The sequence below is a fragment of the Xyrauchen texanus genome, chromosome 45, assembly GCF_025860055.1.
Source record: "Xyrauchen texanus isolate HMW12.3.18 chromosome 45, RBS_HiC_50CHRs, whole genome shotgun sequence".
In the NCBI taxonomy this organism is placed as follows: domain Eukaryota; kingdom Metazoa; phylum Chordata; class Actinopteri; order Cypriniformes; family Catostomidae; genus Xyrauchen; species Xyrauchen texanus.
The window spans coordinates 12,289,073-12,350,330 of record NC_068320.1 but is presented as its reverse complement, the minus strand read 5'-3'; the positions used below and the strand labels follow the sequence as shown (position 1 = coordinate 12,350,330).

General features: G+C 39.2%; 2 protein-coding genes across 3 annotated transcripts; one reads left to right on the top strand and one right to left on the bottom strand.

Moving 5' to 3' along the window:
* The first annotated feature begins 7,761 nt into the window (after positions 1–7,761).
* On the top strand, positions 7,762–30,144 carry LOC127637609 (inosine-5'-monophosphate dehydrogenase 1b). 2 transcript variants are annotated; one of them, XM_052118752.1, is made up of 16 exons: positions 7,762–7,991; positions 9,652–9,750; positions 9,824–9,898; positions 14,868–14,916; positions 21,021–21,122; positions 21,211–21,285; positions 21,386–21,592; positions 21,741–21,828; positions 25,654–25,853; positions 26,236–26,326; positions 26,419–26,514; positions 26,743–26,886; positions 27,060–27,204; positions 28,194–28,337; positions 28,426–28,509; positions 28,626–30,144. In XM_052118752.1, the coding sequence occupies exons 2-16, from the start codon at positions 9,653–9,655 to the stop codon at positions 28,645–28,647; spliced, it is 1,620 nt and encodes a 539-aa protein (XP_051974712.1). In that variant the 5' UTR covers positions 7,762–7,991; position 9,652; the 3' UTR covers positions 28,648–30,144. The 2 variants fall into 2 exon arrangements, with proteins under 2 accessions (XP_051974712.1, XP_051974713.1); XM_052118753.1 differs by lacking the exon at positions 9,824–9,898.
* An 88-nt stretch (positions 30,145–30,232) lies between these two features.
* Positions 30,233–58,898, bottom strand: LOC127637554 (proline-rich transmembrane protein 4-like). Its single transcript, XM_052118661.1, has 4 exons — positions 58,780–58,898; positions 50,900–51,903; positions 40,175–40,285; positions 30,233–33,176 (listed from the first exon to the last, which is right to left on the bottom strand). The coding sequence occupies exons 2-4, from the start codon at positions 51,819–51,821 to the stop codon at positions 31,168–31,170; spliced, it is 3,042 nt and encodes a 1,013-aa protein (XP_051974621.1). The 5' UTR covers positions 51,822–51,903; positions 58,780–58,898; the 3' UTR covers positions 30,233–31,167.
* Positions 58,899–61,258: the final 2,360 nt, after the last annotated feature.

Below are 61,258 nucleotides of genomic sequence, written 5' to 3'. Positions count from 1 at the left end.
GGGCGATCCTCACTACACAAACAAAATCACAGAACTGCTAGATAATATTGCAGGTACATTTCTAGTTCACTATCAAAAACAAAATACTCACACACTTACTCACTGCTCCAACAATAATTTTATTCCAAATCCATTTGTTTAACGTTTCGACTCTATGACGTGTCTTTTGTTTGAGCTCTGCCTCTTTTGACATGAAGCTATCTGCTATAACAGCAGGTGCGTAAGCACCATTTCCTCAGAATTTCTGACTGAGAAACAAAGAGCGCATTGCTCATACCTCAAGAACTCTTGAGTCTTGTAGTGTGGCTAGCTCTTGCAATGTCTCGTTCCCTTCATCTCGAAAAACCGAGGTCACGTATGTAAACAAGACTTTCCCATTCAACTCAGTACACTTGACATTGTGTTTATTAATGCATTTGGTGAACATTTACATTTATGCATTTTGCAGACGCTTTTATCCAAAGCGATTGCAGTGCCCTTATTACAGGAACAATCCACCTGGAGCAACCTGGAGTTAAGTGCCTTGCTCAAGGACACAATGGTGGTGGCCATGGGGATCAAACCAGCTACCTTCTAATTACTAGTTATGTGCTTTAGCCCACTACGCCACCACCACTCCAGTATGTGAACAGAATCCATCACGCTGCACTACACGACATATCGAGTGCGGGGCAGTTGGGCATAACCGTTTTCTTCCCCCTGATCCACATTAGAGAGGATGGCGTCACTGCACGAGCGTGCTGAGAAGGGCAGGCGCCGGTACTTAGACAGTACATTATGAACTTCATTATGAAGAATGGGGCAGAGCTGCGGAATGCGGCGCCTTGACGGCATACGGACTGTAAGAACCATTCATCGAGCAAGACTGTTCATGTTCTTCTGGAGGAGACCACTCGAGGTCGAGTTCTACCACCGTCCTTGTAAGGACGCGGAGCATCTCCTTGTCAGTGGCGCATGCATGCTCCTCGCCCTCGTAGGGGGAAGGGGTGGCAGCGTCATCCACTGACCACTTGCTTGATGCAGCGAGAGACTTGGCATCGTCATTATCATCCCGAGTGTTAGAACCGCTGAATTGAGATGAGGCCGCATGCTCTTTCAGAGGGCCGGAGCTCGTCACGCACATAATGTATCGGCAAATACGCGGCACATGGAGATTGAGGGGCTCGGCGGGTGTGTGCCAGCAAGAGGTCTACCTCAAATTCATCCTGCTCCACCTTGTGTCCCGCCGTGCCTCCTTGTGTGAACCTTCGGGTATCACAGAAGAGGCAGATGGTAGGATGCGTGAGGCTGAATCGTTTGTCAGAACAAGGACGATTCATGAGCAAAGCATTTTGAGACTCATGCATTCGCAGTGAGGGCAGTCTGTCTCCATTACAATGCTGGTCTGATGGCGGGATGTACTTTCCAAATTCTACCCGCTGACTTATGTAGTTGAAGGAGAGATGAATCGCTGTCTTAAAGGAAGAAATTTTGAGGAAATGGTGTTTGCACACCTGGTTTTATAGCGAATAGCTTCGCACCAAAAGAGGCGGAGCTCAAAAACCATAGCCAATATTAGAATACTGCTGTTATTGTAGAGAGGTTTCAACTAGGTTGTAAAAGAAGGCACTCCCCAATATTCCTTAATAAACATAATGTCAAGTGCACTGAGTCGTAAGGGAACTTTGGTTTTCCGTGTGCCAGTACGTCTTGCACACAGTGCGTATGAGGCAAATTTTGTTTCAGCGCTGTCCGTGTGCAGCCTAGTTTTTCTAGACACACATTCTGGGACATTCTCACTTCGTTGGCGCATGCATCAGGCATTGATTGTCCTAAAAGAGTATCACAAAGCAGTCTTTTGTGAACGCATCCTTAGGACTCGAGTTCAAAAGTGTGTTCTCACTCTACACCAGTATGTGAACGCATACCGAAATGTGTCAGACTGCAATTCATGACAAAATGCAAGTACGTGTTGCTGTCTTATTCAGAATCAGAATAAGCTTTATTGCCAAGTATGCTTCCATATACAAGGAATTTTTCTTCATGATAGAAACTTCCAGTGCACAAACAATACAACAACAAGACAGAGATAATACAATTAAAATAAAAAGTGAATAGATATAAGTGTATAGAAATACACAAGAAAAAATATCCACATAGTATGTACAAATACAAATCTGTTATATACAGTGTGAGGGAATGTAATGCAGAAGAGGTAGGATATGTTAAATAATATAATTGACTAGGCTGTGTATTGCTTGTAATTATAGTATAGTTTAACTGTTCATGAGATGGATAGCCTGAAGGGAAAAAACTGTCAATGTTGCCACAAGGAGTGCTATAGCGGACATTAGTGTGAAATGGCCGAGTAGGTATAGGTGCAGGCCAGTGATCTCCAAATGGGGTGGAATCTCCAAAAGAGGGCATAGTTACCACCAAAAGAGGGCTGGGTTAATTAAAAAGAGAGTTACGTTCAGCTTTGAAAGGCTAACTGTGCGACAGTCCAAAAATGAAGTATACCCAAGCCTTAATTGTTGGTGTTTGCTAAGGGTAGCATCACTGATGCTTTTGCTCATCCTTGGGTCATGGGATTTGTACAAACCCGAATCCTGAAGTATTGAAATTTGGCACATAACTCTTCCCACACCATTTGTGCTATTGACAAGGATGATAGCTCAAATCCTGCAGCATGTTTAGGACAGGTAAGCCATTACTTTTGTAAGTGATCTAACTTGTGTTTTTGCCTGGCACACGATAAAAAGGAACAAAAATTCCAGTATATTTACATTGAAAGACCCTATAGCCATTTCTAGGTTTCAGAATATTATAGTGACTTGAGGGTGGGCTCTTTTGACTTGTGCCACGTAATCCCCTAGCAATCCCCCAGAATACCCAAGCAACCACATAACAGCACACTAAAACCAATTGGAAGGCATTTGCAAGTGCATAGCAATGCCCCATGACACTCTGTAACATTGTGACGCAGAGATTTGTAAAACCACACACCACTCACATTTTCTTTTGAAATTGCACTGAAATGGCCCAACCAGCCATGGCTTCCGGAAATTATAAGACGTTGTACAGCTCGCCATTGGAATGCCACTAGCCTCTGGTACTGTGCACACATCCACTTACACTGAAGTGCCTTCTTCTTCTTAATGGCCTCCAGGTTTATTCTCAAATCCTCTTTGTAAGAGTGACGTGTGCTCCTGAGCCACAAAGAGAAAAAAGAGAGTGCAAACACTCCTTTCTATCTCTGTGTCCAAGTGTGTAACTCCCTCAGGCTTGAGCACTCCTTCACTATCTCCGTCACGGTTCCCTTCCATCTGTATTCGTCAATCCCTCCTTTTCTCTGTCCTCCTGTTACTCGCATAGGCCAGAGGGATTCAGAGGTGGGACTATCTCCACAGCAACACCCCGGTCTCCATGTGAGCAGGTGCGCAGAGCATGGATCCACAGTTTCTGGGAACTCGCTCACCCAGGCAATGTCAAAGCAAACCTTGTTGCTCACTTGAACAGTCATACACATCCACCGGATCCTGGAGAAATTAGCCGCTGATAACTGCTGTTTAACTCTCAAAAGGAGATACTTCCTCTTTTTGACGTGTCTTCAATTTAGACTTGGCAGATACACCAATTTGTATATTACTTGCTTGAATTTAAATCTTGGATTCATGAGTGTGCTACTTGTAAACGATCATTTGCATTTGCATTGAGCCACAAGCCACACTTTGACTGGCTGAAGGGCTGTGTTTGTTTTGTACATGGATTCTCAACAGTCATTATCCCCAAACAGCACAGATATGGAGGAGATTGCAGAGGATTTCCAAGTACAGATGAACCACGAGATGATCAACAACACTGAATGTCGACCTTGCTTCAATGCTTTCCCAGGAGTTCCTCATGTGAGCGGACATGAGTCTGCAGCCCAGCGCTACACTGTGACACGCTTGCAAGCTGGTTTTCCGAACAGGTGAGTGTAGGAGTTACAATGTCACAAAGCTTTTATCAAGTTGAAGTTGGGTCAGGACACCCCCAGGTTGATCCTCAAGCTTACTTTTAGGCTTGTTTCTTTTTGAACGCATGCAACCCTGATTGACATCCTATAATCAAATGTGAGAGTCATTCTGATCTCTGATTTTTACAACTAGGGGTTGAAAACAAGCTTGTAAATGAATGACTTTAAATCAGATCCTGTGTCAACAAAAGTTAGAGAGCTCAAAACCATCCTGGGGACTGCAGATCAGGCCCTCTCTTCCAGCTCTGTGGTGAGCCAGAACAGTGTGTCATAATGGTCTGAAATAGACATTGGTGCCGGAGGATATTCTGACCCACATGTCCACTGACCCACAAATTGACCTGTTTCAAGTGATGTCAATGTATGACCGTGAAGCCTTGTTTGTGACCAAAATTCCATATACCTTGTGGAAATGAACACAGGACTGTGATAAATTCATAACACCCAGACTGTATATAGGTATGTCATAATTGTAACACATTGAAACTGTAATGTACAGTCCTATATACTTAATGTGTATATACTAATGTTAGTCAATAAACAACATATCTTAACATTATGAAGCACAGAAGAGGAGAATTTATAGTAAATATTACTTAAATATTTGTCTGTTTCTCACCTGTTTCTCACCCACATCATATCATATATCAGACTCCACCAGCGTACAAAGGTAAATCGTGGTTAAAATATATTTAAATGTCTGCAAAAGTCAAATTTGGCAATGTCCTGACTTCAGACCTGTATACACTTTTCCTGGGAGTTGGCATTGTCTTGATATCGTTTCACGAGTGCTTTTCCATTCCTCCTGCTGATGGTCACAAATATGGCGGCTATATGGAAATGAATGTCACTGAAACAGGTCATTGTCAAGGTACATACAGAGTACTGCCACATGATGTTATACCTCTCTGTAGGGATGTTGGCTTTCTTTTCATAGCTTAAAGAGACATGGTCATTGTCCCTACTTCCTTTTTATACAAACTTCAGTATAGTTTTACTGAATAGACTTTAAATAGTTTTATATATATATAATAAATAAATGAACAAACCTACATGTTGTTCACAACTCTCCCTGCTCTCTGGCAATCATGTGATCAAATGTATTCATCATAGCCTTGAACATTGTGCCTTGATGTAACGGACTGCAAGTAATCAATTAAGCAAAGTCAGACATTAAAAAAATGTCAGGCATTTTAAAAGAGAACAATCATAATTTGAGTTGTGAATTACTGAAGGACTGGGCTTAATGTGTGTGGTATTTCACTAACTGATCTTGAAAAGGTTAGCTGTTATATGGTTAATCACTGATATGTAAACCGAAGCAAAAGACACCAGGTTTTATTACAAACCACAATAAATGCTATTATCATTGCACTTTATCATGCAGCTACTGTACAATGTCTAAATGACTGGAAGAGAATGTGAGAAAAGGAAGTGATTTATATGATAGACATGGCAATACCTTTTAGAGTAAACAAATGGCTGAAGAATATATCCACAATTTCAAACTCTGCCCAATCCATCTTGCAACTACAATTTGTGATGTTCATATGGAACTATATATTATATATATATATATATATATATATATATATATATATATATATATATATAAAACTATTTAGGCTACTACTATTTCAATTTGATTAAAAGTAATTTGTGCTTTCATGTGGTGAATGTACTGTGGCCAAATTGGCCAATAAATGGAGAGGATTTGTAATATCACTGTCATCCTTCAGCAGTTGGTTTCAGGTAATAGGTTGTGACTGACTTCACTTGACTGACTTGATCCAGCAGCAGTGCTTGACAATTACCAGAACCACCATGTGTCCTGTCTTGAATGTGGAAAGATCATGTGCCTGTCTTTTACACACTATTCAGTCAGATGTGTCTAGGTTTTGATATTATATTATATTGTGATGTATGAGTGGTTGTTTAACAGTTCAGTCTGCTAATGCCATGGCAAGAAGGTACAATACACTTAACTTCAGTCTGTCCTAGAATAACGTTTAGTTGTAGGCCTATCAATACAATGCCCGGAAGTCACTTTGAATAAAAAATGCCAAGAAACACATTTTTGGATTGAAATTATTTGCAACTTACTGTACTATCATTTTTCAAGTATCTAAAAGTTACTCTAAAACATTGGGTGCATGGAAAGACAAGGGCTTTCATACTATTTTACACATATTTAAGGCATTTTCTCATTTCATATTTGTACATTTATTCAATACCTCTCCTAAGGAATTTCTTTAGAGAGAATATTGTTCATTAAAAATTGTATTGCATATAAAAATGGATGATGTTTGATACGTATACAGTGATATGAAAAGAATGTGAACCCTTTGTAATTACCTGCATTTATGTATAAATTTGTCTTAAAATCTGGTTTGATTTTCATCTAAGTTACAATAATGAACAATCACAATCTGTCTTAAAAAATGACACACAAATTATTGTATTGTTCTTGTACATATTGACTACATCATTCAAACAGTCACAGTGTAGGCTTGAAAAAGTATGTGAACCCCTAGGCTAATGATGTCAACAAAAGCTAAATAAAGTCAGGATTTGTCAAACATGGCATCCGGTTTTTGAAATGAGATTGGAATTGTGGGTTAGAGCTACTTTGACTTATAAAAAAAACACTCAAACATTTTGAGTTTGCTATTCACAAGAAACATCTGATGATGTGTACCTTGACTTGCAAAAAAGAGATCTTAGAAGACCTACAAACAAGAATTGTTGCATTGCAAAATGCTGTTAAGAGTTCAAAGTTATTTGGAATAGTGGAAATGTATTTGGAAAGATATTCATTTGTCCACAGTTAGATAAATTGTCTATAAATGGAAACAATTTAGCACTGTGGCTACTCTCCCTAGAAGTGGCCGTCCAGCCAATGATGTCTCAAAGGGCAAACCACAGAATGCTCAATGAGGCAAAAAAGAACCTTAGAGTGACAGCTGAAGACTTATTGGATCATAACATCTCTGTTCATCTATATATAAGATATTAAACAGGCATGGTGTCCTTGGCAGTACACCCTGAAGGAAGCCGCTCCTCTCCAACAAAAACATTGCTGCATGCCTGAAGTTTGCTAAAGGCCACTTTGGCACTCCACAACACTACTGAGAAAATGTTTTGTCGACTGATGAAACTAAGGTTGAATTGTTTGCGAAGAACAGGCACTGCACACCAACCTAAAAAATCATCCCAACGGTGAAGTATTGTGGAGGGAGCATCATGACTTGGGGCTGTTTTGCTGCTTCTGGGTCTTGACTGCTTGCCATCATCGAGGGGGAAAATGAATTCCCAAGTTTATCAAGGTAATGTGAGGATGGCTGTTTGCCAACTGAAGCTCCAAAAATGTTGGGTGATGCAGCAGGACAATGACCTTAAACAAACATTGGCATAAAATGTAGTGCAGGTCTAATCCACAGCTTCTGAAAGTGCTTGGTTGAGCTCACTGCTGCCAAAAGAAGGATCAACCAGTTATTAAATCCAAGGGTTCACTTAACATTTCTCACAGTACTGTGAACGTTTAACGGGATGTGTTCAATAAATCCATAAAAGATTGTAATTGTTTGAGTGTTGATAGCTTAAGCACATTGTGTTTGTCTATACTTGTGACTTTGATGAAGATGAGATCACATTTAATGACCAATTCATGCAGAAAACCAGCCAATTCAAATTCCTCGCCACTGTAGGTTCAAGTGACTGGTGTCTTGGTACTGAAAGAGTTAATGATGCCGTCACCACGTGGATGTAGCTCTTTGAGGATATGACGCGTGCTCTCTGTCTGCTTCGCTCTCTACATAAACCCAGACTCAACACTAAACCTTAATTCAAAAGAGACTCTTTCAAGTAAAAAGAGACTGCATAGGGACAAAATTTAAACCGAATTCAGATCATAGAGTCGCTTAGGTCTCGAGTAGTACAGTTTTCCGTTGTTTCCTCTCTGACGTGCATCTCCGCGTGCTCACCTAGACAGAAGGTTTGAATTTATATTTGCTCCTAATGATTATTTTGAATCTGTGTATTGTAAAAGTCTGTAACAGGAGGAGCTCTAACAAAGAGAAGCGTGGAGTTCAAACGGATGTTGATTTGCATACGCAAATGGCGCAACCATTTTCCTGCGTGTGGCTAGCATGGGCATGATTTTCTTTGCCTTCTAAACATTTACATTAGTCAAATATATATTTTATATAATAGACATGTATAAAACCACCACGATTTTAGTTAGCACGACGAACGGTGCTTATATATATCGATGTTGTATTTTTTTTTGTCACGCCACATCTGTTAATATTGTGAAATTTCCACGTTGGTGGTTTCTTAACTCAGTCTTCTTCACCAGGTGTTGGGTGTGTACATGCATTTCAAGACGATAGAGATACCGGGTTTTGCCTTTAGCATTTTTTATTTACTAAATGTAGGTCACCGGGTCAGTAGTACAAGAATGGAGATTACTTCCCCGATAAAGCAATGCGTCAGTTACTAATACAATGTATCTGTTTGTCCCCCACGTATGTCTGTTTGTATGTGTCAACATCTGTTCGTCTATTTTTATGGCGCGTGTGCAGATAGAATAATTTTAGTAGGTCACTGCGCTGTGTTTTGGTGTTTGCATCGTCAAACATAAACGTTTAGTTGCCAACATTGTTGATTGTTATACACCGCAGGACATTTGGTTAGACTAAATAGAATTGAACAGATTCAATATGCAATTCTAGTCTAATTTGAATACTTTTTCTTTTCCAAATCGAAGTCTATTTAATCCTAGTCTGGCCGAATGAGAATAGGTTTACATTTCCAAAAGCAAATATATTCTGTTCTATTCTAATGTTCAGTTCTTTTTTTTTTTAGTCTGTTCAAGCCTGAATAGATCTGCATTTGCACAAGGAAATCTATTCAGTTCTGTTAAATTTTTGTCTAGTCTGCTGTAATCTTGTCAAATGAAAAGAGTTTTGCATTTCCATAAAGTAATCTATTCTGGTCTAGTCTAACGAGAATAGGTTTGCATTTTTATAGGGTATTGTGTTCTATTTTATTTGGTTCTGTTCTATTGTGTTCTAGTCTGATGAGAATAGATTTGAACTTGCATAAGGGAATCCGTTATATTCTACTCTTGTCTAGTCTATTATGTTCTAGTCTAGTGAGATTATTGCCTTTCCAGAAAGAAAAACCAGTGCGTGCTAGGTAGAAAAAGAACAGTGTTAAATTTAAAAATGAATTGGTAGTTTGAAAAGTAGTTCCAAATATAGATATAGGGACACCTATGCAAAGATTTCAGTTTGAAAATATTACATGGCCATCATAACTATTGTTTAATTATGTCTTGACAGGTAAACATTCCAACAGTGTGAGTTAAAGGGAGATTTTCCAACATTAAGCTTTAAAAATTAAGGATAATGTTTACAAAAAGGAAAAATGGCACACCTACTAAAAGTTTGAATGGTTTCTGTATGATAAGGTTCGAGCTGAAAAGTTTGAAGGCAAAACAGAATTTCAAAACATTGATGCCTTGCAAGTAGAATTGCAATAGAAATATACTGAGGTGGTTGGACTTGAGAATCAAAAGCTAAGTGCCAGGTTGCCAGTGAAGAGTCCTGCATGTTATTTACAGGGTTATGTTTGTGCATTTCTCTTTCCAGTATGGCAGACTATCTGATAAGTGGAGGAATGGGCTACATCCCAGAGGACGGCCTGTCTGCTCAGCAGCTTTTCTCTGTCGGAGATGGTCTCACCTACAAGTAAGTACCTGTAATTGGGTTCCTCTCCCTGCAGTGATACTCTGTGTGTATGTAATGGGCATCCACGTTACAGATCAGGACAGCAGTCTGTCCAAGATGGACACACGGCGGAAGAGCTTTGCTCTATGGGAGACGGTATGACTTACAAGTGAGTAACCCAGCCCTTTATTATAAGACATCACACTGAAATCCTCAGTCTCATAGTGAGCTCAATAAGGAAACAATCATTCCAGTAATTTCAAGTCAGTATAGTCTGTTTGGGGACAATCAACAGATATGTTCACCAATAAGTTCAGAATTTTGTCCTGATTGTTTTGCTCCCCATTTTTCTCAATGTGATACAATTATATAGAAGAAAATTTAAATCTTATCTGTTTAGCTGCTGAGAATTCCATATTAGTTGCCACTGCTTGACATTTGTTTGAATTTGGTTAACTGTTCTGATAATTATCCTTCATTTGTTGTCTTTGGATGCTGTTTGGTTTCAGTAGCAGTAAAAGCCCATCTGGATTGCACTGAAGAATATGCATGCATTACATTTTTTTCTAATTCTATTAACCTGATCTCATTTCGTTTCGACCACCCGTAATTAAATCATCTTCATTTTTTCACTCTTGAGTGTCTTTCAGGATAATCTCATTGGAAATTCCTTAATGTTATTGGTCTAGAACCAACTATATGATACACTTACATGGCAAGCATGGTCAGCATGCAAGGCACGCTCCATATAAAGTAGTTTCTTGAATGTAGAGTTGGCAAAAGCTCATTATATATATATATATATAATTCATTTAAATTGATTTGCATTTTGGATATACTCCGAATCTAAAGCTGATTTGGTTTTCTAATGAATCATTCCTGGATGCAATTTAAACCTGTCACTGCTTAATGCATAGAAGACATCACAACAAAATATAAAGTTGTGCATAACGATGACTGTTAAAAAGTTATATTTGACTTGAATGTAATCTATATGAATGTCTTCACTCTTTGCACTAGTAATGAGGGGTGACATTAGGGTACGGTGAGTTCATGTCATGAACAGGCATCTTTTAGAAGATTAAGATTGCAAGGTGAAAGGTCTGCCTGTATGACCAAGTGATTTTTAATGAAAAGCATGTAGGGATGCAGTGTGGCCCACGTGAATGTCCTCACGCCGGCATCATGTAAGAAGGGAGCTTTTATTTAGACATACACAGTTACACAGAGAAAGTGCACTTGTCCATAAATCTGACACGGGCACGTGTGTTGAATCAATTTATGTATTGCGTATTTCCACAATTTTACCTTTTTAAATGGCATAAAGCACATGTGAGGTGGAGATCTCTGCTTTCTTGATGTTAAATATCTCCCCTCTGTGTTATCTTTTGTCAAGCCAGCACATTGCAGTACCTCAGTATTACTCTGTTTAGAATGAGATATAATTTGATCAAAGAGTTATGTGTCCCATAGAAATGTCCTGAAGCTAAATCTTTCCTTTTCAGTCTCCTTATTTAAATCAAAGACTCTTTCAATGTGTGTAATTTGTCTTTTATCAGTCAAACCAATTGAACTGAAAATGCAATTACTTTAAAAAGATCCATCTTATTATATATCACTTACAAGGCAAATAAGTATATGAACCCTTTGGAATTAGCTGATTTTCTGCATTAATTGGTCATAAAATGTGATCTCATCTTCGTTATAGTCACAAGTATAGACAAATACAATGTGCTTAAGCTAACAAAAAACACAAACAATTATAATCTTTCAGGTCTTTATTGAACATCCCATTAAACATTCACAATGCTGTGGAAAAAGTGAACCCTTTGATTTAATAACTGGTCGATCCTCCTTTGGCAGCAATAACCTCAACCAAGTGTTTCTGGTATCTGTGGATTAGAACTGCACAACGTTCAGAAGGAATTTTGAAACATTCTTCCTTACAGAACAGATCATAAGATGTCTGGTGTGAATGGCTCTCTTGAGGTCTTTCCACAGCTCCACAATCTCTATTGGGTTAAGTCTAGGCTCTGATAGGGCCACTCCAAAATGGAGTTTCTTTTTTGAAGCCGTTCTGTAGTTGATTTAATTTGATGTTTAAGGTCTTTGTCCTGCTGCATCACGCAACTTCTACTGAGCTTCAGTTGGCACTCCGCTATCCTGACATTATCCTGTAGGATATCTTGATAAACTTATTTTGATATCTTGAAAAAAAAAATTCCCTCAATGGTGGCAAGCGGTCCAGGCCCTGTAGACACAAGCAGCCCCAAATCATGATGCTCCCTCCGCCGTACTTCACCGTTAGGATGGTGATTTCATGTTGATATGCAGTGCCTTTTTTATGCCATATGTAGTGCCGCATGTTCTTCCCAAAGAATTCAACCTTCGTTTCATCAATCCACAAATCTTTTTCCCAGTAGCGTTGTGGAGTGCCAAGGTGGTCATCGGCAAACTTCAAGTGCACAGCGACGCTTCCTTCGTGTCCGTTTTAATGTTTTCCACTTAGACTCATGGACAGGGATGTTAACAAGTGCCAATGATTCCTTCGAGTCTTTACCTCATTGAGCATTCTGCGGTGTGTCCTTTGTCATCTTGGCTGAAAATCCACTTCTAAGGAGAGTAGGCACCATACTAATACATCTCCATTTATAGACAAATTGTCTAACTGTGGACAGATGAATATCTAAGCTTTTCTAGAAAACTTTGCCAACTCCTGACTCTAACTTTTGTTTTTGTCATTAGCCTAAGTGTTCACATACTACTTCCAACCTACACTGTGAATGTTTGAATGATGTATTCAATATGTACAAGTACAATAGAATAATTTGAGTTATTAGTTTAAAGATTGTGTTTGTTCATCATTGTAACTTCGATTAAGATCAAACCAGATTTTAAGACACATTTATTACATTATTTATACATAAATGCAGGTAATTCTAATGGGTTTTCATACTAGCCACTGTAGATTAACTATAACTTCAAGACATTCATAACTATTTGAATGTATTTTCACTTAACAATCACTGTTAAGTGTTGTATAATGGTGTAATGCTTAATGTAGTTATAAAATGTTAACATTTTATATGATGTGCACAAGATACTTCACAGTTGTATTGAAAATGAGTTTCTGCAAACATATATGCTGTTTTCTTTGAAAACCTGTGCTAGACGAAGGTCTTGGACCATTGCGCCGCATCTTGCTTTTTTTCTTGGGATCTTGCCCATGAATGCCATATTAAGACGTTCAGCAGCTATATCACCCTATAGCTCAAGACCGGTTGTCCACTGAAGTTAAGCAGGTTTGAGCCTGGTCAGTTCCTGGATGGGAGACCTCTTGAGGAAAACTAAGGTTGCTGCTGGAAGAGGTATTAGGAGGCCAGTAGGGGGTGCTCACCCTGTGCTTTGTGTGGGTCCTAATGCCACACTTTAGTGATTGGGACACTGTACTGTAAAAAGGCACCGTCCTTCGGACGAGATGTTAAACCGAGGTTCTGACTCTGTGATCATTAAAAATCCTAGAGCACTTCTTGGAAAGATTCCCCGCATTGGCCCTTCTCAATCATGGCCTCATAATCCCCATCCATTAATTGGCTCTATAACTGTACTCTCTCCTCTCCACCAATAGCTGGTGTGGTGAGCGTACTGGCGCACTATAGCTGCTGTTGAATAATGCAGGTGGATGCTGCACACAGCTGGTGTTTGAGAAGTCACACAGTGTAAAGCGGTTGCTGTCTGTCTTCACACTCTCTCAGTCTCTGTGTGCACATGCGAGAGAGAAGAGAGCAAGAGTGTTAAGGATGTGCTTATTGCAAAAATAACTAATTTGACACTTTTAAAATTACTTTGCATTTGAGGTTAGAAGCATTAGGTAGTTTTTATTCTGATGGTAGGCTACGGTATATATTTATAATTTCGGGGTGTTAGAGCAGCTGTCACCTGCAACAGTTTGCCAAATAAATTTCCACATTCGCATGCAGTAATTTTCACTCGCAAATGAGAGTGACGTGGGTGCGGATGAGTCCTGCCCTGTCCCAGCCAACATGGACTCCTTTTTTTAGACTGCCCACCACAAGACCAAGATGAGGAAAATCAGCCATGTGTTTGTGTATTTTGAGTTGTGTTGGAGTTTCCAATCTTTTCCCTTCATTTGTACTCGCACACTCATGCAATATACAAAACCTTATTTTATGTCTCCACTTTGTTTTGGCACTCATCTGCCAAACCAAACTGGCAACTTTTCATCTGTATGAGGATCTCATTGATTCTGTTTCCAGTATTTATGTAATGTGCTCTCCAAAGTCAGCAGTATTTATACAGCACATACCAGTGATTGTCAGTGGGTTTGCGACCCCCCCCCACCCCATGTTAATGTGCATGTGTCTGAATGGGCCTAGGTCTCTGTAAACACAGACAGTCTTCAGACTCACCTCATCCCTATTCCATTGCCCTTGCTTCCAAAACCACACTTTATTTAGACTGCCTTTTGATATAGGTACCATCATGAATGGAGCAGTCAGCATAAGGTTTTCATTATGCTCGACTGTGTTTGTCTCAAGACGGACTCCCTTGGGCGTTCCACTCTGGCACTTTTCTTAAGATGTTCAGAACCTTTGTGCTAATGGACGAGTGAATCTCACAAAACCTCTTCAAAATCATAAGAAAGAAGAAATTTATAGTTGTGAAAAATAAATTTCATTTAGAAAATAATGGGATTATTTGGGGAATGAAATGATTTTTTTTCTTCTCGCATTTACATTTTTAATGACAACTCTTCCCCCCCAATTTTCTTTATTGTAATGCAAAAACATAGTGATGTACTTGCATTGAAATGTATTTATACATGGTAGAATTTGTTGTACTACCTTTTAATTAGAGTTGTTTAAAATTGCTGTATTACAGTAGTGGGAATCTAATGAGAATCACCATTTGAGAATAATGGGAATTAGAAATTAAAACATTAGACAGATGGACATGGCACAGTAATAATTTAAAGGGACACATGTGCTTGCAGTAATTGTCATGAAAACGACAAGAGGCAAAAAAACAACCTTAATTTCCTTTTTGTGTGTTTGTGTACAATCTTTCTTTTTATTCCTGGTAACTGACTAATGTCTTCTCTTTTGTGTATCTTGCAGTGATTTCCTGATCCTGCCTGGCTTTATTGACTTCACATCAGATGAAGTGGTGAGTCCTCTGGCTTGTTACTCCCCCACACTGTCATTCACTTACTGTTTTCATAATGACTGAATGTCTGCTTTTTTTTTTTTTTGCGTGTGTGTTGCTTGTACTATTTTTAACTAAATGGCCGTCTCTTTGCTCATACTTGTCAGACTTTTGTGGCTTATAAACAGACTGTCAGATATTTCTTTCTATATATTTTCTTTACCTCTTTCAAATCACTGCAAGACTTCACAAGATGGTCTTTATTTTTCACTTTAAACCTATACATTTTTTTTGATGATAATATATTCACTATCCCAGCTTAATGTAGAAAAAATGATAAGTAAGCCATTTGTAGGTTGTTTTTTCCTGGTTCTGTGGCACTGTCAAATGATTACTTGTTTATTTGAGCTTCCTGACCAGCTCTACCCTGCAACATTGGCTCAGTCAATGGCATTACTTTGGGATGGGACTATCCATCCTGACCAAAAGACAGGGTCATGTTCAAGGAACCTGTTTTAAAGCATTTGTTATTTTTGGGAATCTATTTGGTGAATGTAGTAGAGCCAATTTCAGAGACGTTGTCCTCCTTTTAAAATCATTTTACCATTCTGCTCTTATTTGCTTTTGTAGGACTTGTTTTTTTTTATACGAGAATGCCCATTTTGTTTTTCCCTGTTGAAATTAGAATTCTCATAAACACGCTGCACTTCCCTTCATTTCAACTGTTCTGTTTTCAGAACATGGGAATAATCCACCCACACACATTAAAATTTAATGAACTTTGAACATTTCACACTGTTGTCTTCTCCTGTTTTTGCTCGGGGCACACAGCAGACTTTAAAGATCCTTGTCTTGTGGAAATAAATGAGACTCAATACTTCTGTAGCTGAAAAATAAAGTGTTCTCTTACGAGAGGTTCTCTCGTATTGCGTAAGCTAGCTTACGCTACGGGAAAGATTCATCTTTTCTGAGATATTGAAGCCAGAAAATTATCCTTAATTTTGTATTATTTGTCAACGCAGTGCAGCAACTGCAGACCTTGAGCGGGCTAGCTAGCGAGCTCATTGGTTGCTCTGCGGCAACTGCTGCAGCCTATAGACGAACTTGGGCGAACTCGCGTCCAATGAGAGGCGTCCGCGCTACTGCATCAAAGCCCGCCAAAATGGGTGTGGCTAGAGTGCATATAAGCGTAGTTCGTGAGGCTGGAACCCTGATTTTCATCTCTTCAGCGAGCTCTTCGCATCTCTGAACTGGAAGCCGCGTCGCCGTTCGAGGGGCATCTAGCAAGCTTGGACAGCGCTCGAAGAAGCCGGCCGTCTCCGCCACCTTCAGCCATCCTGTGAGCTACGCCATCCGGCGACGTATCCTTTTTTAGAGCAAGCTAGTTCTTAACGAACTTCACAAAAGAGTAACGAGCGTCTTTTTTAAGATGCCTCGCACCACTTGCGCTTCATGCCACGCCCCTCTCAGTGCCGGAGACCGCCACATCATCTGCGCTCTCTGCCTGGGACTGGGGCATGCAGAGCTCGCCCTCGCTGAAGGCGGATGCGACCTCTGCGAGGAGCTTCCGATGTCGACCCTGCGGGCTCGACTCAAAGCGCTCAGAACCGAAGCCACCGCGCCGCCTTCCGTTCCGCCGCGCAGGAAAAAGCGCCTGCTCCCAAAGGCTGCCAGAACCGGTGATAGAAGCGACTGCCTCGCCGGAGCCTCTCCCTCGAGCTTCGCTCTCACCCTCCCCGCCCCCCCGGGACGCGCAGTTGCCGCCCAGCGGCCGCATTGCGGCCATCTCGGAGGACGAGGCGGAGGATAAGGGCTGTTCCATCATGGCTTCGGACAGCGAGGAGTGGTCAGGCTCCCACGCCTCCTCCTCGGCCCAGGAATCCAGCAGGACCTGCGCCGGAGTCGAAGGGGTACTAACACGCCTCCTCACACAGGCCGTCGAACGCCTCGGGCTCGAGTGGTCACCGCCCCCTGAGCAGGCTCCCAACAGACTCGACGGCTGCTTTCGTCAGAACTCCCTTCCTGCCGGAACTCCACACTGAGCTTGCAAAGTTGTGGAACGCGCCTTTCTCGGCCAGGATCCGTTCCCACGTCTCCACCCCTCTCGCTTCGGTGGACGGCGCCACCGAGAAGGGCTACTCCTCCATCCCCCCCGGTCGAGGATTCGGTAGCAGCACACCTTTGCCCGCCCTCCGCGAGATGGCGGTCTAAGCCAGTGCTCCCGTCTAAGGCCTGCAGAGCGACTTCCGCCTATGTTTGCCGCGCCTATTCCGCCGCCGGCCAAGCCGCATCTGCTCTGCACTCCATGGCCGTCTTACAGATCCTCCAAGCAGACCTTCTTCGGGAGTGGGATGAGAAAGGCAGGCACCCAGAGGCTATTACAGATCTAAGAAGCGCGACGGACCTCGCCCTTCGCGCCACCAAAGCTGCAGCCCAAGCTCTAGGGAAGTGCATGGCCTCGCTGACTGTGACCGAGAGACACCTGTGGCTAACGCTAGCTGACATGGGAGAAGCAGAGCGCTCCACGTTCCTCAACGCACCGCTCTCTCCGACCGGTCTCTCCGGCTCTGCGCTGAGTGGCATTGTTGACCGCTTTTCAGAAGTCCAGAAAGCCACCCAAGCCATGAACCTCTTCCTGCCGCGTCGCGCTAGCTCCTCTGCAGGCCGCCCACGTGACCAGCCTCCTGCATGAGCCTCTTCACAGCGCCCAGCTCAACAAAGTCAGACTTCTCAGCGTCAACAGGGCGGCCGCCCTCGATTGCGCTCAGACAGCCGCCGCAGACCGCCGCCCCCCCGCGGGCCTCGGTCTAAGGTTGCGCTGAAACCTGAGCAACCGAAGTCCTCCTAGCCTTGTTGAAAAAACGACGGCTCAGTCCCGCCGCAGCCGGACCACCGTCAAAGCTTCGCCCCCTGTCAGTCCCCCTCTCTCAGGCTACTACAGTGGTGGATTCAGCAGCCAACAAGCCGGTGATACTGTCCGCTTGCCTGCACTCAAACGCCGTTTTTCTGACTGCCCTGTCATCAGTCAAACGCGTGGGAGACCTTCACGCGCTGTCTGTCAGCGCTGCGTGTCTTGAGTTCGGACCAAGTGACTCCAAGGTCATTTTAAAGCCTAGACACGGCTATGTTCCCAAGGTGATCGGTACTCCTTTCAGAGCACAGGTCATTTCCCTATCGGCGCTGCCAGCATCCGATAGCGAACGCGACGCCAATCTCCTTTGCCCAGTCAGAGCACTGAGATTGTATACTGCGTGCTCCGCCTCTTTCAGAAGCTCTGAGCAGCTTTTCGTTTCGTTCGGAGGGTGCACCAAAGGTCTCGCCGCCTCGAAACAGACACTGTCTAGATGGATAGTGGACGCTATTGCTGCCGCATACGCGTCAAAAGACCTGCCATGCCCGTTGGGCATTAGGGCTCACTCCACTAGAGGCATGGCCTCATCGTGGGCATGGTCCAGCGGGATTTCCATTCACGACATATGTGTGGCAGCGGGCTGGGCTTCCCCCTCCACCTTTGTCAGATGTTATAATCTGGAAGTGCCCGCCCTGCAGGCAAAACTACTAGCGGTTTAATACGCTACAGCTCCCCTGGTGAGCTGCACTGATGGGACTCATTCCACACAGACCGGCACCGCCGCTCTGTCGTTCCCTTCCCACTATGTGCTTATGTATTACACACACACTGGCCCGCACTCTGGCCGGCCAAATATTATTTCCCCACTCACAAGGGCTCCCCCGGGTCCCCCCACCCCCGGGGCTCATGCAGTGGATGCTTGGCACGCATGGCGTTGACAATGGGTTCCCGTAGCGTAAGCTAGCTTACGCAATATGAGAGAACCTCTCGTAAGAGAACGAATCGGTTACCTAACGTAACCTCGGTTCTCTCTAGATAAGGGAACGAGTATTGCGTAGCCGGCCGTGCTCGCGCCACGAGCGACTTTCGCTTCATTCAATGAAAACCAGGGTTCCAGCCTACGAACTACGCTTATATGCACTCGAGCCACGCCCATTTTGGCGGGCTTTGATGCAGTAAGCGCGCGGACGCCTCTCATTGGACGCGAGTTCACCCAAGTTCGTCTATAGGCTGCAGCAGTTGCCGCAGAGCAACCAATGAGCTCGCTAGCTAGCCCGCTCAAGGTCTGCAGTTGCTGCACTGCGTTGACAAATGATACAAAATTAAGGATAATTTTTTTGGCTTCAATATCTCAGAAAAAATTAATCTTTCCCGTAGCGTAAGCTAGCTTACGCAATACTCGTTCCCTCATCTAGAGAGAACCGAGGTTACGTTAGGTAACCGATTCGATATTGCTTTTGCCATTATGACCAAGATTGAACAAACTCTGTATTGAAGGGTTTGTGTAGGCCAGTTTAATAACCGCTTGAATATCTTTGTCGCTCCTAAAGGGATGGTTCACCCAAAAATTTTGTCTTCCTTTGCACGCCCTCATGTTTTTAAACGCAAATTACTTTCTTTTTTGGAGCACAAAATGAGATCACTTTCACTGTTTTTACAGTTTACATTCATAGTATGGAAAAAAGACTTTCATTCTGTGAAATTTCATTCCTTTCTCCTTTTTGGTGAACTATCCCTTTATCTCTTGCCCATGAAACACAAACTGAACCATGGGTTTGGGAAATTTCCCACTATGGTGTCTCTTTTCCCATGAAGCCACTCTTCCCCCACCTGTGTGCGTGTGAAATTGTATTTTGGGAATTGTGGCTTTTGGTTGTGACTGGAAGGTTGTGAGAGCAATGTTTGTGAGCTTATCTGTATTAGAGGAACAATTCTCAGATCTGATGTATTAATGAAGGTCATGGCCTTCCGTTAGTCTTTCTTACACCCCTCTACCCCACCCACCCAAGAGATTTGTGAGTCACGTGCACATTGACAGACATGGCTGAGCAGAATGTTATATTCTGTGTATTCCAGTTCTTTGACCTTCAAACGTTTTTGTTATATTCTTTTAATTACTTTAGAATAATCTGTCAAAAACAGTTGATCTTATCAGAAAATAATTAAGATATCAACAGTCCTATTGACATAAAAGCATCAATGGTTAATGGTACACTAATGCCTGTTGTGGCTAAACTTGGTACTACTGACAAGTCAAAATGGGCAGGGCAGTAACAGTAATTTTGTTTTACTTATTGAAGACCCCATAATATGTCCATTTGTGTTTGCTTTGAGACCATCTATATACTGGAATTCTTCTAAACACAGCTTTTTTTCTGGGAAAATGGACCAAATATATTGACTCAAATCTTGCACTACACAAGTTTTAGTCCATTTACATGCTTTCTATAATACCCCCCGAATACCACATGTAACCTAGCAAGGACAAGTCCTTCAATACATCCTGTGAAAAGGTAATTTTTCAATATGAATTACTTTTACATGTAAAACGTCAGCACGCTTTCTCTCATAACCCTTTGACGTTCGGGTCAAAAATGAACCATATAGCGTACAGTAGATTTACAGCACACTCCCATTCACATTGAAAAAAGTCATTTTTAGTAGCATTTTAACTGGAAAGAGTGCCACCTATTTGTGAGTTATGGTACTATATGTGTAGCATTCAATCGTCAGTAAATCCTTCGCTTTACAACAAATACCTCTTCAGCATTGTCCAATCAACTTTGTGCAGTTGAACAACTAATAACTTAGTGTGTGTGTCTGCAGCACATATACTGCCAATGTTAACCCTATAAAGCTGTGTTTATTATATATTATCTCTAATTTTCTGAAGCATCTGAATCATCAGCATGATTAAATCTTTGCGTGCGTGTGTGTGTATAAAAGAAAGACTGAGAGATTTTGTGACCGTCTTCACTCATGAAAATGCATAAAAAAAAAAACAGCATTATTTACCCACAGGTCAGATTTGACCCAACCAGTAGTTTGACGTTCCATAAATATAAACCAGTGTTATAAATTTTTTTTTTTTTTAAACATTAATGTATTAAATTTTAGGGAGAAACCAAAGGCATTTTTAACAATCTTGATTAAGATGAGTTTGTCACTGTTTATAACTCTTAACGGGTAAACAGAATGACCCAAAGATCAGTTTCATTCCCTGAGTAAACGTCTTATATTTCTATCATTGTTCTTGCTCTGTTTTTATGTATAGGACTTGACCTCAGCATTAACCAAGAAGATCACACTAAAGACCCCGCTTATCTCCTCTCCCATGGATACTGTTACTGAATCCTCTATGGCCATCGCCATGGCAGTGAGTACCTTTACCTCCTACACCCCTTTTCTGATTGGACTAAATATCTGTTAATCATTTATTTGAATGTGTTTTATTTGTTGTCCAGCTCATGGGAGGGATTGGAATCATTCACCATAATTGCACCCCAGAGTTTCAGGCCAACGAGGTGCGCAAGGTGAAGGTAAGACTGTATCTATCGCCCGTGATGAATATTTAAAGTTGTGTGTGTGGCTTTTTTTTCTCAACTTAATGTTAAATGAAGTCAATGTGTATGTCTACAGAGGTTTGAGCAGGGTTTCATCACTGATCCAGTGGTGTTGAGTCCTTGTCACACTGTAGGTGATGTAGTTGAAGCAAAAGTTCAACACGGATTCTCTGGAATCCCCGTCACTGAGACGGGCAAGATGGGCAGCAAACTGGTTGGCATCGTCACGTCACGGGACATTGATTTCTTGTCTGAGAAAGATAATAATAAACCTCTAGAGGAGGTAAGGCTAGTGTGTCTGTAAATATTGGAGCTTGCATTTCTTCTTTTGAGAGCTTTTACAAATGTTTCTTGAACTTAATTTCATATTACTGGTGTAATCAGTGACTGGGATGCTGTGCATTTAAGTTCTCACTGGAATTGTTTTTCAGGCCATGACTAAAAGAGAGGATCTGGTAGTTGCTCCAGCTGGTGTCACTCTAAAAGAGGCCAATGATATACTGCAACGCAGCAAAAAAGGTGAGATCACACTCTGATAGACAGATGACGTGTGCAAGATGTAAATGTGCTGTCATGGTCATTTTAATGGTGAAGTATTTCATTTCTTTGCCACAAAATGGAATTGCAGTCTTTTTATTTGAGATGCCTAATTGGGCCAGACATAATATTTGTTTAACCAGTGGTTGTAGTTTTGGGGTTGGGCTACCTTTTTGCCTAAGCAAATGTAGAGGTGGTTTGAAAACATGCTCTATTTGTGCAGTTATGTTAATTAATAGTGCTAGTGGTACACATATTACACATTTTCTTTAATTATTCCATTCATTGAATATCAGGTTAAATTGGATTTTAAAATCTTGGCTTTTAATTATAACACAACATTTCCCCCTTTTGCCCTTAACCCTCTGGGGTCTGAGGGTGTTTTGTATTTTTCAGAAAATAACATTTATGCATGGTTTTTGAAAACTAAATTAAGTCATTGAAATAAGGCCATATAACAGATACTAAACATTTGTCCACAAGACTTTTGAGAACTGGATCGTGTAGCTTAGAATGTTTGCTACAAAATTATGTGAAAACCATCCTGATCACTCATTCAAACAAAACAATATAGTAATTTAACTTTTGCAAGACACTTTTAGTGTTAGAAAGGACCTATGCGAGGAGGCGTGAATTAACAAGAATATTGATGCATTTCACCCGTGAGGAGACCAAGACCCCTCCCCTGGGCCTATTATTGAGGAATGTGACAAAGACTTAATGATCAAAATCAAGTTTTAAGTTAAATGAAGTAATCTGACTATACATTTTCTTTACTTAATGACTTTACTTAATTTTAGACCTACACTACTGTTTAAAAGAAGTCTCTTCTGCTCACCAATACTGCATTTATTTGATCCAAAATACAGTAAAAACAGTGATATTGTAAACAGTTTTCTATTTGTTGCAGAAATGCAGCCTTTTAAGGTTAAGTAGGCCCTGTCCCAAATGGCACCATCCACCCTTGCAGTCTTCCTCTGAGTGCAGACTTTGAAGTAAGCGAGTGCAGACCGATGAATCGCTAGTCAGCAAGTCCATGAGGAGGGGGCATGAGTGGTAAAAGTGTGAATTTGGGACTGACTTCAATCAGATGATGCTTTTTTTTTTTTTACGTTGATTTTACATGCAGTTTTTACACATTATAATTTTAACAAGTCATGGCATTGATGGGGTAAAGGAACCCACTTTAAACTCACTATTGAGTGGGGATGTCCCGATCAGCTTTTTTTGCCCCTGATCCGATATTTAAATATTAAATCCGATACTTGTATTTGCCTAGATAATAAAGCTGCAGACTTTATTTTTTTTTTTTTTACAAAAATAACTACGTAAACAAAGTAACTAAAATATGTCTTCAGCTTAATGCGTACCATTTTTATAAAACTCGCATATAAAATCAACTTCTATTAGAATGGTGTAACGGCTTATTTTAACTTTAATATTCAGGTACAAAAATAAATCACAAATCCACTGTATGGATGAATAGAAATCTTACTTACATTTACAAATGGTGTAAACATCTTGACTTGAATAGTCACAACAAATGTTTATTCTGTTAAAAACTAATTTTCGTATTTCGCAATTCCACTTAAAAGTGGCGTAAACAGTTACACTTGAACAGGCCAGAGTTCAACAATAATGAAACAGTTATTAATAGTTCTGTGGTCAATATCAAATTGCCATTGTGACATACTGACAACAAGTAAAAACCATGAAAGCATCACACACACATCACAGAAATTAGAAACATATATTCATAACAAGCTCTAAATCTGCTCCAGTGAGAAATCATTAATATCTATGTTCTGTTTACTGTCTTTGAGATTGGCTGTAACACAAATCACTAATTATTGAGCAAATATATGAAGACTCAGTGTCGTTATTGAAGGTTAAACAGTTATATTTATTATTGGTGGTATTGTGACCAACATTAATCTGATTTAAATATGGATGAGTGACTGCGATATTGAGAGCACCTGAAGAGTGCACGTCTTTGACACCGAGCGCTATTGATAAAGAGACTAAAGCTAAAAGCTCTCATGATTGCTCAAACCGTCTCTATCACTCAACACAACGTCTGAACTCACAACTCGCATCATGTATTTGCATGTTTATTTTTAGTTTAATTCATTTTTAAACCTGTTAGCAGCCTCTATATCCTCTTCCTGTTCACTGTGCAACGAGTCTGAATAACTACCGTAATGACTCTAGAAAATGGGCAAATTAAGATTCATACATTTGTTCATACATGTAATTCTTACACATTTTTAAAAACAAACCGGCATATTCATCTCAAACACATCATGTCTGAAAGTATCAATTCGTGAATGCTTAGAATTGTCAACAACTCACCCTCCATGGGCCATTCTGTCATGCTTCAAGGGCTGAGAAAGCACTCATTCATTAGAGCAGTGTATGTGTGATTGCTTGCATGCTGCAAGAAAGATCGGCCCTTAATCTAGGCACGATCGATTGGGACATCTCTACCATTGAGTTTTTGTTAATTAATTTCAAGTAACACATTGACAGTAAAGCATTAGACACTTTAATCAAGAACCTCTAAAGCAGTAGATAACTTAAGAACCTCTGAAAAACAAAGCGCACATACTACAGAAAGAAACCCCATCATTTTAAATATTTAGAGAATAAGCATGATTCAGACACATGGATGGTTACATGCAGGTACTTAGAACACAGTAAAATGTATAGAACAAACATAACGCCATATATTTATAAAATACAGTCAAACTTCTGCATGTAAAAATATCACTGTTAGACCAAATGTTGCTATATCTATAAATACAAGCAATCGTACAAGCTACAGCCATAGGCATTTATTCTTCTAGGCATTTATCTCCTGTGATATTTTATAGACACTCAATAATTCTAAAATCCTCTTTGAAACAACAATAGTAAATGTTTAATTTTGTTACTCTTATGAACGTAAAACTTCCCCAAGAAAAACTATTCAATAAATTTAATGGGAGTTATTCCATATCTCAGGAAAATTAAATAAAACAAAGTTTTGAACCAGTTCTACACATCAGATTTAAAAGTGATCATAAGCAGTCTGCTGTGATTGGTCGAGGTGGAGCTGTAGCAGTGAATGTTGGGAAATAGTTCACTATGGAGCTCACACTGATGCAATCTCAGCTAAAGGGCACATTAAGGGTGCAAAGGGGGCGCTCGCGAGCACCCCTCGAAGCGCTAAAATGTAAAATGGGACACCCTACTGTCTCGTGGACTTTGTGGGACCATGGAAATGAAGGCCACAAGACTGCAAGTCCACATCAAGTGTGCCATTTGGTACAGGGCTGTAATCATGCATAGCCATTTTGCGATTTCAATCAATCATGCAGCATTAATGGATATCGTACCAGAAAGTCTCTGAAACCAGCATACTTTGACTTCTGAAACAAAGCATTTTGAATTGTGTCCCTCATGCATCCGCTTTCACAACTGTCACATCCATTTAAGGTGGTTCAGAACAAGAAAGAATAGAAATGTAATATTGCATGTTCTTAGGCGTGCCAAGACTTCTACATATTGTGGCTATTATTAATTCTGGATTTCTGTATTCCAGAGTTTTTACAACGTGTGTAACTAATTAGTTACGTTTTACTTATTGGCATTTTCATGCTATAACCGATATGCTGATTGTTTTAATTTTGGTGGTCAATAATTGTCCGATAACTATTGGCAGCCAATACATCTGTGCATCCCTATCACTGATGAAATGTAGTATCTAAATGCAGAAATGGTAACTGTACTAAATGGTGTGTATGTGTAATCATAACATGCATTCAGGTAAACTGCCCATCGTGAATGACAACGACGAGCTGGTGGCTATCATTGCCCGCACCGATCTAAAGAAGAACAGAGACTATCCTCTGGCATCTAAAGACTCTCGCAAACAGCTGCTGTGTGGCGCTGCCATCGGCACCCGTGAAGACGACAAATACAGGCTAGACCTGTTAACACAATCTGGGGTGGATGTAGTGGTTCTGGTAGGTCTGGGTGCTGGTCTGGACTGCTGTTCTACTATTGTTCTGAGAAAAACTTAAAAAGAAAAATTACAAAATGGTTAAGAGTTACAGGACCTAAGATTTCCTTTATACATAAAGTATATTCATTATGATGTTACAATTTTAATGTTTAATAAAAAAAAGGTTATAGACGTGTTATGCCATCTACCCAGTTACATATACACAAGTTTTGGATGATTCCATGTCTAAACATTAATATATGAGAAGCTATCTCTGGTGGTGTTTGAAATCTTGGATTTAGCTTTTGCGATTTTACTGAGATATTTAGTCCTTTTGATGTGTGTCTGTTTTCTTTATAGTGCTCTTGGTGGTATTGAGTAAGTGGGTGTTTATTTATTTTCAGGATTCATCACAAGGCAACTCTGTATACCAGATAAATATGATCCATTACATCAAGCAGAAGTACCCAGAGCTGCAGGTTGTAGGAGGAAACGGTAAATGTCACATTAAAATGCTGCCATGACCACTTGCTTCACTGTTAGGCCTTCTGTCTTGTTCCCTCTAACGTAGTTCTCTCACTCTGCAGTGGTTACTGCTGCGCAGGCTAAGAACCTCATAGACGCAGGTGTGGATGCGTTGCGAGTGGGAATGGGGTGTGGTTCAATCTGCATTACTCAGGAAGGTAGGGATTGAACTCTACCTCATATCTTTTTTTTTTACACCGATTGCACCACACAACATCCTGTAAGCAGCAAAAATAAAATGTACACTTTATTCATTGTTGCCCTATGCAGTACTCATCATACCTTATTCACGTGAACCAATTTGAAAGCCTGTTATTGGGCCTCAGTTCACATGTTAGCCAATCGTAAAGCCTGACTAGACTGTGCGTCCATTTCTGTTCGTGTAGTCATGGCATGTGGGCGGCCTCAGGGCACCTCTGTGTATAAGGTGGCAGAGTATGCGAGAAGATTTGGAGTGCCAGTCATCGCAGATGGGGGCATCCAGACGGTCGGCCATGTGGTGAAGGCCTTGTCGTTGGGAGCATCAACAGGTGTTGATCAAAATCTTTAAAAAACACAATGTTCCTTTTTCATTTATTTAAAACCAATGAACATGTATGCTGTCAAATGCATACTGTATGTAAATTGAGAGGAGCTGAAATCTTTTTAGTCATCAGTTTTTAAATAATAAAACCCTTCAAACTCTGTTTTCATCTATCTGTAGTGATGATGGGATCTCTACTGGCTGCCACCACAGAAGCTCCAGGCGAGTATTTCTTTTCTGATGGGGTGCGGCTGAAGAAATACAGAGGAATGGGCTCCCTGGATGCCATGGAGAAGAACACCAGCAGCCAGAAACGCTACTTCAGGTGTGTTTGTGTGTGTGTGTGTGTGAGGGTTACCATGGTCATGGAAAACCTATATATGTGAGGAAATTTAAAAATTGTGTTAAATAAAACAAGGAGAAAACAAAAATGTACTGGTCTAGAAAATGAGCAACATTTTAAAAACTCATGGAAAATTGTATTGTGAATATTTTTCTTAGTGTTGCTCTGCTCTTAAATATTTCATTGACTATTTGTGAACACTTGTGCAAAGTAAAAATTGTCCGGAAGCCAATTGTAGATGAATACTAATGGGCAAATTTTCATTCAGTAATCATAAATATCTGTAAAGGTAATCGAAATTGAAAGTCATTCATTACACTAAAAGTGTGTGTGTGTGTGTGTGTGTGTGTGTGTGTGTGTGAGAGTGTGTGTGTGAGTGTGTGAGTGTGTGAGTGTGTGTGTGAGTGTGTGAGTGTGTGTGTGAGTGTGTGTGTGAGTGTGAGTGTGAGTGTGAGTGTGAGTGTGAGTGTGAGTGTGAGCGTGTATTTATCACTTTGTGGGGACCAAATGTCCCCATAAGGATAGTAAAACCCGAAATTTCTGACCTTGTGGGGACATTTTGTCGGTCCCCATGAGGAAAACAGCTTATAAATCATACTAAATTATGTTTTTTGAAAAGGTAAAAATGCAGAAAGTTTTCTGTGAGGGTTAGGTTTAGGGGTAGAGTTAGGTTTAGGGGATAGAATATAAAGTTTGTACAGTATAAAAACCATTATGTCTATGGAAAGTCCCCATAAAACATGGAAACACAACGTGTGTGTGTGTGTGTGTGTGTGTGTGTGTGTGTGTGTGTGTGTGTGTGTAAAAATATAAAAACACAATGTACATATAATGATAATGACATAATATTTTACATTCATTTAGTCATAGGAAGCTTCATTTTTCAAATAGATTTTGGTTGTGACCTAGTAAAATTAATTTTAAGTTTCTGACTGTGGTTATATTTTGTGTGCTGCTTGTCTGTCTGACAGTGAGGGTGATAAGGTGAAGGTGGCTCAGGGAGTGTCCGGCTCAGTGCAGGATAAAGGGTCCATCCATAAATTTGCCCCATACCTCATTGCTGGAATCCAGCATGGCTGCCAGGACATTGGTGCGAAAAGTCTCTCAGTGCTTCGGTGAGTATGTGTTGGTGTGTCAAACAAATAAAGATACTTGCATATTTAGAAGCACACTAAAAATAATTGTGTGCATGTACGCTGTTAGGTCGATGATGTATTCTGGAGAGCTTAAGTTTGAGAAGAGGACCATTTCTGCACAGGTTGAGGGAGGTGTACATGGACTTCACTCGTAAGTCATTAGAGGGCACCAGTACTCCAATATGGCTGGCTCGACATTACCTACAGATGTGAATAGTTTATGAATTACATCACTGTCTCAGACTATTTTGTCTGTTGTCTTCATAGTTATGAGAAGCGTCTCTACTAGTGGAGGAGACAGAGCGTGGATGGGAAGGAGTGAGCAAACACCTCAGACTAATCGGACACCCCAGAACTTGCCCCCAACCTGCTCTTCACCGTTCCTCCAGCACCACCACAGTGAGAGATTGAGAAAAGTATTAAAGGAGTTTGAGAGCAGGACCTCAAACTAATTCAGTCCCACATAACATTGCTGTTGCACTTAAGGGAGTATCAGGGTTACCAAGTAGCTGCCTGTGTGTGTTTGCAAATGTTTATGAGCAAACCAGCAAAGACAAGAAGGGCATTTGGAGCTGGTATTCTTGAATGCCTTGTTCCCCTCCCAAACTGATGAGGCAACCATGATCTATTTAGACACAAGTGCAGCGCAGATCAATATCTCCATTTCCACATGCGAACTGATGACTGCCATGAAACCAAATGCTCCAACTGTACTTGAGGCAATCTTTTCTGAAGTATATTTGTAACCACTGAAGATGCTATATTATATATTTTTATTCTGGAAAAAAGCGGTACGTAGAAAGTCATGTTTGTGGTGGTTAATGTTTATTGTACTACTGCTTGGACGGATCTCCTTATCGTAGCATTCTGCTATGCCCACCACCCCATGTCCTGTATTTTGTGGTTACAATATCTATACTAACATAATTATACCAAAACCAATATCTTTAGATATTCATCGTTGTTCTGAGAGTGTTACGTTGTCGTCTTTTTGATATATTTGACCAAACAGCTGATGCTGATTGAAGGTTTTTGGATCATCAAGGTCGGTTAGTTAAAGCTGAGCTTTTAACACAGTCCTCTTGACTGGAATTTTAACGAAGAACAGTAATTATGGGATTTTATGTTAATGAAATGAGACTGAGTGCTAAATTGGTATAAAGAGTTTTAATGTGCATGCAACGTTTATACAATTTACTGTACATTACTGCCAAGTGCTTTTTTTTGTTTAGCTTTTGCATTCTCTTTTACAAACGCCAAATAAATGCTGTGAGTTTCCTGATCCTCTGAGGATGTTTCTCCATGTCACCATTGACACCTTGAAATGTGTCATAAATTACGGATACATCCGTCTTGACCCAAAACACGCCATCCGTGCTCGTCTGATGCTGTGTGGCATCTTTTTAACTGTCACTGCCAAATAAAGCATGTCATCCTTTTGAATTAAATTGAAAGCTTTTAAAAAAAAAAATTCAGTATTTGTTTTTTCTTCAGCTACCGCTAGAGGTTTCTATTTTGTACGTGTGTTGAAATCATGCACTCTTGTAACAGCATTTGATATGTGGGCCCAATCATCCACATAGTATATAGTTCTCAGTAAAATCTGCATAACAATGTACAAAGACGGTTTGCCTCCTTAATCAACTGGATGTTACTTGTTAGTATGTTGCTTTACCCACTGTCACAGTGTTTGAAAACTCTAGAGCCAGGTCTGTTTATCATAGTGTATTCAACTAAAATTGCATATCTTGTTCAATATTGTTGAATAAACTGAAAAACTCTGTCAAACTGACCATTTGTTTTACTCTGGATTCATAATGTTTTAGCATTTGAGAGCATTTGAGTTTTCAATATATTTTATTTAAAATCCGCAAAAGCCTCCTGTGACAAACAGATATATCAGCAGTTTCACACACAGCTTTTCAAAACGTGCACACTACAAAATCTTAATGTTAATATGTATTGAGCAATTGAAAACATGGACTAAAACCTGGTAGATAAATTGATTATTAATTGTAGTTTATATCAAATATACACTTAGAAATGTATGAAGTGGCAGTCTATAGCTCAAATCCTGAAGTACAACAGATTGCTGGGTGTGTTCCTAATATTACCAGCAGAGGGTACTGTAACACTTACATCCTTTTTATTTTGTAATTTTTAATCAACAAAATGAAACCAATTAGACCATTCAACATTATAATACATTCTTGCAAACAACCCACTGGGACTTATGGAGTTATTTGTGCAACTGAAGACCAAAAGCACAAAGACCTCAAGTTGATTTCCTACTTTGATTTGGCAGGTTAATTTTTAAATAACCATTTTCTGCTGCTAAAATTCAAAGTATTTGATTTACAGGATGGATGTCTGTAGTTCTTAATCTCACAGTATTAATCGTATAGACAAAGAGATTTTGTACAAAAATGTCACTTAGAATTGTAGAGAAAACTTTAAACAAATGCTTTACAATTACAAATTTGTTTACCAAATATTATTGAGAACTTAAGTACAAAATCTGCCTCTGCTTCTGGAAGTTGGTGACACTTCTTTATCCTTAAATAGGGAAACTTCAGAATCCGTCTCTTTGGGGGACTTGCCTCTCATAACTCCCAACAAACAGTTGTGAAACATTTGGCACAGTTCTATTACCCAACATATTTGCCTGTATGATTTCATTTAGTACAGAGCAAAGCTGTTTTGGCACGTTGGCAAACACTCATCAAATCACCTGATCTGCCCATTACTTGCTGATGATAAAATCACAGACAGTCTTTTGGATTCTGTCATTCCATTATTTTGTCTCCATCTAGAGGTCAATAGTCTCACTGCAGATGCTAAGAGCATCAATCTGTCTACACACACTGATAAACTCTTCTTGGACAGACTGGTCAAACTGCTGGTCCAGACTCTCCTGTGAGATTAATGTTCTGTAGGGTTTCTGGTGACCAGATGTGGCAGTGTGGTTTGAGCTACCACTTAGGGTAGAGGGTGGCAGATTGTGTCCCTCTGGACTAGAGCACAAAACTAGCGAGGAGCCAGCCAGAGACTGCCTGTAGAGGGAATTGGAACTAGAACTGCCTTGCCAGTGCTCTGGAGTAGAGCAACAAGTTGAGGATGACAAGGAGGGAGATGAGGATGGAGGAAAACCCAACAGAGGACCATCCTGTTGGGCTTGAGAAGGAAGCGGGTCCTGGGGTAGCACCTCCACACAGGAGGATGTTCTGTATAGGCCTGGATCAAGCGTATGAATGTCTCTGAGGGTTTGAGCACTACTGGAGCTGGTCTCCCTACCATCCAGGGAACGGTCACTATAGGTGAAGGGCCGTAAGGGGCTGAAGAGACTCATGGGGAAAATAGACTCACTAAATAATGCCTCATCGATGCTTCTGCGCAGATTAATTGGTGATGGAGGGTGCAGATCTGCTGTAGAGTCACTGGCACAGGATGATCCCACAGAGGGGGCACTAGTGTTGGGTTGATTTTTGGGAAGGTCTAGGTCAAGGTCCCGATAGGCCAATGCCCGGTTACTATGGTATAGAAGGTCAAGGCCATTCAAGCTGCCTAGACGTTCATCCACCAGTGTGTACAAGGGCAAGCATTCTGTTTCTCCATGCCCAATTGGATCACAGATGGCCAGCTTCTCCTGCTGGGATAGATTCCATTGGAAGCTCCCAGGAATCATAGATGACTTCGCTGCAAAAAGTTCAGTCCAGCCTGGTTGGGGAAGGTGATTGGAGCAGTAGACTGGCTGAGCAACTACCAGTACCAATGTGATGCAGACTACAGCCTCACACATTCTGCAATTTAACTGAAAAGTCCACCACGGCCAAGGCTGAAAGGCCTCAGTGCTCCCAGCGAGACCAAGGATGTGCAGCATGGCATAGAGTTGTAGCCCTGCGCAAGCCAGAGAGAAGACAGCCGAGAGAAGCACCTCAGCTGCTGCGCGGTCCCAATCTCGGCTCTCTGCAAATGGGCAACAGTTGTAGCGTTCAGCTGATGTTGGCGATGTGTTGTTCAGATGATAAATATGCTTAGAGTCAGCACGGACGTAGAAGTAGAACACGAAATATGCAGTGGACAGGAAAGTCGCCAGACCCACAAAGGAACCTCGGGAAATCAAGGACAGATACAGGTATAGTGGTGTCCCTTGTTGGTCAACATGGAGTAATGCAACAGGGCCAAATGCAGCAGCAAAGTGCAGAAGCACTAAGCAGGCTAGAAAGCAGGGTCTTTGAAAGGCTGAATAGGAAAGCTGCATACGGGAGCGCATTGACAGAAGCAGGAACACTAGGCCAAAGGCGGCTGTCATGCAGGGGAATGGTGCCTCATAAAGTAACAGAGAGGCCTCTGTGGATGCAAAGCGATTCTGGTATCCGTAGGAGTCGTAGACAAGGGCAAAGGCCCTTGTGCAGCCAGCAGCCACCAGGCAGAGGCTGACCAGTGTGAAGTATCCACAGCCTGATGGGTACTGTAGGGGCAGGCAGAGAAGGTTCAGGGTGGAGGCCAAGGCAACTAGACAGAACACAGTGCCCAGTCCATAAATGTGCAATTCCCACGCCGAACCCCATGTTGCCAGGGCACTGTTCCAATCAGAATAGAGTGCAACAAACATATGTGGGGCTGCAAAAGGTATGGGGCTCTGAGAGAGGTTAGTGGAGATGGTGGTTGTGCTGTAATTTTTGCTGCTGCTATTGCTCAGAACAGTGGTGGGCCATGTATCACTGCAGATTCCAGAATGTTCTGCATTGCAGTCCGGGAGTGGAGATTCTTGGATAAGGTCTGTCAGCCAGTCCTCAGACTGTGTTGTGGGCATTTCTGAAATACAACAGCATATGGATGGCAGTATTAATAAAAGCAGACACTGAGTTCTGAATGTTTACATAGTACAATTAAATTTTTCATCTCAAAAGATTAAGAAAATATAATTATGCAATGGAAATCTAGTAAACATTTGTCATGCATATGAAACATTGGTAAACCAACACAGAAATCCCAAAATTGCTTTGCTGTTTTAGATTTTGGATTATGTGGCTTGGCACTGATGTTGAGGAGTGTTATATACAGTAGGTCTGCATTGCCTAACAGACTTGGAATGACATAAGTAAATCATTTGGGTGAACTTTCCCTTTAATTGTGATGTTAACCCACCCCCACATTATGTATAGTGAAGACTTCATGTAGTTGTTAAGTGCTCACGACATGATCGTATCATGATTTGTTAAGTGCTGGTGAGACCCTGCCTCATTTTGGGTTGCTTCTGTAGTCTTTTATATGTTAGTAGTGACTGACAATTTCCTGTTACACCCAAAGCCAAATATACTGCTTTGTTTATGACCTTCCTTCTTTAAAAAAAAGCAAGCCTACACATACAGTAGACATGGGTCACTCCTAAAGGTGGGTTTGGTATTTTTGCACTGGTTTTGGCCACCTTGGCTGATGACCACCACTTTGGCAAAATATATTATATACTACTATTCCAAGTCAGTGTTGAGTATTGGCCTCCATTCGAGTGTCAGAAAAGCGATCTAGTGTTTATTCTGATGGTGTGGGCAGATAATCAAATGTATCCATCCTAGATTAATGGTGTCATGTGTGTAACAGCTGAAAACTGCTCAATAAACATTTATCTTTAATCAAGACTCCCACAACATCACAACATTGCAACACTCATTGGATCTTAACTTCAACATGGCTGTTTAGCCACTTAAATGAAATATAGGCTATAGTAAAGTACTCCTTTTTGCCACAAAAGGTCAGTCATCCAAGCTTTGGCACATCTGAATATATTGTTGACATGATTTGTTTTCAGTAAAATGGTTTGACTGGATTTTTAGCTTGGAAAAATGAAAGAAAAAAAAAAAAAAGGTTAGGCTTTTCAGAGATTCCAGCTGCCAATTTTAAATCATGGATTTTTGATGACAATGAGTTGTTTTAAAATACTTATCATGCATTTTTAATTATAAGTTTGATGGTGTTAAAGGAAACGTTAACCCAAAAACAAATATTCTGTCATCATTTACCCTGATATTGTTCTTATGGAGCCCCCTAGAGGATAGGGAGGGATTTTTTTTTACGAAATAGTTTTGCGTGCTTTTGCAATAGTTTTGCAATTCCTTGCAATACATTTACCATGGCTTTACTACAGTAACCAGCCATGTTTTAACCATGATATTAGTAATGAAACCATAGTGATAATACAGGAAAACTAAAACTATGATTATAAAAATCTTAATTTTGTGGGAATCATGGTTTTACCATACAAATATCATAGTTTAACTATGGTTTTACTCATTTTGTGGTAACACTTTAAAATAAGGCTACATTTGTAAACAGTAAACAACACGAGGTAACGTGAACAATACAATAATGAACAATGAATAATACTTTTACAGCATTTATTAATCTTGGTTGATGTAAATTTCAACATATGATTTTTAAAATCAAAAGTTGTAGGCCTATATGTTAACATTAGTTAATGCACTGAACTAACAACACTTTTTTATTTATTAACAAACTAAATGCTATACCAATATTGTAGACTCACTATAGTAATCATAGTTTTGGGTGGAAAACACGTTTCTTTCTGTAGCAATATTGTATGATTGTTGTATTATACTTTTGTTGTATGATTTTTGTAGTCTAACCAGTTTTTTAATGATTTTATTTATTTATTTTTTGATGGAAAACATGGTTTAAACATTAATATTGTAGTAACTATGAAAAGTGAGTTAAGTAACAATGTTTTTAGGTGGAAAACATGGTTTTAATACTGTATACTCTATCCATATAGTAACTATGGCTTTTTCTACAAATTAATAATGGTAGATTTACTACAAATACCATGGTATTTGTAGTAAAATCAAAATAACAACAAAATTATATTTTTATTACCATAGCATTTTCCCCCCTGTATTAGTACTATGGTTGTATTACAATTTCAAAGTTAAAATATGGTTATTTTAGTAAAACCATTTTAAATTAATTGTGAGGAACACAAAACGTATTGTGAGGCAACGCAAAACTACTTCAGAAGAATAATTCTCGCCCAGTCTTTTCAGGGGCTCCATACGTTCCAAACCCATATGATACAAAAGCAGATGTTTAATTTGGAATGTCATGCATGAGTTAATTAGACTACTTTTATTATAATTTGTGTCATTTCCCTAAGCTTTAAAGTGAGGCACTATCCAGTGCTATTGTATTGAATAGACAGAAGACTATTCATTAAAATATATTTTGTGTTCTCCATAAGAAAGTCAGTAATACATGTTCAGAATGACATGAGAGGGAGTAAATTATGACAGATTTCTTTAAGTTACGCCCTTATTTTAATATTTGTGTTACTCTATGTCACACATAGGCTATGAATGTGTGCTAATACAAGCCTCACCATTTTACATGATGTGCTAAATTTGCTAAACACCCTTAAATAGTACATTTGAAATGGATATTTAGAGCTTTGAGTGGGCACACTACAAAAATGCTAAATTCAAACCATTGTTTGCACAAGACTGTATGACTTGTTTTTAAAAACTTAAAAAGAAAAATCCTGATTTAGGAAATTCCATCCAAGATGTATTCGCTGACTCTGGAGGCAGATACTTCTGTTTGCTTATTTTTTAGAATTTATATCTCTTAAGTCACTTAGAAAGAATATTTGTTTGTTTGAAATGTAAGAGTCTGAACAAGAGTGGAACAAATTCACAGCAGCGCCATCTTTATTTTTAGATGGTAATGACAACAAGGCTGTGAGGGATTGACGTACAGTCTCTTCAATGGGTTGTACAGTCGTTTAAAATGGATCGTTCCGCTGACGTAACACTAAAAAAACAACGATTTTTTTTATGTTTCAGTTGTTACGAGTTATTATTAGTTAGATGTGATCTAGAAGATTTATACAGCTTTATACAGAAAATGCCATTAAATAGACTGTACTTATTTCCCCCACAGCCTTGTTTTCATTCCAGTCAATAAATAAAGATGGCGCTACTGTGAATAAGTTCCATGATAAGCTTAAAATGTGATATCTGAAAGTAATGTTCACCATCAAATGACAACCTCTCTAAAATGAGCTATGCATGGCATATAAAAAGCTTGGGTAAGTGTCACGCTATCTTAATGAGAATAATTACTGTTTTTGATTAACTGCCGGGTGTGTGCAGTGTGTAAGGAGAAATTGTATGGTGGGCAGACACAGGAAGAGGTTGGCTTGAAGGCTGGGCACTGATAAGAGCAATTGTTGTAGCAGGAGCCTCACATGTCCTCCCTCTTTATTTCCTGTTGCTTGCTTGTGCCCTTCAGCTTCATGGGTGTGGAAAATATGACTAGTGTCTGGACGTAAAGTTTCAGTTGAGGAATCAATCAAATCTCAATGACCCCGATCCTTGTTACAATGCTGCCACATTAGATGAAACTCAATTCAGGGATCTGCATACATAATCTACAGTATCACAAACAAATAGAGACAACTGTCTCTGAAAAACAGATAGCTCACCCAAAAATACACATTTCATAGAATAATAAAGGAGATGTTAGATGCTAGTCTCAGTCACCACTCACTTTCATTGCATCTTTTTTCCATACAACGAAAATGAAAGAAGAATGTTGAGGGTGAGTAAATGGTGACAGCATTTTAATTTTTTGGGGTAAACTATCCATTTAAAGCAAATTTTCACAATTTCAGCCCTGAGTTTTAAGTGGTTTTCTCTTTCCATGTTGTTATAGTAGTTCATTGGCAGGAAGTTCAGCGGGAGGGGTTAGGAAGCAGATGAAAGGCAAATGTCTCCATGGATCCACATGGGGTTAATGCGAATCCCTATCTTATGATAGGCAGGGACTATTGTTGATGATGCCTCCCTGGGCGAGTCTATACAGGTTTATCATGGCTAGAAATTCTTTCACCATTTTAAGGCATCATCACCCACAAAGTCTGTTCAGACATGTTGCCCCTAACTTTATATCTTTACCTTCTCTAACCAATCAAGTCTCAAGAACAACTATAGCACACAATTGAGTCTATCATTGTATCCAGAATGTTAGCCTTAGTCACCATTCACTTTCATTGTAGATTATAGACCAAATTGAACCTGAAAATTCTGACTAACATCTCCTTTTGTGTTTCAAAGAAGAAATACAGTAATACAGGTTTGGAACAACATCCCTGGCATCTGATTACCAAAGTATTTTAGGACGAAAACATGTCCTGACTGTGATTCGATAATGCCAGCATCCACTGTTTAATTAGGAACATAGTGCTCCACCACCATGCCATGCAAGTGCTAGTTCAGATTTCATCTGTCTTGCCTCACTTTCAATATATGCCCTGTCTAATAATAGATGAGAGGACGGCAGGGTTGGACAATCCCATACATATTGATGAGACCGAATAGGGCAGTGAAAAAGACAGGAGCTGATCCATCTCCTTCCAGGGTTGGACATTCGAGTTTTGGGGCAAGATTTATGTGTGTGCTCAATTTTGAAACCTTCTTTCATTTTGATATACGTCATCTACAGTTTTGTGGGTCGGAGATCTGCATGTACTTTACTTCATGAGATGGCTCAGATAAACACTCGCATCTTCTCGCAACCTGGTTCTTGGATCATTGTGGCATATTTTGTCCATCTATTAATGGAATTTAGGTTAGCTTGCTCAATGCGAATGGAAAAAAGTGGGTTAGGTGCCACCGAAGAGGAGCTTGGTCTAAGATGTACCTCGTGATCGACAAGGGAATGTGATGTAAAGTTGCACACTTATGGCCATATGTTGATACATCTGCTGTACTGAGACACGTTGTGTAACGCAACTCTCAGAGGCAGTTTGGCAGTTGGCTTGTTTGTTGGAGGCACCAACTCTGCAATGTAAGTGCTCCTATAACTAGTTCCTCCTCCCACAGGAAGCAATTTCAGACAGGTAAAAGATGGGTGGTCTGAATACACTCGGCCACATCACACACAGATATCTTCCTTCCCATCACATAACACACTGTAAACAATAATGCTCAAAATAATTGTTTTGAGAACAGAAAAATTAAACCATACAAATTAGTTCAAATAAATTAACCTTGATGAGTATTTGGACCTTTTTTCTTTCTTTTGAGTTCACAAAAGTAACTTGAAATGTTTTATTGTTCTAAGTTTTAATAAACTTGTTTCTTTAAATTAACAGGAACTTAAATTTAACTGAAACTGGGCAGGGGATTTCTATTTCCCAGCATGCTTTTCATGGCACTCGACATGGAGAGTAAATGTTAAAAAGAAGTGTTATATAATGTGACTTTTTGCAAGATGAATTTAAATGAGGAGATTTGTTAGTGTTTACATATTTGTTGTGTTACTTAGAAGAGTTTCTGTTACGTTTGAGTTGTTGTGGTTACCGTTAAGGAGCTTGAGCTTAGTTTGAGCGCAAGTAAAAGTCAAAACTGATGGTAAATTGCTTTACTCATTTGCTATGCTAATCAAAACGTAATGTTACCATTCTTCATGCTAACAGTCACTGTAGCTAGTACTAGCTAGGTTTCCTCTACTTTAAGTATTTAAGTTCAGCCAGACAGTTAAACTTAATGTTAAGTGCCATCAGAATGTGACTTTGCTTACTCAATATTTCAGGTTAAGAGCTATTAAAGCCCACAATAAATTTTAGGAGTTTTACAGTCCTTTAAGATTTTTGCTTGTCAGACTGTGTGATATGAACGCATGGCACACTGTGCAACATTATTTCAGATTGTGCAATACACATTTTAGCCAACTGTAGTCCCAATTGTCCCGATCTATGAACATGACACTCGTTACAGGTGTGGTGCAGAATAGAAGTGAAACAGCGAGATTTAGCCGCCCCCGGATGAGCATTTTTCCCCTGAAAGTAAGGACATCAGCATTTCCGTTGTTACACCACTCCATCACGAACATATGTAGGCTAACATATAAAAAGAAAGATGGATTTTGTCAAATAGACCTATAATAAGACAGCCTGATCACAAATACAGAAAATTACAGATGTTGAGAATGAACACGAGTGCGGGAGGTGAAACTGGTCAGGTAAACAGGTAAAACTGGTCAGGATGGTCTTAACTGGTCAGCCTAGTCTTAGCTGGTCTCCCAACCTGGCCAAGCTGGTTGTTAGCTGGTTTAGTTGAGAGGCTTGATGGTCTCCCAGCCTGACCAGCTAAAAAGCCCTACACTCCTTTAAAACAAGCTAACTGACCAGACTGACCAGGATGGGTGGCCATCTGCGACCAGCCAACTAGCTTAGGCTGGTTTTGGCTGTTTTTTTTCCAGGAGGGATTCTATTTGATGATGAAAGTGTTGCAGAAATCCCAGCATTCCAAAATATTTTGACCACTTGATACATTTTGTCTAAATTAATATTTGTTTTGAATAAGTTTTAATAGTAATAAGCCTGCTGGAAAATCCAGCTAAAGATAGTAGCTGTGATTTGCAGCATGGAAGCTGTTTTTTATCTGGTCCAAGCTCATCATTAGCTGGTTGAACATTTACCACATTCTGAAAACTACAGTATTTTGACCACCTTAAGCTGAGCCAGCTGGTGGCTGGTTTGCTACTGATTTAAGATGGTCTACCAGCCTGGCCAGCCAGAAACCATCTACTATGTTCCAAAACATAGCTACCAGCATAATCAGGATTTTCCAGTTTTTTCTACCTTTCTTTTCATTTTGGAAAGCTGGAAAGTGGTGCTATTTAATCAGGTTGAAGGTCACTTCATTATATTTATCTTCTAAAATATATCTCATGTCCCAAGTAAAATTATCACAGGTTTAGTTAACATTCTGGCATGTATTCCAGATAGTTTTAATTACCTGTGTTCCTGAGAGTCGTTGCACTTGCTGATGTTGTCTGCTCACTGTGTCGCTCTTGTGTTAGATTAGCACTCCTCCCCGTTCCCTCATCTCCTTCCTCCGATGCAAAGCCTGCCGCGAAAACAGAGCACACAAGGCTTAAACATGGTACTGAATGTAAGAGGGTTGGAAGAGAGTTTTTATGACTGAAAGAGGGAAGATACAGGAATATTTCCTAACCTAGTTATGTCAAACAGATCACTGCAATGCACTGAACCTGAGCCAGGCTTTCGTGGCATTGGGGCTGGCATCTCATTTTGTAATGACGATGACTTTAACAATGACTGTGTTTGCTGCTGTCTCCATTATGGCAGGACTTCATTACACATCAGAAACAGAAACCTTATCTTTGTGACCAAGCAGGATTGTATAAACTATTCAAACTTTTCTATGTGATAAAACTACAAACACACACCTGGATGTGTGGCTGTGTAGTATTAACACACACACACACACACACACACACACACACACACACACACACACACACACACACACACACACACACACACACACACACACACACACACACAATAACATGACTGAAACAAGCCCTGACGCAATGAGGGCAGAGTGTTTCATATCTGCTCATTGGTCAGTAATTCCCACAGATCCCATTGAAATAAATTGTTTTTTAAATCTACATTACCACACAGCACACCACCATGTTGGTCACAAGGGGCTCACAAGAGTGTTGCTATGTAGATGTTTGGGTGTATTTGTGCATATGGATCCTTATGTAAAAGGATGCTGTAAAAAGGTTGCTGTATATTTTACAGTAACTTACTGACAGCTGGATGTGCAATTACTGTTTTTCCAATTATAGTATTATTACTGTATTTTCAGTTACAGTATTACTACTGTATCTTAATTTACATTATTATAACTATTTTTCAATTACAGTATTAGTACTGTTTTCAATTAGATTTTAGCTTCATTTACTTCAAACAAAATTCATTTTCTACCTGTAAAAAACAATTTCAGTACAGCCCTGTAAACCATAATGACTTTTACCCCCCAAAAAATCACAATTACTCATGAATATTTGTCCTTAAAATTTACTTTTTAATTGTTGAACATTTACTTATTAAAAGTACATATTACAAATGTGTTCATGTACTCTATTGTCTTTATCTTGTTCTTTTTATAAACTGGTTGGGAAGCCAACAACATAACTTTGTCTTAACATTTATAACCATCATAAGAAACATCCACTTCTTGTCCTAATAAAATAAAAACAGGCCTTACATACATAAAATGATAAAAAAAAAAAATTGTGGTTACAAACATTTATGAGAAGTTATAACATATTATAAGATGTATTATGAGACATTAACAATGCATTAAAAGGCCTTTACAATGCATTATAAATATGGGCTTCATAGAAAGTGTTACTGTACATTTTAAGCACAAAAAAGACAATAAGACTTATTTTTCAGAGAATATACAGTAACTTGAATTAATTTATTTTTTTTATTACCCCATTGACAACACAAAAATGTTGTGTTACATTTCCGTAGTTTTGCCAATCAAAGTCGACAAGCTCTCTGATGGCTGATGCTTTTTCTTTGGATCCTCTTTCCAGATTTCTGGCTGATCTGTAACTTTGATTGGCATTTGGTGCCATCAGGGTTTATTCTCGGAATGAACCTGCAAGCACAAGAAAAAACACATTATTTCTCAAACCAGTGTTTCCCCAACTGTCATAACTTTGTGCTGTATGCACTTTGATGTTAATAAAAGCAATATGTACTATGCACTACATCTGAACGCACCTAAAGGGAAGGTAAATAATTAGTTGATAAGCCATCACATTCAAATAATTGAAGCTCCATCCATTACAACAAAATGTATTTTGGGTTACCTAATGCTGCTACCCCCATTTTTACAAAATGTCAGCATTTACATTTTCCACTGGCCACCTCTTTCTGGTACTGCACATTGAATACATAGTAGCAGCCAAACAGGACAGCTCATGCTGATGAAACATCCAATAGCTCTTGCGGCTGGATGATGAATCTGCTCTCTATAGTCAGCATCCATGTTTTTGCTTGACATACAGAATCTCCTGTAACAGACTGGCACAGCAGCTTTTCAGTGTTATTATAGCCCATGGTCAGCCTATGGGTAAAAACCACCATACCATAACAGAAATTAAGACTAACAATTATGGGTGACGATGTGGTGAGAGTGCTTAAAGGTGGTGTTGTACTGACATTATGGTGTATGAAGTTTTTAACAAAATATCAGCATTTATGATATTAGTTAGCAAAACTTGCCATTGCCATCCATTTGAGCAGGTCCACAACGTTATATTTATTTGGCTGTGTGTGCTTCCGACGCATGTGTGACTTAAGTGCAGACAGAGTCTGAAAACTGCAAGGACAAGTTGGCAAACCACAGCCGAACCCAGAATAAGCCAGGTTCCTATGCATTGTGATATGGTGGTAAAATCTGGAAAGCATTCGCACAGTTAAATTGCATTGTTTACACACAAATTGCACGACCATCTTGACAGTTATCACTAACTAGTTGCTCGATAAATATTAACCATCAACTTTGAATGCCGCGACGATTTTGAAACATAATGTTAGTCTATTAACGACAGATATGAGAGGCTGCTTATTTAATGTTAATGTTTTAATATTAAACTAACGTTAGAATCCTATAACGTTGGTTTCATCACCAGTTTCTTCATCTTATGTATGTCTGCTTAACAAATGCTTACTTCGGCTAATTTAGTTAATGTTAACTTACTCACCAGCTGATGTTGATATAGCAATCACCAACCACCCCCGGCCAACAGCCAGAAAAAGTCTCCAAAATTCACTTCCGACGTCAAAAACGACACGATCCAGACCACAAACTTGAAAATAAAAACAAAAGATTCACTTAAATAAAATGAAAATACTGTTAAATACACAGGTTAATATATTAAAAAATTTCTCAATTTTACATAAAATAATAATAGAAATAATATACGAACCTTTTTGTTGAGTTACCGGTACATATTTTCTCTTTTGTCCTTATACTGCGACTTCCACGAAACAGTTAAAATAAAACTTGAAAATAAATCTCTCTTGCCATTGGTCAGTTTTTCATCGGCAGGTTCACAACTGTAAATGGATTTACAGTAGAGAAAGATTACAGTAGATTACAGATTACATATATTTTCCCATAATCCTTTGTTATTTACAGTAATATACTGTTTACATGTTTTACAATATCTCTCTGATTTAGTATGGAGATTGTTGTGCTCCTCATGCTGAGGGTAACAGGCTTTCATTCCATATACAGACACACACAATTGTAACCTTTAGGGTGACTTGAAGACTGGTGTATTTATGGAAATAAATCCTGGTATTAATTGCATAAAACCTGCATAATTCATGTTCTTGTATAAAGTAGTGTTTTGCATGTTGTCAGGATGCCTGTTTCAGTTTTGATCACAGCAGATCTTCATGCTGTTAGCCTCCATTAGCATGAATAACAAGCTCTGCACCAAACCAAGCAGGGAGCCTTCAAGAAGAGCGTGGTTGTGTGTGTGTGTGTATGTGATTGTTCCAGGCTCTTCTCATCCTTTCTTGCCAGGTTTTCACACAAGCTATCTATCTTTCTTTCTTTCTCTTTCTATTTCAGTTTGTATTTTTGTGTGTAATCACAGACACTTGAAACTATTTCTAAATGAATGACTTTTTATGTTCATTACACAATGCTCTGGAATACTCAATTCCGATTGGTGAATCGCACCCTCCAGTCATTGGATGTCAGAGAATAATGACCAAACATCCAGTTATTTTTCACCAGTAATCCGTGTAGAAAGCCTACATCTTTCTTAATACTCAAATCACTCTGCGATGTTTAAGCTACTGTAATACAATAATTTCAACTCAAATCAATATTAAATGTCTTTTTAATCATTTATTTGGTAAGTAGCTATGTAATAAGCGGCATAATGAGCAGTCAAATGGTCCTTACGGCAAAATAACCCCTTCAGGGACTGACTGTAAATTATCCCTTTCACATTGCAAAAAAATAAAATAAAAATGATTTGTTATTTTTCCTGACAAAATATCAAGATATATTTACTTCAAGGAATGTATTTTGGATTAGTTTATTTTTCTTACCCTATTGGAATATAGTTTGTTCTTGTTTTAATATTTAATCTAACACAATTTATTGAGGTTTATGCTTAAAACAAATTCAAGTTTCTGCATATAAAAATAAGTCTTATTGTCTTTTTTGTGCTTAGAATTTACTGTAACACTTTCTATGAAGCCCATATTTATAATGCATTGTAAAGGCGTTATAACGCTGGATGTTATATACATTACACATGCACAAAATACAAAATAACACACATTCAGTGTACATTTTGAGATATTACAAAAAAACACAAAAAAAACCAAGGTTAAAATATATCAGCAAAAAAAAAAAAAAAAAAAATGTATGTTGATCACACAAAAATCAATCTGATTCTATACTGGACTCTATTCAATAAACTTTGATGATTGTGCATCTTATTTGGAGACTTATTTTTGAAAAACGTTTGACTGTTTACACTATACAGCACTTATACGAATAACTTTATTAATGTTAAGGATGAGACCAGAGATCCATGTAGACAAAGTTAACAGAATTTATTAATAATGAGACACAGCAGAGCTGGCAAAGCATGAGTGAATCTAACAATGAACACAAAACAGAGTGGGGTAAACATAGCTAAACAATCAGGGTTCCCATGGAAACGCTGATTCCGCATGCCCGCGGCACCTGGAACACATGAAGAGAACTTAAACACAATAGAACAAATCAGCGGACTCACCGAGACGGTTACAATTAGCTTCTGCAGCGTTAAAATTGGATGTTGCTTGTGTTATAATGTATTGTACTCTAAAATATAACTATGAATAACGAAAGTCTTAGAATTTATTAGAACTGTAGTTATATTTATTTATGAGAAGTTTTAACTTATTGTAAGGTGTGTTTTGAGACATTATTAATTCAGTATAATGCATTTGTAATGCCTTTACAATGCATTATAAATATGGGCTTCATAGAAAGTGTTATCACATTTATATTTATCATGTTTATTTTTACTGTAATACACATGATTGGCTTATTAGATAATCACATGAATAAGTAGGTGTACAGGTGTTCCTAATAACATGCTCAGTGAGTGTATATGTGCTGTTTTACCTATCCTGTGTCTATTCATGGGGTGATTTAGATGTTCTGACTCAATTATAAATTGAGTTGAGTGCATCTTTCATCTGCTGGCTTCAAATGAAGCATCAAAATTCTGCCATTACTCTCTGTCAGAGCCACCTAAACCATTGACTCTCATTAGATGATTAGGAATATCCTCTCCTTGAAACTTCTTCATCAAAGCATCCCTTTTTACCTTCATCTTTCTGTCTTGTTCTCCTCCCTACCTTCTTTCAACACTATACTCTTCCTCCATTGAATCTCTCTATTCCCTTCACCTCCATTTCTTTCTCTGCTCTTCAAAAATTAAGACTTTGTCTTGAGGAATTTAACCCCTCCACAGTGTCAGATACAACATGCAATCTCTCTCACAAGCCTGTATGTGCATGCATGAGAGAGAGAGTGTGTGTATTTGTCTCTCTGTGCCTGTGTGTTTGTTTGAGTGATTATGAAGAGAATTCAATAGATTCAGGGGAAAAAACAGATCTGAATTTCATTAAAAAAGTAACTAGATTAAAAAATAAAAACATAGTTAATTGTAATTTTCCTTTAAGACACACAATCTAGACTAGACACTCCTTAGAGAACATATTCTTATGATTAAAAGGATTGTTATGCAAAAATAAAAATGATCTAATCATTTAATCACACTCATGCCATCCCAGATGTGTATGGCTTTCTTTCTTCTGCTGAACACCAACAACAATTTTTTAAAAGAATATCTCAGCTCTGTAGGTCCTCACAATGCATGTGAATGGTGACCAGAACTATTAAGGTCCAAAAAGCACATAAAGGTAGCATAATAAATAAGACTATAGAAGCAGATCTATATTCAAGTCCTTTATTTCTATAAATTCTCCTCCCTGCCCAGTAGGTGGCAATATGCACAAAGCATGTGAATCACCAATAACAAAATAATGTGAAAGTGAAAGTGGAGATTTATAGTAACAAAGAGCTCAAATATTCATCTGTTTCTCACACATACTGATCATATCTCTTCTGAAGACATGGATTAAACCACTGGAGTTGTATGTATTATATTTTTAAAGTTCTAGCCACCATTCACTTGCATTGTGAAGACCTACAGAGTTGAGATATTCTTCTAAAATTCTTTGTTGGTGTTCAGCAGACACCAAGAAAGAAAGTCATACACATCTGGGGTGGCATGAGGGTGAGTACATGATTAGAGAAGTTTCATTTTTGGGTGAAATATACTTTTATGAAAAGGTTAGCAAGGTAATATGTTTAAAGTTGCTGCAATTGATTTCAGCTGTTCTACTTTCATGAGACTAAGCCATTGGATTGGCCACACCCCCTCTTTCCAAAACCCAGAACTGTAAAGACACCAAATTAAGCTTTATTGCGAGCAGAAACGGTTGTTATAAACAACAGTAGCAAAATAGCGCCCTCAATTGACAACTGTTATGAACAACATGGCATAAAAATGCATTTATGCCTCAATAATTAGTTGCAACTACAATACTATGAAAACATGCAAAATGATTGACAGGCAGATAACGTCATTGTCCACAGACCGCGGACACATTTTTGTTTGCTGTTCACAGAATCTAAAGCTGTCACAGAGACCGGTGAGAGATCTCAGGACACTTATTTCATTAATATCTTAGGAATATTTTTTGCATACCTTTCCATGAAAAAATAGCTTACAGCATCTTACAGGAATAGTTCACCCAAAAATTAAAATGGTTTCATCATTTGTCTTCCTCATGTTTTTACAAACCTGTATGACTTAATTTCTTCAGTTGAACACAAAATGGCAGAATGTTAGCCTCAGTAACTATCCATTTTCTTAAACTTTCATAAAAAATTATTAAAAAAAGCAATGGAAGTGAATGGTGACTAATGTTCTCCATTTAAGTATCTTCTGGTGTGCGTCTATGGTCCAGTTTCATCCCAGCTGTGCATACCTTTGTCCTCAGTTTACCCAAAACAGATTGTCAACAATCTTAATTCTACATAGTGCTTTTGATAGGTGTTGCCCTGACAACAATCACATCACTACTACTCAGAGAGCCGTAACCTTGAAAACCATTTAGTTTATGATCTGATTTGACTCTGACATAACTAGCATGTCTCATTCTGAGAGCTCTGTGATGTAATTAAATACTCAATCTTTTGACCAAACTAGAATGTCATATCTTCACTGTGTCAAATGTAGCCATTGGAACCAGCAGTTACATGTTTGCACTTCCAGATGAATGACCTATTGAGATCTGTATCACCTGTATTTTTGAATATGTGTTCAAAATAATTTTAGGACTAAAATAGTCCTAAAAGTAGACTTAATTTCTTGCATTGGGTTGAAAAATAATTTGGGTTGAAATGACACCAACGGTTTTCACGAGATTCACCCAGACAACATTCGATCGCTCATTTCAACACCTGTTTCTCTCTTTCCTTTCTTGTGCTCGTCTATCCTCTTCTCAGTTTCCCCTCCTCCTTTTAGATTCAATGTGGAAATTGACCTTGCTCTCATCTCCAGCGTGTTTTTGAGGTTGGTGATAAGTAATTTGTGGCTGCCTGCACCTCCAGATGACAAGGTGACCCAAACATTAGTCAATAATTTGCTGTTACCACCCCCACGCATACAGGTTTGTTTTTCTATCATCATGGATACTTTCCATTGACTTCTATTGTTTTAATACTGAGATAATTATATTTTTCATCCTCTAAGCCTAAACCTAAACCTTACTGAAACCTTTTTGCATTTTTAAAATTTTCATTAAGACATTATTTAGTCTGTTTACTAAGCCATTTTTCTCATGGGGGCCATTGGCTGTTTCCCACAATGTAGCTGATTTCAGGTTTTACCAGCCTGGTCTCATGAACATTATGTGAATGTGGCAAATTTGTTGAAAAACGAGATTACATGCCTTATTTCACGTTTGGCTGCAGTTTCCCAGTGAAATGTCCACCGGGAGGCGCCAAAAGTGACTGAAATGGTGTCATAATCAGACAAGGCTTTTGAGGTGAATATTAAATGGAGGTTTAAATGAGTAAAACTTACCTCTCTAACCTAAACCTAAACAATAGTGTAAAATATAAATGAGAGATGAACAAAGCATCCTTACCCTTAACCAACGGCTAAGCCTAACCGATAGTGTTCAAAAATTAATTGCGATATTAAAAGCAAAACATCTGAAGCAATCATGTCTTCTCGTGTTGCATCTCAGTGGTCTTGGTCAATGGACTTCCAAATCCAAAGTCCAACACTCCATCAGATGAGCTAAAGTGGAAGCTAATCATGTTGGAATAAATATGCAAATGTAGGTGAGTCTGTAATACAAGTGTATAGCATTATAGTACAAGAATTTCAATATCATAACATAGCAGTGAGTAATATAATACAAAATACATGTTTATAAAGTCGTAATCATCCGCTGAGGTCATAATTTGTGTGAAAGTAAATAAAACACCCAGTTGTTGTAGCACCTCTAGTGTTCATTTGGCCAGAAAACGGCAACGATACATAGAATTTGGCATGTAAAGTCAGTTTGCACAAATGTAGTTGAGTTGTAGTTGATAGTAACTCTGGAGAGCGGGGAGAGCCAAGCGGCAACTCTGCGGAGCGAGGCTGGGATGGACACCTTCAGCAGATTATCTCACCCAGCTGTGGGTTATTAAAGCATTAACAGGCGAGAGATAAAGCCGCGATGAGAGCTGCAACAAAGCTGTGTGTGTCTGGAGAGCTGGAAAGCACCCTGTTGATGTGTGTTCATGCTGCTGTGTTTTGTTACACTGAAAAGTGCTGACAATAAAGAGTCTGATGTTTGATGCTTGTACGGCTCCTGCTTCCTTCAGAGAAAGTCAAAGAACTTCCCTACAGTAACGTTCATTCTATGAGACTAGGTTGGGTTTTACTATCCTTGTGGGGACATTTGGTGGTGTGGGTGGTAGTAGCTCTATTCTAAGTCCATATTTCTCCCAGAACATCTCTCTTTCCCTGTGTTTCTTGTCTCTTGGCTCAGCCATGTTTTGCCATCTGAAAGGATTCATGAGTTTGGATGGAGAGGATAAGAACAGAAGGACATCCCTGGTAGAGGTTGAAAGCAAACACAAAACTGAAGAGCTAGAGGAGACTTATGGGTAAAAAAAAGGTGCCCAGTAAATGTCAAGAGAGGCCTATTACTAACAGAGAGAGAATGATGAAGGGAATGGAGAAAAGGAGACTAAATGTTGAGAGAGACATGCTCAGCATCCATGAACAGGCAGTGCAGAAAAACATCATCCCTGAGGATTCACTGACTCTGCCATCAGAATACTGATCCCATACCGCCATAGAAGCATGCTGCTTCTCCAGTACAAATCCCATGTTTACTTTACACATACACAAACACACCTGTCTTACTGTTCCTTAAGCTGTAAATTCCAAACAGAGCCATGTCAACATTGGTTAACACAGCTTAGCCACCTTACATACAGCACAGCTAGGTTCATGGTACATTGAAAGTGGTCTATATTATTTGTATTTTTTTATTTGTTTGACTGGCATGTTATGGGTCGAGACTCTAGATGCTTATTTTTACCCTTCTTTTTAATGAATAAAAGGACTGTTAATGTTGACCTTGGGCCAGTGTTATAACATACTTTCCAGTCTTTAGGATGTTCTTGCATGCTGTGCAGGATACACTAAATACTGCCAACTATTTGTAAAAATAGCATACAACATTTCAAACAGTAGTATGCTACACTGTTATCATACCTCATTATGTGCATGCTAAACTCTGCAAGTGGAGTTCAGTTACCTTTTTGGAAATTAAAATGGTTATTTTGCATTATATATCCATTTTTTTGTAACAGCCCGATCAAATAGGGATTCAGAAAAAAAGATGGTAAAAATTGTGTCTGATAATAAAAATAGCAGGTTAAGTCAAACACATTGAGGGGTACAGTATTCCTCTCAGTGTGCTTTGCTCTATATGGCACATTTTGCCAAATATAGTAGGTCATCCGGCTAATCCACACATACAGAGAATTTACAAACTGTTTACTGCATACATATTGTTTACTTCCGAAATAATAAGTGTAGTATGCCATTTCGTACGTAATATGTTTCCATGGTGGGAAAAAACCTCTAAAACTCATTACACAAACAGAATACCAGACAGCTGGAGTCACCATAAAGGCAACATATTCATTCTATCAGGTGAGACTCATTCTTTTCACTATATATGAGCAACAGTTTGCTTGTTGCAGGGACACAACAACACCAATAATCAATTTATCAGCCTCATTGACTCCATCGGTAACCCTTGATTGATAATCAACGAGTCCTCAAAGTGAGTCAAGTAAGGCTCAGGTTCTCCTTATATAAAAGGTTAAATGAAACAAATGAAAACAAAATACCCCCATGCCAATTCAGGAGAAATACAATTGTGTAATTATCTTTTTTGGCTATCTAACCCAAGATTATTTGCTTAGGGGTGTAACTAAACAGACAGGGTGGGGTTCACTTACCTCCTGCTGGCAGGGTGGAAGTGAGTTCTGGGCCAATGCTTTGGAATTTTCCACCTTCTGTTGGGAATGTGGTTTTCTGCGCCCATGTAAATCCATCCAAAGTTTTGTCAGTGGGTACAAAAGGTGTCCAATCTGACTCTGAAGTAGTTTGTGCTGTCCCAAATGTGTGTAGTTCAGTGCTGATGTCAGTGCTGGTCAGAGGTTCGGTATATAGTTCAGGCTTTGGGTCTGCTGTTGTTGTGAAATGTGTGGTTTTTAATGAAGTTGTTGATATTGGTGTTGTTGACTGAGCATCTGTGGGTATGGTTTGGTTACTGTAAAGGCTCTTGGTTTCTGTAGTTTGTCTTAGCGTTATAGCCTGCATGGTGCTGTTATTTTGTTCAGGGGATGCTGGTGTTTGAGGAGATTGTGACGTGGATTGTAGCGTTTCCTCTATGCTCTTGGCATTATTGGGAGGCCAGCGGTCAAGATCAAAGTTTGTATCAAACTTAAGAGGAGGCTCAGATAGATGATATTTGTTCCTGAGTATGCCACTTGTTGGCAGTTTTGCTGAGCTTAAAGGCAGAAGGGTGCCTAGGTGGACGGTGGTACTTTGAGTTTCCTCAGTTGCGATTGTGGTTGGCTGGAATTTTGGGCTGGTTAACTCCTCTGTTGACAGAGTATAGCTTTGTGTGGTTGGTTCTGGGTTTGTTGGATTCCCCATTGTTGTGGCGACCAAAGGCTCTGCAGCCTTACCAAAAGGACTCCAAAATTTAAAGCCAAATGATGGAATTTTTGGAAATTTTACCCTGTAGCCCCATTCTTTTGACTCTGCCTCTGTTTGGCTTGTTGGTTTTGGCCCAAACCCACTAAAAAACCCATTTACCGAGCTAAGGAGAAAATACAGAACTCCAACCGCAAGAGTCCCACGCAGATGCAGCATTCTGCCTCTCTAATGTTGACCCGGACCACTGCTCACATGGTGTCAGACTTTCCTCGGACTGCCCACTAGTTGCACCAGCCTTCTGCAGAAAAAAACCCCAAAAACATTGAACTCCTTTCAGTTAATTGTCAATGAGCCTCCTCTTTCACATAGTGCGCTGACTTCGAGAAACCAGTAAGTAATCGCGTTTACATAAACAATGGTAAGCATGATTCATGGGTTTTCCCTCTAAGATAACATTTTTAATCAACTGATGGTTAGGTTTGGGTTGGGGTTAGGGAGAAGAATTAATAAAATATGCATTCCAGTTTACTGTATTACATAATTTACAATGACAAATAACAAGCTTTCCAACTTGCATTTGGGTCCACTCTGTGGACATTTCACCAGGAAACTGAAGCCCACACCTGCTAGAGTACGTTCAACAACACTTCCAGCTTCAGCCACAAAAGTCATACAGGTTTAGAACAACATGAGGGTGAGTAAATAGCTGCTTTCCACCATCAGGCTATGAACTCGCCAGCCAGGGCCAATAGCCTCGGACCTTGAGTCGCAAGACCAAAATCTAATCGGGCCAATAGCCCTGCAGCTTTGCCCTATAACCCACCCTGAATATGTCACCCTGTGCTAATGTCACAAACTCCACCCATTTCACAAGCAAGAGGGAAACTCAAACTAAGGTATCAGACTATGAAGTCAAGCTAGCCCTCAAATGAACAGGGATTTCTACTGTGCCTACAATTCTTTTTGTTTTTCCCTGTTTTGCACTGGGTACACAACTATGGAGGCCTGCGACAATATACTTAAACACATCTTCATTTCGGCAGATACTGCCAAACTGACATTACACAATTCATCTACTGACCAGTACTAACGATTCTCCATTCTCCTTAAGTCTCCATAAGTATCTTGGTGCTGAAACCTCTGACTTCACTTAGCTAAGCTCCACCTGTGACATTGACACCATCTTAATCCCCAGTTGGCCTTCTTAGGCCCAAGTAATATCGGCGGGCCAGGGCACTTGGCCATGGCCCCGACTAAGCTCTGAGGAGGCACGATGAAGCCCCAGAAGTGACAGTACGAACGCAACTGGCCCTGCCACTCACAAGAATGCCCTCATTTGGCCCGTTAGTGGGAAACGCGGCTGATGATGTTCAAATTTTTAATTTTGTATGAATTATCCCTTTAATGACGCAATGTAAATTTGATGTGTAGGTGTCCTAATATCGATTTGCTATTCTCTAGTCCATTTGAAATAATGTCTAATGACAGATTTTTACATGCTGTTGTGTCATATTCAGCACCTCATATGGCTCTGAGTGGATTCACAAACAGAAGTCACATACCAACCTCTCTGCTTGCTGTTGTTAGAGAGGTGGCCTCAGCTCTCAATTGATTGACCAATTGAGCAATTATGGAGAGAGAGAGAGAGTGAGAGCGAGAGAGAGAGAGAGCTCTCTAAGAATACTAATGGGAGAGTAGAGGTCTCTTTGTGGGTGTGTGTGTATATATATGGGGTGGCGTAGGACGTATAGAGGCCCAGTTTCTTTGTGGAACTATGGGCTAATTTTGGAGAACAAAGCTTATGCCCTGTAGCCTCAGTGAGAGGAGTTGTATTTTATGGAATGTCTCAAAGAGAGAGACCTTACACTCTTCCTTTCCTCTCCATCCCAGATCCCCCCCCCCTCTCTCTCTCTCTCTCTCATATTCTCTTTCCCCTACACAACTGAAATGTTCATTAAACTGAAACAAACTTTCTTCTTTCCCACTGGGAATGACATCAGTTCCCAGTCGGTAAACAGAACGGTAACTATTTAGAATTTGTCTTTCACTTCCATTTCTCTCTTTCCTGCTCTCTGTAACCACATTGCATCTTATCGCTCTCTCAATGCCATCTCTACACAGAAATGACTGGAAACACACAACCTAATTTAGTTTCCTTACAAGATTAAACAACCTAACAGGCTCTGGGCTAATGGGTTCAAAGAGATAGATGGATCCCTGGTTCATCTTTGTGAGAAACTCTCAAATCAGATGAGATCCAAAGATGCACACTAACTTTTGTGATCACATACTGATTATTGCCTCTTGGAGTCGATATCTAACAGGCACTTTCATAAATGTTTAATAGCTGTTGCAAATACTTGCAACCATCAGCAAATTCATAAAAGTGAATTAATTGTACAAATGAAAGTGCTTGAAGATTTTCTTTTTCTTTCCTTTTTGATAAATTGCACCTGTGAACATTCCTAAAATGTGGGTTTTAATTGTGTACGTAATCTCTCCACACAAGGCGCTGTTGAGCCTCAGATGTCTGTCTGAATCATAGTCATTACCGTCACTAGTGGCCAGACTATTTACTCATTACCATGCCACCTGTTTTGTGTGAAAAGAGTCCTGTCTCTCACATCCTCACCATTCAAGACGGCATTACTACAGGCTAGATTTATGAAAACATTGCTTGATGCTAAATATTTAGCTTTCTCTGCCTTTGCTTTGTTCTTTCACACCTCCTTAAACATTGTTTCTGGAGAATGGTTTCATCTCTGCTAAATGCTTCATAAAGTCATGCTTCTGTGTGTGTGTACTGTATGTGTCAGAGCCTGAGTCAAACAGACAACCTAAATAACTGTATTGCTCTGAACTTTATTATTAGACTTATTAGACCATCTATTTTCTTTTCTCTCTCTCCTTTCCCTACTTTATAGTCATTTTGTTCCACTGTGCCTGACAAAGAAAGGGCCTGGCAGAACAGGATGTAATCATTCAAGCAGAAAAAAGAAAGAAGTCAAGAGCTACCCCTGTTTAACAGCAAACATTTAGTCTTTGCCTAAAATCTTTGTAATGTTTTTGTATTTGGGAATTGGTCCTTTGAACTAGTGCATCTGTATCCTGCAATTCCCTACTGTGATAAACTTCATTCTTACTCTCATGATCACCTAAACACAGATTAGCATCATCATACAAACATACAATTTTTATTTGTTATTTTATTTTAAATACCTTAAAAGGTCTGAAGCTTTATGTAATCAGCAGTGATCCTGCCATGACTTAACAGAAAGCATATATTTGTATGAAAATATCTCCTCAGGAAACTGGTTTCAGATGGCCTTCTAAGGCACAACATCATGTCCTATGATCTAGATTCTAGAATTGTCAAGTATTGTTAATGTAACCTTGTTTGTTAGTCAAGTCAAGTCAAATGTTTATTTCATGTGTGAATTTAGGGTTGTTGGAGATCACTGTGGTTAATAAACTACACTTGTGTTCTAACTACATCATTGTCAGCACGGCCAGCAACATTACAACGATGTTATTTATTTATTTTTTGGTAGAAATGGAAAAGTATGTTCCATTGACATTAAAGGGATAGTTACCCAAAAATGAACATTCTCTCATCATTTACTCACCCTCATGCCATCCCATATGTGTTTGTCTTTCCTTCATGTGCTGAACACAAAGAGTTTTAGGAGAATATTTCAGCTCTGTTGGTCCACACAATGCAAGTGAATGGTGACCAGAACTTTGAAAGTCCAAAAAGTACATAATGGCAGCATAAAAGTTATCCATATTACTCCAGTGGTTAAAGCCATTTTTTCAGAAACAATATGATTGGTGTGGGTAAGAAACAGATAAATATGTATTCCTTTTTTACTATAAATGTCCACTTTCACTTCCAATTTCTTCTTTGATTTTTTGGTGATTCACATTCTTTGTGTGTTGCCATCTACTGGTAGGGAGGAGAATTTATTGTAAAATTACTTATTTATCTGTTTCTCACCCACACCAATCATGTTGCTTCTAAAGATATGGATTTAACCCCTGGAGTGATATGGATTATTTTTATGCTGCCTTTAAATGCTTTTTTGACCTTCAGAGTTCTGGCCACCGTTCACTTGCATTGTTTGACCTACAGAGATATTTTTCTAAAAATCTTCATTTGTGTTCAGCAGAAGAAAGAAAGTCACACACATCTGGGATGGCATGAGCGTGAGTAAACGATGAGATAATTGTAGTTTTTGGGTGATCTGCCCCTTTAAGGATACATCTATGCTGCCTTTAAAACCAATGTGAAGGCATCTGGAGGCTGATTGCTGGTTAAACAGGATTTGCCTAAAATTATGATGAAATACAATGACGTTTTTGTTCTGCTTAGGTGTTTATTTGGTGATATTTCTCTATGCACATCCCTGAAATTCTTGACCTAGGAGAATTTGGCTAGTTGAAGGGTGTTGATGATTGTTTAAAACTAATCATAGGTGTGTTTTGGACATGATGGTCTTAATTTATTTTCCTCAGTGAACTAATTTTAAAATGATAAGATTGTTCAGAAGGAAAAAGTTTGGCTTCTTCATTATATCAACTGGGCTTTAGAAGGCAATATGTTATGTAAGCGCTGAGCTAGTCTGTACCTTGATTTCCGACCTACATACGGTATGCTGCCAACAAAGGCACAATTTTTCCGATTTTGGACACAGCCGTGATTTGATCCACTGTTGTACAATGTATTTAGTTAGATGACATGTCCTGTAAGTTAGCTTCATCATCTTTGGTAAATTGCATTTCTAATTCAATGTGCTAGTTAAACAATGAGAGGCAATACATGGTGATTACATTTGAGAAGAGGACCTGAGAGAAAACCATTAGGGAACTTAAGAGTAGGCTGTAAGATCAGAGTCAGGGTCAATGTTTTCTCCTCTCTGTACATGTATCATTAAAAGGTTTTCTAGCACTGGGGACCTTCTTAAGTGGTGATGGATTGACTCGTCATGGTATCGGTTATTTTAACAGGCCTCTAGACGTGCATGATGGCTGTGGAAATCATTGGCTTACACCTTGAAGAAATTGGAAATAATTGGCTCACACCTTGACTGATTTATTTGCAGAGCCTTTCTGGTTCTTGTCTTATAGACACAATGGGGAAGGGAGATATTTATGACATACAGCCATAAAAATACACAGATGCCTATAGGGACTTCCTTTAAACCTAGTCTAAAGGTATTTAGAGAAGGCAAATCCATTAGTCTAACCTGAACCCTGAATTGAACCCAACCATGAACAATTGCATGAACGTTGAGGTCCATGATCTAAATACAACTACAAAGTCTAGGAATTCCCAGGGATGGTTTACCAGAAATAGAAATTAAACTTTTGATTAGGAAAAAATAGATTAATTGCTTAAAACTGAACTACAGACATGTTTTTAGATCAGTTAGTGTACTGAAAGTTTATTTCATGAAAAGCATTTTCTCAATAACTTGAGCACCAAAAACTACTATCTGTAGGCAGTGTTTGGTGTAGTCCAATTGCAAAGTAATAAGTTACAGTAATCTAACGAATTTAGTCAAAAAAAGTAGTGTAGTGCATTACATTGTAAATTCTTGTAATCAGATTACAGTTATTGACTTTCAATTAATGTAATTACTTTTAAGTATTTTACATGGTTATGCTTATTTCCAATATGATATTTATGTAGAATACATTAATTAAGGCCCCATAATGTAACAAGGTGCTGAGTGTATGACTTGTGTGTAACAATGAACAAGGAAGAAATATAGACATTATTTTGAATTTGTTGCAGAAAAGTGTTTTAGAATGTAACTTAATTAGTAATGTGATTACTTTTCAATGAAGTTATTAATAAAGTAATATGATTACAATTTTAGATAATTTTTTTTTATTTGTACTGAACTACTATTTTTAAGTAAATTACCAAACACTGTTTGTAGGTAAGGGTTACAATATAGATATTTATACTGTATTTTTTTTTATTTATTCTGAGGTGCTGGCAGAATAATGCGATCATCAGTAGCTGGGTCTCTGTAATGATCATGAAGGCACCCATCAGACATGATAATTATGATTTGGAGATGATAACAAAAAGCCACATTTGACAGAACTCCCATTAAATCACTTCAGTCGATCTGGTTCACAGAGCGTTAACTGGTGCTATTTTTTACACAATGTTTCTCCTACCATTCCCGTACACTGCAAAACACTAGACTGTAATAGACAATAATATTCCACACCATCAGTTCACCTTGTCCTCAGCCATCTAAAGCCTTATCAAGTTTCTCACTGCAGGCCAAACTGGATCAATCCATTCATGTTTAGTCTATTTTTTTGCACATAAAGTACAGTATATCACTAGATTACCGTAAATACTGATTGTAAATTATAGCTGTCCTCCAAAAATCAACCAAGCTTGTTTCTTTTATTTCCTGTAAATAATTTCACTCTACAGCATAAACGTCCATGGGAAGATGCCATGACCTCATAAACCGATGTGCCTATAATCACTATACTCAATTGATATAAAATTTTTTTTTAAGATGCCATAAATGTGGCCCAAGCAACCTTTTGACATTTGTGATGATGAAGTCTTTGGCAATATCACTGTAATATTACAGCATTCCTGTTTACTGTTTTATACAGCTTGGCAAACACAGAATGCCAGTCCTCAGGAGTCAGATATACTTGGCTATGAAAGCATGATAAATGACCTGTCACGTTAATGATTTTGTGGGCTTTTTGCTCAAAGCTCTGGATCACCTGATTATCTCAAATGCACTGTTCCAAACCCAGGCTGCTACGCCGACTGCCTTCGCCATGGTAACCAGATGAATGCGAATGACTGTAACTTGGAGCTTTGCTCACTCTGCACATATATATCTGTATGAAGCTCTGATATACAGAGCCAAGAGCAGGGCTCATGATAGAGCGTGATCCATGGTAATAGACCAATTACAGATGTTTATGGTTCTGACACACACACACACACCACACATACCCTGTCACGCATTTCTGGCTGAGGTTGTTAATCTTCACATATAAGCCTGATATATACCTCAATAACCAGAGAGAGGAGATTCGGTCACCAGCCCAGCATCACCTGCAGTGAGGCAAAAGCCTATGTGAAAACACATTTCTTACAAGAACAAGAGAAGAAGAGACTCACCTTTCCTTCGGAGGAGGTGAGGAAATAGAGAATCCAGAGCAGCAGCCAGCACTCCACTGCAAGAGAGAGATAGATCTGTCTCACTGCGTGTGTGGGAGAGAAATTGTTTTGGTCACACACTCTCTCTCTCCCTCTCTCCCTACCCCTCTCTCTCTCCCCTCCCCTCTCCTGCTGCATCAGAAGTCTAGTGTCGGATTTGGATGCACAAAATCTGGTCACACCTCACTGAGCAGATTGTTAGAGAGCAGAGAGCAAGCACCGTACACCGGAGAACAATGCCAAGGAATTAAGAACCGTACATGTTCAGGACGCACACACACACACACACACACACACACACACACACACACACACACACACATAATAAACAATTATTTATTTAAGAGTTGATTTAAACAAAATATATAAAAAAATATTTTAAACATAATATTAAATATTTTAATATTTTTACCTAAATAAACTGTAAATATGTTGTATATTTAATAAATTTTTAAATATGATCAATTGAACCTTTTCTTCATGCATGTTATTTGTCAAATACACCGAATTTTATGTAACCCTCCACCTCCATCTCTCTCAGTCATAACATGTTACATCACATTTCAGCCCACAAACATTAGCATGTCACACGTTTGAGTTCACTTTTGCCACACTTCAGCTTCTTGACAATAGAATGGCTTATCTTTGATCCCAGTCAAAGATAGTAATCCATTCTCCAATTCTCCAAATTTAGAAACAATCAGAATTGTCCAATCGCAAGAAAACATAACATCCTGATGGAAATCCCAACTTTGTCCAATTGAATGGAGACAGTACGTCTCCACGCCACTTTGACCTCACTCACACACACACACACACACACACACACACACACACACACACACACACACACACACACACACACACACACACACGTTGTGTTTCCATGTTTTATGGGGACTTTCCATAGACATAATGGTTTTTATACTGTACAAACTTTATATTCTATCCCCTAAACCTAATCCTACCCCTAAACCTAACCCTCACAGAAAACATTCTGCATTTTTACATTTTCAAAAAACATAATTAAGTATGATTTATAAGCTGTTTTCCTCATGGGGACCAACAAAATGTCCCCACAAGGTCAAAAATTTCGGGTTTTACTATCCTTATGGGGACATTTGGTCCCCACAAAGTGATAAATACACGCTCACACACACACACACACACACACACACACACACACACACACACACACACACAATAATATAGTCTAATATAGACTACAGATAGTGTTAAATTGTTACCTTTTCAAAGTAACTCATTAGAATATTGCGTTACTCTTTAAAAAAAGTAACTTAATTAAAAAGTTATTTCTTTAAAGTGAAGCATTACTTTACTTTTTTCAGATTAAGAGAAAGCGTCACTTTCTCTTCTGCCATGCTATGCATTCCATACAAGAGCCATTATAGGTCATGCAAGCTAGGCTACTGTACAACACTCATGTCCAAACAACATAGTAAACAAACAGATAATTAGAGTGTAGGTCTTCACGTCATAATTATAATAAAGAATCAATAACATGAATATGCATTATTTGATTTTCCTTCAACATGGCAGCCAATTTGAATAATGAAGAATAACCACTGTCTTACCTAAAGCAGCAAAGTCCAACACTTGAACCGGCATCAAATCTTTCATCATGTGCTGTGTCCATTGGGAATGTCAGAGTCAACTTGAGATGTTTTTCAGAAGTCAGAATCAAATTCAGTGGGGAATGAAAATCTAACATGGTCAAGGAATAAGTCTGATGAATAGATAAATATTTTTCACTTAAGTCATCTCAGTGCATGCTTGTTTTAAGTTGACCCACGGTGCGTACAGATGCCACATTTTCAAAGGCGCATGTTGATACAAATTGAATGGAATCCTATATAATGCTACAAAAATGTCATAAAAATGGTTTGTTTCATGAATCAAACTACATGTTTATTATTTAACAAAAATGTAGAATAATTTTAGAAATTAAGATGTTTTCTCTGCATACACAATCGATGTAGAACGTTGCTCGGAGCCACAGATCAAGAGTCAGCTTTCAATCAACCGAATATTGACCTCATATTACTCTAAAATACAAATTGCGCATGTGCGTTCTCGAGCTGATTGACAGGTGATGTCTGTATCTAAAAGGTGATTGGCTCTTTTACCTGCAAGGCGGGACTTCCTTTTTACATTCATTGCCTTTTGGGTGCTAGAGCTTCTTGGTTGGGGGTTTCAATTACTCATCTCTCTCTGCTACATAGTCTCTGGCCTCACACAGTACAGAAATACAATGGCAATCATGCACTACATCGCCTCGAAGTTTGCACACTTTTACTCCTGATTTCTTGCAATACAGAGACAGTAGAGGTGTACAAAAGCAACATGTTACTTTATTCAAACAGTAACAAAAAAAATATTGTGTTAGTGTACTTGTTTCTCAAAAAAGTAATCTGATTAC

Bases quoted from the DNA above. Each gene is read 5' to 3' on its own strand.
- LOC127637609 (XM_052118752.1), top strand. From the start codon at position 9,653: ATGGCAGACTATCTGATAAGTGGAGGAATGGGCTACATCCCAGAGGAC. The intron at 21,829-25,653 runs GTGAGATCACAC...ACATGCATTCAG, and splicing joins ACTGCAACGCAGCAAAAAAG to GTAAACTGCCCATCGTGAAT. The intron at 25,854-26,235 runs GTAGGTCTGGGT...ATTTATTTTCAG, and splicing joins GGGTGGATGTAGTGGTTCTG to GATTCATCACAAGGCAACTC.
- LOC127637554 (XM_052118661.1), bottom strand. From the start codon at position 51,821: ATGCTGCATCTGCGTGGGACTCTTGCGGTTGGAGTTCTGTATTTTCTC. The intron at 40,286-50,899 runs GTAAGTGAACCC...TTTTCGCGGCAG, and splicing joins TTCCACCCTGCCAGCAGGAG to GCTTTGCATCGGAGGAAGGA. The intron at 33,177-40,174 runs GTAATTAAAACT...GTTGTATTTCAG, and splicing joins AACGACTCTCAGGAACACAG to AAATGCCCACAACACAGTCT.